The sequence below is a fragment of the Falco peregrinus genome, chromosome 1 (genome assembly GCF_023634155.1).
Source record: "Falco peregrinus isolate bFalPer1 chromosome 1, bFalPer1.pri, whole genome shotgun sequence".
Classification (NCBI taxonomy): domain Eukaryota; kingdom Metazoa; phylum Chordata; class Aves; order Falconiformes; family Falconidae; genus Falco; species Falco peregrinus.
In genome coordinates, this window is record NC_073721.1 from 112,528,275 (window position 1) to 112,587,279 (window position 59,005).

Genomic DNA, 59,005 nt, shown 5'->3' on the forward strand with positions numbered 1-59,005 from the left:
GCTGTGAATAAGTGTGACTACAATTTGATGTGGCTGGGAGCTAAATTCACGAGGAACTAAATAACGAATTCTCTTCCAACTGTTGGTTTAGACTGAAAGCAACACTGAAATGATGTGTATTTTCCCAATGTATTGTAATAGTCTATGATCGTGCAAACATGAGACACATCTGTTGAACTTTATTCGGATGTGTAGGCCCATCGATTTCAATCCAGGACTGATAGATATGTGCTGGGCAGAACGTTTTTACGACTGGGATCCCTGTGGGTTGAGCTCTGGGCAGGCAGATGTCACAAGGTCCCATGAAAGATCCCAACAGAGGCAACCCTGGCTGTGTTGACACAATTGAAAAAAGTGGAAATTGCCATGGAACTAGAAAATATCATGTAGGATGCTCATCTTTGTCTTCCAGCACCAGTTTACATGCATCTTGTCATAGTTTCCCTGCAAAAAAGCACAGTGGTCAGGTATTTTAAATTGATTAACTTTCTGTTTACTTCTGATAGCAATTGTTACTTGTGTTTTTCCTCTTCTTTTTTTTGGATGACCTTCAGAAATTTCCAATTAACGTTAAAAACAAAATGCTTTTAAGAGGCAGGAATGAGACCTTAGTTGTTCGTGGTTCTGATGAGAGGTTTTACAAGAAGAAAATCACCATCATTGTCACAGCCATTAACATTCTGATTTTGGAGCGGTGGAAATGTAAGTGGAGATTTATTTTTGAAAAGTCTCGCTTAGGTTGGTGACACAGTAATTTACAAATACTCATCTTGTAGATTCAGCAATGCCACGTCACCACGCGTGTATTTATGTTATATTATGCCTTGAGGCTCGCATTTTCTGTGAGCAGCATCGGCTGGGCAGTGGCTCCCTGACCCTCCATACAGCTGACAGAAAGGGCACCTGGGCGCCATGCCCCCGCCGAGTGTGGCTGATCGCCACCACTGTCAATTCCCATGAGAAGATGGCCAGAATTGGGGCGATGGGGAGAAGTGCAGGGACCGCCTCGGCTGTGCGCAGAAAGCAGGGGGCGAAGGCCCGTGGGACAGGGTCACCGCTGCCCCATTGGCATCCAGGGGGCACAGAGCGGGACTGAGGGCAAGGGGCATTCCAGCCTGCCCCGTGTTGGTGGCCACCATCTCTAGGGACATGGGGGCACTGAGGCATTTTTTTTTTATTATTATTTTGGGGTAACACCCGGTGCTAGCGGTGGGGGGCAGGGGAAGGTGCGGGGAGCGCCCCGGGGAGCCGTGCCGCAGCTGATGTAATGCTGCTGCTGCTGCTGCCGCCGCCGCTGCCTTCGCCTGTGCCCGGCGCGCCACTGCGCCCTATATACCTCGTGCGCGCCTACCTATGTTACATGTCTCGCTCCGTCTATACCAGACGCACGCGCACACATATGTGTTATTTTCGCCGCCGGCGCGCAGCGGGGGCCGCCCCCGCAGAGCCGGGCCGCCCCGGGAGCGCTCCCCCCCCCCCGCCCCAACCCCGCGGCGGGGGCCCGCGGCCAGCGGTGGGGCCGCCCCGCACCGCCCCCGGCCGCGCCCCCCGGCCCCGGCCCCCTCCCCGGCAGCGGCGGCGGCGCGGGGCGGCCCGTCAGCTCGGGCAGCGCCGAGCCTGCGCACTGGGCGCCCGGGCGGGCACGGCGGCCGCGGGGCGAGGAGCGGCGGCGCGGGGCGGGCCGGGCCGGGCCAGGTGCTGCGAGGCGGGGGAGCGCGGAGCGACCCTGCGCGGGGGCGGCGGCGGAGGCCGTGCCGCCATGCGCCGTGCCGCGGGCCGGGCTCGCCATCCTGCGGCGTAAGCGGCGGGACGCGGCTCGGCTTTCCGCCCGTGATGTCCCCCGGGCAACAGGGGAAGGCGACTCACTCGAGGGCTGCGGCAGAGGCCTAGTGCGGCTCCGCGTCCGCGCCGCCGCGCCCCCATGGCCGAGGAGCAGCAGCCGGAGGGGCAGCCGCCGCGGCGGCTGGCCGGCACCCCCGCGCCCGGCGGGGCCCTGCCGGCCCTGGTGCCGGGGCTGCAGGGCGGCGAGGCCAGCGCGCTGCAGCACAAGATCTGCAGCTCCATCTGGTAAGGGCCGGGCCCCGCCGCCGCCCGGGTGGGCTGGCCGCGGGCCAGCGCTCGGCTCCGCGGAGGGCGGCGGGCGGGAGCGCGGGGCGGCGCGGCCCCTTTGTGCGGGGAAGCGCGGAGCCGCCCCCCCAACCCCCGGGGCAGCCGTGCGGAAAACACGCGTGTCCGTGGGCAGGTGCGCCGGGCGACCGCGGCCGCGCCGGGCGCGGGGGGTTTCCCCGGTGGGCGGCAGCCCCCGGTGTGGCGGGGTGGGGCGGCGGGGGGCCGGGGGCGCGGGCTCACCTGCCGGGGGCGTCTGCGGCGCCCGGCGCGGCCCCCCGGGTGTGCCCTCTGCGCCTTCCAGCGCTGGAGGCGCCCAGCACGGGCGTGCAGCGCGGAATGCAGCGCCTTGCAGCGCGGGTGCGTTTTGCCAGCCTCCCCCTTCCGCTGAGTTTCCCGTCTGGCCATTGAAATGCAATTTTGGCTGAAACTTGGGATGGTGGTTGGCAAGTTCCTGCACAGGAATCCAGTCCTTCGGGTTTTTTCCTAAAAATTACAACAAAATTCTCAGTGAACCAGCGTTTTACTTCAGAGTATTTATTTTGGGTGCCTTTGAGGGAAAGAGAAATTGAGTGTAGCTTGCCCTGCAAATAAAATATTTTGTTTTTTTCAAAGAAAATACAAGCAAGAGGTGCTCACCTGCAGCATTTACGTTTTGTGTGTGTTTTTAAAAGCTGCTTTTGGCTGAGGGGGTTGATAAAAGTATTGCGAAAGTTGGGAGTTGTAAATATAGGTTGCTCATATGTGTTTTCCTCTATATATACCCGCCACATATATATGCATATACCATATATATATATGTTTATGTATGTGTACTCATCCTAATAGAAACATACTGATCCAGCTTGCATATTACTTCATGCTATAGTTAGAATTTATGGTTTGAATTGATGCAGCTGGAAAAGAAAGAATGTAAATACAATGTTACCTTCAGATTCTTTTGTTGTATGGCATACTGAAATTGCATTTACTGTTTGGTTGTTGTGGGTGGTGTTTTGGATTTTTTTTTAAAAATTTAAACCGTAAATTCATTGTCCTTAATCCACACTTGCTACCTTTTGTTTTGGTTTTCTCTGCAGCATGACCTAGAGAGGGAATGCAAACTGCAGGATTTCCTGTCTGTTTAGATGACAAAATCTTCACACCCTGCTAATGTATTATGGTATTTAGTGATAGCCTTTTTAGATTTTCTTCTCTTTCCATGAACGTGCTGTTTGGAAACGAGCCTCAGAAAGCATGTTTACACTGCATTCAGATTAGGTATCATGTCCAAGTTGAAGACAAAATGGCTACTAAGTAAAACCTCTGCTTTTATTATGGGTTTTCTTTTCAAGGAAGAAGAGTACCTATGTTAGCCTTTTAAATGAAGGCTGCTTATTTCATTCAGGTAAACCTGCTGGATAGCATGAGCCCACATTTGGGACAGAGGAGCACAGCGTTTTGCCTGGTATGCGTGGCTCACCTGGTGCCACATGCCTGTGACCAGCAGAGGTTTTGCCAGCACCTTGCAGCCCTGTCCCCTGGTACTTTCGCCGATGCTCCGCACCTCCGCACGTGTGTTCCTCCTGGGTACCTGCTTCCTGCACCGGGCTGGGACTTCCCTGCCCTTTTCAGGCCGTACCCATTCCCTGCGGGTTACGCTGTTGAAATGCAGTACTTGAAGATAAGGTTCTTTTTTATAAGAAAACTTTTTGATATCTTCAAATCACGTGTCTGGGACCACTAGAAATTCTGTGTTTCTGCACTGTGATCCAGCAGTCTTCATTTGGGGCTGGGGTTTAATTTTACTTTGCATCTTGATGTAGATGCTGTGGTGGTTTCTGGGCAGCAAGGATGAGGAGCATTGCCAGGGAAGTCGTGCACGCTGCACTCATAGTAAACGGTGTGAAGTCTGGTGTAGTTGCAGTCTCAGATCTGCTGTTCTGTCTGGCAGGTGCTGGGTGCTGGTGCTGGATAAACAGCAGGAGAGGTTGTGGAAGGTCACTCGTGAAAATGGCAGTGCCCTGTTGTTAACAGAACTTGGTGTAACGTGCAGAAGAGAGCTTCCTCTTTTCTGCTTTCCCTCCTCTTCCTCCCCTTGTCCCCCGCCGTGCCAGTTCTGCGTGCCGGCAGGTTGGCATGTTCCGTTCCCCCTTTGCTTCCTGAAGGGTTTAGCACATCTAGGCTAGGACTCACCTGTATTGTTTCCCCCCTTTTCTGCTGCACGTTTGTGCGTAGTGGAGGGATGTTTTCAGTAGGTTTTGTTTCTTAGGGTTTTGGTGCTGTGGTTTTTGGTGTTTTTCCTGGTTTTTTTTTAATTATTATTTTTTAAAGAAAGGGTTTGGGTCTTCAAATTATACTGTCAATAAAAATACTAGTATAGCAGACTATAGCAGCTACTGAAATGCTGGACTTGGGGATCACAAACAAGTCTGTGCTTGTCCTTGCGCTGTACAGAGAAATATAAATATAGTGTGTGATGTAGGCCTCGAGCGGGACAATGAGGCATTCATTATCTCAACTCATATTTAATTTATTCTGTTTATTAAATTAAAATGTAGTTTGACAAAAGTATCTCAAGTAATTGCGAACATGTGGAGTCCCTTAAAATGAAACAATAGGTTAAGTCCTGCTGGTTAAAATTACAGGCGTGGTCCACGTATGTACTGAAGACTTGAAAGTGTGCTTGCTAGGAGTCCGGTCTGGGGTTTTTGGGGTTTTTTTGTTGTTTTTTTTGCATGTAAAGTGACCATTGGTTTTGGACTGAAGAGGGGAAGATAAGAGTTACGTAGCTGTGCTTAAAAACTAATCAGGAAGTATTTATTTGCATCACAGCATCACATACAGGTATTTAACTGCTGTTTGGTTACAATAATGAAAGTTCATCACTGTCTTGACAGTATTTTGTTTTTCCTGTCTGCTTCACGTGAACACATCCAGCAAAGTGGTGTCTGTTTCTGTTCTGTGTTGCGTATTGAGTTGCTAAGGCAGTTGGATGTGTTCTTACTGCGTCAATGAAATGGGCAGAAATATTAGATGTCTTTTCCCATTGACGGATTACAAGTCTAGACGGGGAGAACGCGTCTTTGGGAGCCTAGCTTGGTTGATTAGTGTCAGGTTGGGCGGCTTTGTAAATTGCCCTGGTCTTCACTGGACACTGGGCCTTAATCTGCCTGGGTTTATTTCCCTTCAGATTTATTAAAGCTTTCATATTTATTAATAGCTTTTTGTCCAGACGTTAGAGCCTGAGGCAGGAAAACCTCCCTAGTCAGCTGTCTGAGCATATAGACTAATGGGGTTTCAATGATTTTCTTCGGCTGAGGGTACTGTATTACCAAATGTGTGTTATTTGTATATGATGTTTCTGTACCCAAACATATGGTGGCGAAGGCAGAGTCTACTCAATATCACATTAAGTTGCCTAAGAATATCCTATAGCTGAAGACAGCCAGCAAGGTACATCGTAAAAGCAGGGTGGTCGAGGTGCGGAGATGACCGAGGGAGGATGGTGTTGGTCGAGGATCTGCTTTTGCTGATGTGAAAGAAAAAGACCAATGGTTTTAGGCAATTTAATCTCTTTGCTCACTGTATTAATCTAAAATCCAGTCCGTAGGTTCGTTTTCTTGTTCACTGTTGCGAATAACTGGTGATGATTGTTCAATGAGTACTTGTTTACTGTTGTAAATAGTGATCTGGTGCTTGCATCTATACATGCATTGGCCCCAGCTTCTTTCACCTTGCCTGCATCTCAGCTCTTTTTGTCCTAAAGGCATCTGTTAGGATTTGATTATCATAATTCTGCCTGAGGGATTAATTTCTCTCCTCCCCCTCCCCAATATCTCGTGTGTAAACTGAGCCGAGGACCAGGCGGCGTGGAGTGGCAAACACAAAGCATTGCTTTTGCAGCCGTTTGGGTTGGACGTGGGTGTGGGTTTCAGATCATAATTTTTGTCCTCAAATTGCTCTTCTAGCTAGAAGTTGTATTGGAAAACCACATGAGCTAGGCTGGGCAGTGCCAAAATTATATGTCCTAAGGCCCAGTTTGTCTCATGTTGAAGGGGGAGTAGGAGGTGAATCGTGCCCTTGTTAGTTTTGGGCTCTCAGTATCGTGCTGTAAAACCAGACTAGCTGATTGGAACAGTAGTATTTTCTAATCTTTGGAAGGCTCCATTCTTTCTTACGACTTGCATCATTCCTGCTCCCTCCTGCAGTTGCATCCATCACTCCTCATTAGGCATTGTCAGCAAGTGTAGATTGTCACTTAGCTGTTGGCAGAGCAAATGTTCTGCAATTTGGGAAATGCCATTGAGGTTTTTCATAATAGGAATTGCTACTTATTTGTATGGTTAGGTCAGCAGAAAGAAACCATTGACAGTCTTGGTATTTTTAATAAAATACCTGACAATGAAGAGGGAAGCTCAATGTGTATGTGTTTCAGGCTCTTTGCAAATGTAGGTGCAAACACCTTTTTGGTTGTTTTCTTCTGCAGTTGAAATCAGTTTATGTAGTTTTTTTAAAAATTATGGATTTCTTGATTTGGGTTGGATTAATCTGTAGACATCTGCATTTACTCTTTTTCAGTTTTCTATAGTTCTGGAGGGAGTGAGTCAGGGAGTAAGAGGGGAAAAAAACAAACCAAAACCTCGGTATTTTGTTAGAGTCTGTCGAAATTGAGTGGGGAATTTAAAATTTCCTATAACTGATTACAGACCCTTTGTGGTTATTCTGTGCCTCCAGCCCAAAACGCACCAGCCAGCGTTCCCTCCTTCATCCTAGTTAATTCACTGTTGGAGGTGGGAAACAAAACTTAAGAGTTCTTCAATAAAAGGTTGCTAACTATTGTGAGGAAGAGCTAATAATTGTCATTGACAGGTGTACAGGCTGCACTCATTTCACTAAATCTGCTTAACATCGGCAGTGTGTTTACTACTTTTGAAAAAATACGTTGAGCCCCTCAGGTAAGAGGTGCTGTGTAAAACTGCAAAAAATTTCTTGTCACTAAGGCAGTTTTCCCTGGCTTTATGGTTCCATTGTTTACAGGTGGTGGTGAGACTGGCCTGCCCTGGATGTATTTCCTGATGTGGTGTATAAGCAGTCAAATACATAAGATAAAATTGAGCTGTGGACCATACTTTAAGGTAGTTCTTTGTTATTTTGGGAAGCGTCAGCCTTCCTTGGGCAAAGCATTTAGCAGCGTGTCATTCTCCTTAACACTCTGTTACCCCGAATGGATAGGAATAGAAAGTAGGGTTTGTTTCATTTGACATATGTTATCCTATATGAGTTGGCCAAGGTAGCTCCCTTGTAGTGGTGGTGGAGAAAAATATGCTTCTGATGTGAGGGCCGTCTCCTAGGGAAGGCGTCTTTATAAAACAATCCATCTGATCACTTTATATGCCTATTTCCCTTTGACTGTAAACAAATTTTAAACCATGTGCCAGGGTGTAGGCATCTGCGGAGCAGATCTCTTGAATTGGGCAGAACAAATCCTACCATTTGTCACTTCTTCAGGTCAGCTTATTTTCTTGGAGGGTGGCCGCTCCATCCCTCCGTGGGTTGTTTTGGACATCTTCCATTCCCTTGAACAAAGTCCAGGTACGCCCTTTATGTATTACTACGCATTCCTGTATGGAGGAAAATCCTCCTTTTTGGGGGAAGCCACCCTGGAAAAATTCCTTCTCACCAAAGTGGCTTAAAAAAAGCATTTACAGTTCTGTCCTGAAATGCATCCCCTTGCTGTTGGGGAAAGCCTTCCTCCATGCCGCTGACTGCCAGGAGCGGGGAGCGGGCAGGTCAGTGGCACGCAGCAGTCCATGCCAGATCGGCGTGGGAGGAGAAGCAACTTTCCAAAACGGGGCACAGCCACCACGGTGGTGGAGTTTCTAGGTCAGCAGGTGTGGAAGCCAATTTGATCTGCAGGCATTTTTACAAGGTTAGAAAATAAACCTGAATAAAATGAATGCTGACCTTTATGTAACCTTTTGAGAATGGAGTTGAGGTTTTATTGAATATGCTGGCTCCGAGTTGGATGGAATAGCTTTGCAGAAAAAAAAATATCTTTGTAAATCTGCTTTTAGAAGAGTGGATTTTTTTACTCTTGCTTGTGGGTTTTGTTTGTCTTTGTTTCTTGAAACAATAGGATCTAATAGAGTATATGGGGAAAAGACCCAGTATTCAAGTCATAAAAGGTTTGGCTAAGTTTTACTGCTGTTCATTTAAAATACATAGGAGTGCATTAAATCGTTGACTTCACAGCACCAAACACACGTGATTGCTTGTTCCAGAAATGTTTTACTTGCTGCTGCAGGAGTTCCCTTCATCGAAGCAAGTGGGTTGGTGTGACATTGTGATTCAGAGCAGCCTTTCTAATGAGTTCTCAATAAGCACACAGTTGCAGGATGGTCATCCCAGGCCTCCGTAGCTGGATTGCTCCCCATTTGGGGCGGTTCTGTTTGGTTGGCATGTGTCTGTCTGCCACTGGCGAGTAGGAATCCAAATCTTTTTCTGAAAAGAACACTTAGAACTCTCCCTAAAATTTTCTGGATGCCGTATAAATGAACCAGAAAAAAATACTGTAACTGGGCGAGATGACAGTACTGCTCTGGTTTGGGTGATCAGATTTACACTGAAGCACTGATTAATCTCTTAGTTAATTGGGGCTTGGGGTGGTTTTGTTAGTCTTTTTGTGTGTCCGTGTGTGTGTAGTTTTGAGAGCAGGGGTTGAGCTTAATGTTTTTACACAGATGCCATAACTTATGTATGTTGCCTTCTCTTGTTACTCCACTCTGCCGCTTGCCAAACAGAAGTATTTGGACAAGGGCCAGAGCTGCAAAATTCAGATCAGGATCCAAATTTGGATTTTTGGTTCAAGCCTTTCTAATACCTAACATTACAAAGCCTCAAGGAGCTCCTTATTTTTAAACTGTGAAGATGAGGAGATGGCGGTAGCTTTCTGGCTGGCTTCTGGAGTAGTCTAGGTAGAACATGGGACTGCGTGTTTGAAAAGTTACCAGCAGGTGATTCCAAAGGTAAATTGAATAGATGAAAATGCAGTGCTCTGTCACCCAGAAAGAGCCCAAGCAGAAGGCCAGCCAGCACAAATGGGTAATTCCAGGCTGGTGAGAAGAGTCCCCTAAACACATCTAAAAATTCTGAAAGTCCTTGGGGTGTTTTGTCGTGTTCCCTTAGATCTTTGGGAATTCTGAGGGTTGTGATTCGTTTGGTTTGTTCTAAATGGAGTTAGCCAGTATCTGAATTTTAATGCTTTCTTGATTTAATGGAGAAAGGATTATCTCTCATCAAGTAGGATGTTCGTTATCGGCTGCTGTGCCATCAACAGTCTTTCAGTAAGCTGCCAAGTGTTTTCTGTTGTTGAATGTTTAATCATTAAGACAGTGGGAAAAAAACATTCAAAACTTGCCGAATATTTTCCCTGTTGCTTGTTTTTAATTGCTTGTGGTTGCTGCAGTGACATCGTACCAGTTGAAGGGTGGGGAGGCCGGGTGTTGCTGCAGGCGGGACCGGGGATGGGGATGGTCTCTGTGGGTGGGACATGCACCCTGGGAGTTGTGGCGGAGGGGCCTCCCATGGGTGGCAGACCCACCAGGTTCTCCTTTTGGACCCACAGCACCCAGTGAGTGGTCTGGCCTTTATTGCTCCGTCTGCGTAAGCTGGTACCTTTTACTCACCGTGAGGTGTCAACATGTGGCAGGGTGCAGTGCGTGGCGGTGGCACAGGTAGGGGATGTGTCCGTGGGTCTGGGGTTTTGGGGTGTACCTGTGCTCCTCTGGAGCGACGGGTCCTGCGTAGCTTTTCCCTGGAGCTGGCTGGGGATGGTCTCACTTACAGATCCGATAGTCAGGTACTTCAAGTTTGGGAAGAAAATCTTGTTCCTGGGAAGAACTTGTTTACTTAAACGAGGCATATTCGTGTCTCCCCCTGAGAGGAAATTTGTGGTTATATGTCAGGGTCTGTGATTTATGGCTGTCCTTTTTGATGGATGGTCTCAGAGGCATGGAGGCAATCTTAGTCAAAGATTTCTTAGTCAAAGATTCCGAAGTGCTATTATGAGGTAGTTGGGACTCCTGCCAGTGAAAAATTTGGATTGCACTGGACAGCAGGAATTACAGTTCATTACTTGGGTTGCCTATAAAGCAGTGAATTAGATTGTTTTTAAAGCTGTCAGCAATACAAACAGACTGTTGGAACTTTTTCTTAGTACAGAGTTGCCTGGCAGCGTCTGCCTCAAACATCCCTCGGACAAACAAGAATTAGCTTGTGAGCAAGGTGTGCTGGATAGTAGGATGGGAAGTTTGTTTCTCTTGAGTTTTCTTCACCTTCTTGCCCGTGTTCAGAAATCACCTGAAGATACTTGGAGTAGTCTTTGTGACTTCAGTGAAAATACTCCTGTGTGCTTTCTCCTCTCCTCATCAGAACCGTTCCCATATTAAAATACAGACTTAAAATTGACAGTTACTTGGTACCACAAATGATAACTGTTTGAAGGCCTGTGCGTTGAAAAGCTTTAACATCTTCTTAATATTTTTTGTGGATTGAATTTTAAGTCTTTTTTAAAAATCTGCTTTGGAAAATAGTGACAACTCCTTCCTCCGGAACCACATGCTAGTTTTGTTGCTAATTCAGTGGAGAAAAGTACTCGAGAGGCTCGGGTGCTTATTAAGCCAGGTGAGGAGCTGGGCAAAGGTGATTGTGGATGCCGGGTGATGCTGTGTCCAGAGGCAATCTGAAACTGGGACTTGAGGCTTCTGCTTTGGGGCTGGACACCCTCTGGCAGGCCTGGTTTGCTGTGCGTGCTGGTGTGTGCAGGCAGTGGTGTCTGGAAGGGCATGCAGGTGGCAGATGCCCCTTGGTGTCCCTGCTGCGCCCTTGAGGGAGGGTCCCTGGTCCCTTGCAGGACGGGTAGCCGGCCAAAGGGAGCAGTGCTTGGTGTTTCTTACCCAGCATTGTCTGCCTCCAGCTGCCATCCCCCGTGCTGTGTTCGGTTTCTGATGCTTTGTGCTTCTTGCTGTGTTTCTCAATGAAGGGAAAACCATTGCTCTGTGATCCTTGCGCAGGTTCTATGGAAGTTGGTAGCTGTGGGTGAGGCACCTGCGAGGCTGGCTGGTGCTCAGCCCTTGTGTGAAAGCTGCAGCTCTGCTCTGATGGGACTGTCTGAAGCAAGGGCTGAAAATAGTTTTGAAATAATCTTGCAGGAGTCAGAGACTGCCACAGGAACCTTTTATCCGAGCTCGGACAAAGTATGGTGTTTCTTTCATTAAGGGTACATAAAAAGTTTGCCTATTTTCTTCATGGTTTGATTTTATTATTATTATTTTTTATTAAGCCTGTTAGCATTATAAATGATGAGCTGTGTTAGAGCCTACAGTTGCTATTAGTGGTCATGTAAACTACATGAATTGGTTGGTATTTAAAAGACAGTCAAATTACTCACTGGCAGTAATCACAAAACTGCACACCTGGAACCACAGTTTGCTGAAGAGCGCAGCCAGCTTTTGGCTCCGTGAGCCTGCTCTGCAGAATTACCTTCATTATGCTTGATTCCAGTGGTATGGTTCAATGATTAACTCATAAGAAGTTGAGAAATTAATTGGCAGCTGAGAGAGAAGTGTATTTGCTTCTGCTATTCAACAAGTGAATGAAGTGGGGTTGACAGATCTAGTTAGAAAAATATGGAAAGGGATATTTTGAACAGAAACCATCAGTTGTATTTAACAACTAGAGATAGCTTACTGAGTCAAATAAAAAAAATCTCAACAAATGTGCTGAAGACATAAGAAAAAGCACTTTTTGTCTTCTTTTTTACAGCTGGTTTGTGTGTGTTTAATTGCATCAGACAAAAGTTTGTCTAAATGCAGTTTATACTGAAACTTAGTAAAAAATTAATTTTACAAGTTATCATTTTATCAAGCAAAAAAAGCTAAAATGTTGACCCTGAAGATAGGTTACCAAATCTAATTAAGTCCCTGATCTGTGAAGATACTCAGACAACTATCTCTTATTGATTACTTCAGAGTAGAAGCTAGGTGTCCGATTACCCTGTAGATAATATGCCTGAACTTACACTATGAGTAGTCAATTTTCGTGATTATTAATGGCTAATAAAAAGGGTAATAGTCTTGATTTCTCAGGCTGAGAATAAAAATGAAAACCAAGATAATTTTCTTTGGGGTTTTTTTGGTTTTTGTTTAGTACCACTAAGTTTAAGCAGTCCCCATTTAGCTTTCATTGCACATATCCCCATGGACTGCATCTTTTCCTTGCTAGAAGCTTACTTCTCATGGAGGGATTAAGAATGTGTGACATTCATGTACCATCGTGGTTTGTAAATTCAAGTTGGTGAAACTTGTAGCTTAATGGAAAAACAAAATGTAGATTGTGTGTACAGTGGTTCAGTGCGTGGAAGCCCTCTCTCTGTGAATGCTTAGACACATATGTATGTATTGGGATGTCAACCCATAGCCCCAGATGTTCACGGTGAAAATATTTATAATAGATGTTGGCAGTGCAGAACCTAACTGTTGTTCTTAGTCACTTCAGAGAAGTTTTGAGTATTCAGTGGTAACCTGTATTAAATCCCAGTAGCTTTGTGGCAAATCAGGCCCAGTGTAGGATCAGGAGATAGCTCGAGTGCATTGTGTTCCTCAGGGAGAGATGGTCCTTCCTAAATTCATCAAACTCAGATGAGCTGCAGTTTTGGCTTGATTAGTTGAGCTGCTGAGTAAGGGAGTGGCAATGCAGTGTATAGCTCACCTTGAAAATCGAAATCAAACTAATTAATCAGGAAAAGAGTTTTCATTCTCTTAACGCAAACATCTGCTCTCCCATGGGCATGTTTACTTATGATGTGGTTCACAGGGATGAAAATCCAGACCGATCAATTCTGTAGTGCTCTTAGACAATGTCTCCTTCTGGAAGGACGCATCAGACAAGTAACTGTGGGTAACATTAGTGTGAAGATTTTATACAAGCATAGTTCAATTGTTAGATGCTGTAAGATGTTAGCCAGTTACGTGCTGCAGCCTACAGGTGAATTTCAACAGTGCAGTTATCTCAGTGAGTATTGCTGTAGTAGCTTTCTGTCTACATCTGTCTCAAATAGAATTCTTCGGTGCTGTGAGTTTTGGAAAGGCAGAAGTTTAATGCAGCTTTTCTGAAGTCTGTTCTAGATTTCATCAATGACAGCTTTGTCTGTTTCTATTTTACTGAGTAAGTTGTGGTGTAACTTTACCATTCCCGGGATGTTTAAAACGGACAGACTGTGACTAATGAATCCGTGCAGGTGTTCTGCAAACTGTCTTAATAGGGTGCTGAACTCAGTGACCTGCATGGCTGTGGCTTCACGACTTTGTACTAGGACAGGTCGCATGCCTTCTGCCATGTTTTTGAAAGGAAACATGACAATATGAAAACTTTTAACATAGACATCAAAATGCTTATGAACAATGCCATGCCTGCAAAGCAGGTATGTTGCTTGAGAAGAAAATGGCTAAGTTCTCCGGTTTTTGGGTCACATTCCCAGCAGTTGCCTACAGAAGTAGGATGGGGTGGCAGAGCCAGGGGTGGGTAGCACAGTCGTCTTGCCTGCTTCAAACTGGCTGCATTGTTCCAAGGAGACAAGAGTACAGAACCTTAAAGTTGTGGGGTATTAAGTACTGGTCAGATGCCTGCTGTTCATCATTTCCATTCATAAATGAGGTTTTAGAGGAAAGAAGTAATCTGATAATTTACTTGTTCATTCACCATGGCTGCGGAGGCAGCCTAGTAGTGAAGGAGGCAGTGAGTGGAGTGAAGGTGACGGAGTGAATGGTGCTCACCTGCCTTACACTTGTAGTTCATGCGGTGCTGGCAGTGGAGTTGTCTATTCTGGCTGCTCTGGAGCTGTACAGGCCTGATGGATGCTGCAGCCCAAGAGCTGGTAAACGTAGTCTTGGGTTGGAGCAACCAGTCCTGCAGTGCAGGCTCGTGTAAGATGCTTGTTTGACACAGTTAAGCTACCACCTAGGAGTAAGTGCAGTTGCGTTCAAACCCGGCTTTGTAGGTGCAAACTGAAGTAAGTGCATGCAGGTATGAACTTACACAACTTAATTAAATTTTGTGCAGCTTTAATTTTAAGCAAGCTTACAGGTTTAGACAGGCTCTTGAGTCTGCAAGTAAACTAAAGTTCACTTGGGCTGTAGGGTAGGGGAACTCAAACTTCCCAGTCTAAATCCTTGAGAATTGGAATAGTGCATGTTTGTAACTTTTCTGAAGATCCTAGTTTAGGGATTAAAGCAATTTTTAAAAGATGCTACTAGGAGTATTTTTTTCTTAGCCCAGAAGTGGAGGGTGGAAAACTGATAGGTTAAACTGTTTTAGTATTCAGTGAACTGACCTTTAAGGTAGGCAAGAGACTTGGAGCAACTTGCAGCTTTTTATTTGCAGGGACGACAGTTTCTGTGCCGGGAGCGGGTCGAAGCTGGTAAGCAGAGGTGGGTGAGAAATGCCCCAGGGTGCAGGTGCAAAGCTGAAGGATGGAGGCCTGAAAAAACCGGTGGCAGCTGAACGAGAGGGAGGAATTTTTTTGAGCTAGGAGGTTATATGACTGCCGCTGTCAGGCAGCAGTGACGTGTTCATCCTGCATATATGTTCAGCTGTTAAATTTTCACCTGTATAAAAAAGTCAGGGATGGGAGTGAGGTTATGGGATGTTCCAGTGAGCAGTGTGGCACAGGTCAGGGAGAGAAGTTGCCTTTCCTGTGGCAGTGAAGCCGTGCCAATCCAGCACAAAAGAAATTACCCTTTTAGTAGGCAGGTGCTTGGAGATACTCAGGGCATTACTCAGCACAGGGAAACCGAAGAGGTTGCAAGGATTGAATTCCCTCAGAGTTACCAAGGTCAGCACTCGGGTACGGGTTCCTCAAGTGGAAAAAATAAATGCTGGGGAGCAGTGTGTGGAGAGCTATGGGAGGAAGGGGAGCGAGGAGGATGAAGAGTGCAGACCTCCAGAGATCAGGGCAGAAGTGGAAGTGGTAGGATATTCTAAGCAGCACAGGGAGGAGGGGGCTGGATAAAAGCTGTATTTGTTTGCAGAAAGACAGGCTGATGCCTAGGGGTGCGCTGTGCGATGCTGAGGGGAGAGGTGGATGTCTCTGGCATGGAGGAGGGACATGCCTGTGTGGGTTAAGCTGAACCTCCCCAGTGCGGTGTCTGTGCAGCCCTCAAAATGCTCCTCTGCTTCCTAGCGAGCGTCAGGCCCCAGGTAGCATTGGGATAGTAGCGTGGTGGGAAGGCTGGGGCTCCTTTCCAGGCTGACAGTGGGACACCTGCAGCTGTTGACCCTGCAGATTTTTGAGAGGGGACGGCTGCACGGGGTGTCTGAATACTGGCTTGTCATAGTGGGACATACTTTAGATTAAGTTCCTACTTGAGCAGTCTTTTTTTTTATGTGGCTTTATTGAGATCACTCTGCGTTTTTTGTATGTAGTTTTTCTAGGCAGTTGATCCTTGCAGACTTATCTTAGAACAACGCCCTGCAGTGCCCCATGTAGATTGTTAGTATATATAGGATGCAGCTCCTCTGAAGTCGTATTATCTTCCTCCGTAATGTGCAGAGGGCATCGCATCCTTGAAATAGAGAGCCCTGCCTGAACATAACAATACACACTGATTTTCATTCAGATCGGTGTTGAAAGAACCAGGGTGAGAGCCATGTAAAAGCATTTTCTTTGTCTCTTCTAAGAGTTCATTAGAGTAACTTGTGGTAAAATTAAGTAAATGTAAAAAAACCCAACAACCCAGCAACTCAAATGACTGTCTTATTGCTGGAATAGAACACCTGGCAGTTGTGCGGTTGTTGCAAGTTCTTCACAATTATTTTAAGAATTGTGGAACAAGTCTTCAGTGCTGATTACAGCTAGATTTCTTCAGAGAGTTAATAGAGGTGTTTATAGACCTGAATTTCAGATGTAGGTATTCTGATGTCTGCCGGCTAGTTATTTCTTGGCAGTTCGTTACAATGGGCTACATTTGAGACTTGGGCATTTCATTAGCAGCCTTATCTTCCTTCTTTGTTCAGCTGTTTGTATAGATTTTATGAGCATTAAATAGTGTCAGAAATGGTGAAGGGATTAAATTTTTATCCTATATGAAATATTTCACTTACAGTAACAAGTATTGAAGTCATGCGTTTGACCAGTTTTCACCTGCGCTAACTTAAAATGTTAATTTTAAGCATGCTAAACTGCTACTTTTTTTCAGCACTGTGATGCAGCGTTGCTCCTTGTGTCTGGTGGAAAACCAGGCTGGCTTATTCTCTTTGACGAGTGGAAGGAGTTAGATGAGGTTAGAAGGTGGGAATAGCGATGGGAAGGTGAAATGGATGCCGCTTGGCCTTCTTGCGCTGTTTTATCATCTTGCTGTACTTGTTGCTGCCTTGTTTTGCCGAGAAGAGTGATTTGGGTTAGGTTGAGGAGGAGTCTGCCTGCAAGCTGAAAAAGCCAGTATTTGCAAATTGGTGAATACTTGCTTTGTTTACTTTTTGAGGGCGGAGAGTTGGACACTTTCTAGACTTCCAGTGGACACAACTCTGTGGCTATTTTTAGGGATTATTTCAGGGAAATAACAATACTTTATGTGCTTCCAAGATGCGATTACAATCCCAGTAGCCTTTGTCTGCAGTTAAGGATGTATCTGCGTTTGAAGACTGGAAGATTTGGTTTGCGTTAAATGTTTTGCTGCTTTTTGCTTGTGTTTGTGCAAGGTTCGAAGGCGTGATGCCGGAGTATCCCCGGGGGGGAGGTGCAGGCAGGGAGAGAGCCCCTAGGTGGCATCAGAAGCCACCTGATTTTTGGCTCCTGCATGGCAGTGGTGAGAGGTGCGGGTGGGAGGCGAGCCCTGTGCTCGGTGGTGCCAGGCTTGGCTTGCAGAGCTGCCCAGCATGGGTGGGCTTCCCTCTCTCAGTACCCTGTGCTAGCACAAGCTCTTACTCCGTTAGCTGAGCAGTATACATAATAGTCATTCTGCTAATTCCAGCATGTTCCAACCTTTTGCAGCTCTGCTTTCTAAATATTTAATTGAAATGCCATTTTACTACTATATCAACGTGAGCCAAGCCAGACAATGTAACATGGCGCATGTTAAGATGTTAATTGACTAGTAGCACACATAGGTGGCTGTTTCATAATTTTCTCCTTAGATGATCCTTGGCTCCAGTTTAACATTGCTTTGTGCTGCTGAATGGAAGGTTATATACAGATATATTTAGAGCTGTTAGTCTAAGAAAGAGAAGCATTAATTCAGTGAGATTAAGAATTAAGGCCTGAATCCTGCAGGCACCGCTGGGACACAGTGCTTGTTGTGGTAAGGGTGTGATAATAGTACCTTTCTGATAGTACCACTTACTGTAATAGGGTTGGTAATCCCTTTATTGAGTGGTTTGTCACAGCTTGCAGAGTAAATAACGTGTTGGGGTTTTTCCCCCCCCTGGAATGTCATCTGATTTCATCAGAGTTGTGGAAGAGATATCAAATCTTCCCAAAAGGCTGTGTGGTCAGTTTAGTAATGACCCTCTGTATTTTAACATGGCTTTCAGAAAGATGACTTTGCCAGAACTATCGCTGTCGGTATTTAGTAGGGGTCTGAGTCTGACTTGCTTTTCTTGGGAGCTAACCGGGTTTTTGCAAGAGGCAGAGGCAGCAGGACACAGCACAGGAAGAAGAGCTGCTGGGTGCTGTCACCATCCAGATAACTCCTGTGCCTGGTAGCTGCAGGCCTGGCAAGTGCTGCTCATGTGGCATTGAATCCCACAGAACCAGCTTTTGAAGACTGCCTGTAGACCCTATTGTTAAACCGTTTTGACAAACAGCCTTTGGATATTATGTGGGGGCGCGACTGATGCAGTGGGGAATGGAGGCGTTGCAGACCTGAGTGGTTTTTAAAAGGTCATGTGGCCAAAATAATTCTTCCTTGGCAGACAGCTCTTAACTGCTGTCTTGGGTATCCTTATTATACAGAAGGCTTGTTTTCAAATATCAGTAAAAATACTGGGGCAGCAGTGCGTGGCTACACAGCATTAGGGTCGTACGCACGGGCTGGGAGTGGGTAGCTGGGAGGGTTTTGTGGCCCTAAACAGCCCCTTCTCTTCTGCGGGGACTGCACCGAGTTGTTGCTGGTCTTTTGCAGAACCCTCAAGAAAAGAAAATTTACAAGTGGTCTGGTTTAGTTTTGTTTTTTCCCCTTCTCAAAAGAAAGCTTGTTGTAGAACTTTATAAACCTCCCCTTTCTTCATTATTTGTCTGAGAGGGTAGGTGGTTTAGCGCCCGAGATAACTGGCTAACAGTGCCAATGGTAAGTAACCATACACCGGAGTTTTCCTTTCTAATTGCAGCATTTCTTACTGCATCCTGTGTCTCAGGTAATAATGTAACGTAATGCACCAGTGCTGGAAACTGGGAGCCCTGCAGTGGGGAACCCGTGCTGTCAGATTCAGTGTAGCCCGTTTTTGTGATGTATGGGGCAGCTATTAGCAGTGATGGAAAGTGGTTCCTTTTCATAAATTGCATTGGGATTTGGCAGAAATAACGTTTTCCCTAGGCTGTCAAAAATGTACCAAGCCCAAGGAACAGCCACAGAGGCTGGTTTTGGGAGGGTGTTCCAGTTTATGCAAGTGTTTGCAGTCTTGGGCTGCAGGGGATACAGAGTATCTGTGGCAGCTTCATTGATGGTGTGAAACTAGTAATGAAAAAATCACTCTGGGCTTCCTGGGTTTGACCACCTCGTCAAACCGTTACAGTGTTTTGCAGGATAAATTGTGGCTCTGCTTGTCCCCTGAATTTTGCTGAACTGGATCTGTTGCTATCATGGACATCTTCCTCCATTTGAGGATTGAGCCCACTGCTAGTGCCTGAATGAGGAGAGCCGTGTCTCGTGTGACTTCTGGGGCTGGGAGGTCCCCTGCCTGAGCAGAACTGCAGCGTCCTGGAGGTGCTGCTGTCACACACCCTGGGGACACAAGCAGGAGCCCCTTTGCCAGCGTTGTCCTCCGCACAGCGTGTCCCAGGACAGGTGTTGTGCTGCAGCGGGTGGGTGTCGGTACAGCATGTCACGCTGCATGTGCTCCCCCAGTATTTGTTACGCGGCTAGCTTTCACGGGGAGCGAACGCGCTGCAGTGGAGAAGCTGGTAAGGGTTAGTTTCAATGGCTGTGCAGGCTTTGAGATGGCTCAGAGATAACTAGGCAGTAGCTAATAAGTTCAAGGGCTTTTGTTTACACCACCCACCCACCCCGGCCACCTTCCTCTTTCTGGTCTTGCTGGCATAAGGCTTCTCGTATCCCTTGTGGTTATACGGCTGCTTCTATTTGCAGCATTAAGGAAATACTCGGTGTGCTCAGAGCAACTGAATTCTGCCACCTCTTGTAACACGATAGTCCCATATTGCTCAGTGTAGTTCAGCTACCTATTCCTGAAAGTAAAATATTGCTTAATTAGGGGAAGGCTGGCAGCATCTGGTTTTGTGCCGCTTTGAGAAAAAAAAAAAAAAAATATATCTCATCTCTTTGTCTTCTCCACCTGCTTTTTCCCCTCCATCTCTCCTTCAGTGCAGAGTAAACCCAGCTGCACACCTGAGGAGAGAACACACTCCTCATTCTGCCCATGTCAAGCTGGCGCAGTTAAAATGGGGCTGTTTTGAGTAGAAATACAGAACTAGGTCAGGGAAAGCAGACATGCATACTTTGGCGTAAGATAGAAGAGCAGTTTGAGGAAATGCTTTAGTCTGGCTTCCTCCCCTCCCCATCTGAGTTTGTCAATGACTTCAGCATTGAGGAGCTTAAATTACTGCAGCTTTTGCAAGTTGCCTTCAAGATGCTCTCGAAGTTCTTCGGCCTAAAGTTTAAGTCAAAAGCTGAGGCAGTTGAGATGGGCTGGAGGTTTCCTAGTAGGGCTGTCTGCTGCAGACCAAAGCAGCCAGCACGTGTTCCCATGGAGGGCGTGGGGCTGGGTGGCTCCATGAAACACGGTGGCTTTTGCAGGGAGCCAGCCAGCTGTGTGTCTCTGAACCACAGGCGGAGAAACCCCCTTTTCTCTGCTGATTCACTGATTAGTAGAAGCCGGGCTCTGGTTTTTGAATGGCTCTGGTAGTTCTTCAGAGGTGAGCAGGTTGATCCAGGCTGGTGGTGGTTGGGGTGGAGGTGACGTTTTTGAGGAGCACTGCTACAGACAGTAGGACGGGGCTGTGTCCCTCTTGAGTCGCTCAGCGTGCCTTAACATTCAAACAGTTTGCACAGTGGTATCCACTGAGCAAATGTTTCATCGTTGGTTGTGATAATAATTGATTATTATTTCTTTTGCTAGGTTTTGGTACATAATTTTATGCTACCAGGTTCTTGTGGTGGGTCAGTATCGGGTGCAAGCTGGTAAATCCAAGGCAGCTGTAGAAGCAGCCAACTTTATCACTCCTGAGAGACAGCTACCCCCGGAACTGGAGAAGGGCACCTTCTTGTCCTGGGTGAAACTGCTTGTAGTAGTCTGAATTGAATTTTAGATCAAGGAAGTCAACTAGTTTAACTGAAGGGACACTGTCAGCGTGAAGAGCTGTGGAAGAGAGTAATGTCAGCTGTGCTTTTAGGTGTGGGTGAGTCACAGCAAGCCCCCTGGAGCAGCTTTCCGGTAGAAGCAACACTGACTGTTGGCTTATTGTGTGGTTTCTAAGTTTAGTTTTCCAATGGGCTCAGGTCCCTAATAGATTCAGTTATTTTCATTAGTGAGAATATCTCTCGCTCCTGGTGCTCTGCTGCAGCTGTTGCTAGACATGCAGCAAAGCATGTGGGTAGTGGCCTCCAAATATTAGAAATGGCTCCGTGTAGGGCCTGGTTCAGCCTTGCTCTTGGGATTGCTGGTTGCAGTTACTGTAATTGCAGTAGTAATTTGGTAAGGGATACACTTGGCAAACTTTATTTGTAAATGAAATTTCAGCTTTCAAAACACATCTGTCCTGTTAGTGAGAGAAGAGGGGTGAAACAAAAGTGGCAAATGCATTGTAACTGGGATCGCTGCTCCTTTGCCACCTTTGTCACTTGCCCTTTGTCTCCTGACTTGATGGAGATACGTCCTGCAGTGTCACCAGACTGAGCTTTTCTGTACAATGCTCAGGACTGTGAGAAGGTCACTGTCCCAGTACCTTCCCAGTCAAAGGGCTGGTTCCTCAGGCTTACTGTTGCTTGACTTTGACATGGATCAACTCCACTGGAAGATAAATGAGAAGCGTTTATGTCATTAGGCGCAGGCTTTATAGAATCAGGCTGTGTTAACCTGTGCTCCGGTTAGGATGAAAGAAGCCTTAGTTGACCACTAAGAAATTTTAATGGTGCCCTCCCAGTATATTAGGGAGCATACAGGGAGAAAAAAATTGCTGTTAAAATAGACATCTCACTTATCCCTGCTGAAGCTGTAGGACCTTTGCCTTTTAAAATGTCACAACATCTGCTTCTAGATTGAAGGACATGAACTTAACTATCATTTTTGTGCCACCAGCTGACGAAAACGAAACACGGAGAAACTCTGTTTCCTGGCTTTATTATTGCTTTTGTGCTGCGGCTTCTCAATGCAGTTGATCGGTGCTGTAGGAGCAGAGGTCACTCAGAACTGAGTTCAGAAGAGCCTGAACTAAATGTGAGAGTTTACATTTACTGACTCAGACTGGTATTTGGAGATAAAAGGACAGCTCTAGGGATCTCCTGCCCAGCTGCCTCCTGGCAACTTGCTTCCTTCTCTTTACAAGAAGAAAATATTAATGCAAATGGGCGTGCTTATGTGCTGTTCGGCAGAACCTAGCAGAATGGGAAACTGTGCTGGCTGAAACGTGTCCTCCTGAAAAGCCTAGCACACAATGTCGTCTTCAAGGCTGTAGAGTAGATGCTGTATTTGGACTAAGTTTGAGCTGCCTGCATCCCCTTGTCCCCAGGGCTTCCTTTCTGCATTAAGCTATCGTGTGAAGCCATAGAAAAGGTTTATGTACAAAAATGGGTGTATATGCCTAAGCCCTGTTGCCTGCTGCCACAAGATCATCTTTTAGGAGAGTCTGTGGATCTGTAGCAGCACAGGGCTGGTGGGAGGCAGTGGAGTGAGGTGGAGTCCAGGGTGAAAGAAGTGCTGCTGGAGCAGCCGTCTGTTCCAGCGTGACTTTGGTCAGCATGCCTGAGTCAGCTTTGGGTCGGATGCAGTGATGACTCTGAGCAGCGGGAGGTTTTCATGCTTGGTGTGCTTTGACTTTGCTAGTAAGATGGTGGTTTTTGAAGAATGAGATGATGTTTGGGTTCCCTTCAGTTGCTACAGTAGATGCCTTCTCCCAGGCAAGGGAAAGCTCCCATTTTGTGGTCCTTAGCATTCCCTGTTCTCATAAATCCTCAACGGCTTTCCTTTACTCTCTCCTTGGTATTCCCAAGTGTCTACTTATCTGGTCGTCTTCTCCTACACCATCACCTGAAGTAGATGTCTGCTGATGTAGCTACTTCAGTGGACTTGTATGTTCTTACTTGTTGAAATTCTCTATTGTATTTTGTCAATATAGCATATGCAATTCTTGTATGGGAAGGGGCATCAGTATTACCAGCTTCTGCACAACAGATTTGTAGACCGTCTGGTTTCAAGATGAGGTGTTGAAACCGGCAGGATCACAAGCTCTTGTCACTGAGTATCTGATGCATGGATGCTAGTTCAGTAGCTTTGGTTCCTGTCACCACCAGACACTAGATCCATTTGTTTTGCTTGCTGCTTACGATTTCAGTCTATCCATCAGATACCTTACTTGGTCTTTGTATGTGGTAGCACCTGTGCAAAAGTAAAATGACTGGAAATGAGATGTTTTGTTGTGTTAATGGGAGATTGAATTATGTTTTATTCTACTAGGAAAAGAACGGCTGCCTGAACTCCAAAAATGGTTGTTTAGTTCTTGTTCAGTAGGTGTCCGCCAGTAAAGGCTATTGGGTTTTGCATGGTAAAGCTCCTGCTTGTCTGAGCAATGATTAAAGTCCTTCAACTAATGTAGTCAGGCCAAGCATGTGAAATACAGCACCCTTAAGAAACACAAAAGCTGCTTATGGGTGTGTTTATATGAAGTATAATAAGTTCCATACTGTTTGCGCTCCTTGGCACATGTACTGAGGTCATTCATGGCATACTTGTAATTCAGTCCCCACCCAACGTTGTCTTAATAAGCCAGCTGGGAGGTAGTGAGACTAATGTGGAAAACTCCGAAGTTGCCAGTTGGGTACCAGTTGTCTGTTTTGTAGCAGCTCTTTGGAAGGCTAGAAATAAATGCCTTGAAGTGGTGGGATTTACTGAAGCGTGGTGGTGGTGGTGGAGTTAATTGTGTTTACAGATGAACACGTAAAATGCATCTGACTTGTGGAAGAGCTTACCATAAGAGTAGCAACATCCGTCTTGGCTGCTCTGCAACTTGGGACAATAGCTCCCAGTTGCAATGGTATTTCATTTTTTAAAAAATGCAGTTCTTGTATAAAGAGCAAAACAGCAAGAATTCTAACAAACAGTTAAGAAGTTTGGGCTGATTTATTACAAAAAAATAGCCGGATGGGTATTCTTCCATAGACTAGCAGGATATTTCACAGTAGGAGATTAAGCCTGTAGTACAGTGAGAGAAATTCTAATATTTAATATTTTTGTCATTGCTGCCTAGATTAACTCAAGATTTCTATTCTCTCTTTCTTCCCTCACGTCTAGCAAAACTGTACAATCTAAAGTGGACTGCATTTTGGTAAGTACAACTCCAGAATGCTTTTTAATATTTAATAAACCGCAAGACCAAAACAGATGGTTCTAGAGACTGACAGCTATTACGAAGCCTTTCCTTAGCAGTACTTTAAGGAAGTACCACTAAATGTGATCAAAATTAGTTCCCATTGCCAAAAAAAATCCATTATGTGGGTTTGGTGTTTGTTTTCCGTGGAGGTATTGACCTCTCATTGCCAGCAGCAAGGCTGTGCTTGCCACTTGTAGAACTGTCAGTATAGATACAGCACGGAAAGTTGACTTATACTACTTTTGTAAGCATGATTTTATTGAATGCAAGATTATGTATTGCATAGATGAGAGTATGCAAGAAGCTAATTGTGTCTTCAAGTTCCATTGCTTTTTAGGCCTTTAATGATTATTGCTTTTGTTGTTGTTTCCTTGAAACAGCTAACTCGTGGCCAGTACTACATTTTAAGAAAGGAACCAGATTGAACTGCATGTCTGCACAAAACCTGGCAGACTAATGTCCTGGTCTGTGAAAATCTTGCAGATGTCATAATTACCAGGGTTTTTTGGTTGGTTTGCTTGGTGGTTTTTTTTTAATCTTGCTGTCCTCAAAAGTTGTACACTATCTCAGGAACCTTCCCAGAAATATGCAACCCCACAGGTCCTGTTAGCTCCGTTGCACTACTTAGGACAGAGGGATGTATCATTTTTTGAAGGAGGAAAACCCTTGAAATGAACAAACATCTTCCTTCATGCATTAAAATAACAGGATCTAAAAAGATAAAGATTATTTCTGGGAAGCAAGTATATAGCACTAACTCAGAAAAAGGTGTTATTTGTTTGTTTTTAATAGTGAGCAGGTTGCAAGTTTCTTTAAATCAGAGTCTGAGTTCATAAATCTTGAGACTGGAAGGGACTGCTTATTCTGACTTTCTACCTTCGGCATTTCATCCAGAAGTACCAGCGGGTAAGATAAAAAGATGACATAGACAACCATCTGGATACTATCAAATAGAATCTGTTCAGCCAAGCTATATAACAGTACTCCTTAAAGTCACATCATCAAAGGCTAATTCAGATGGCACTGAATTACCTTTCCTTAAGGTGTTAATTATTGCAGTAAGAGGTTTAAAGTAAGCTGTCTCGTTGTATTGCGGACAAACTTTGGACCCAATTTTGCTTATGCTTAAAAATTCTTGGGTGCATCCAACTAAAATAGTGATGCAAAATGTCATTTTTGTCCACTTAATTCCTCATTGATGTTTGTGGATGCAAAGCAAGTGTCTTAAGATTTTTTTTTTTTTTTTTGTATGAGCCTTCAGTGGCAAAAGGGAGAATTGCAAGACTGCATTTGTAAAACTTTTTAGCACCAGGTTTTTCTGTGGTGAAAAATGGGAAGTGGGGCAGGTGTAACTAAGTAGCATCAGAGAGGGAGTAAGTAAGTAGGAGGTTAACCAATCATTTGCTTCTTGGAAACCCATTTTAAGAAAGTGGAATTACACTAAGACAATTCTAGCATTAAATTCCACAGGTTTGCAGAGCTAGGGTACTGCGGTGGGGATTATCAGTTTGTGTGAGCCCATTTGTTTGTGTAGTCTCGTCCATTGGATGGACAAGCTATTTTTTGAATAATGCTTTTGGATGCAAAGCAGTCTCCGTAGCTTGACTTGGAACAGAGCAGCAGTCTCCTGATGGTGCAATTTGCTGCTCCAGATGCCTCATCTGCCCTGCTGAGGAGTTCAGAGGAGTCCCATCAATAGTGGGAAGGCTACTCTAGGTTAGCAAAGGTAGATTTGATGCTGTTCAGGCAGTTTAAAAAAGAAAAATCCAAGATCAGAATAGTTTCAGGAAATAAACATTAAGCTGAATTCTGGCAAAATGGTTTCTGCATTTTTATGTGCTTTTGGAAAGCTGCGAGCTGCAGGGCAGAATCTAAAAGTGTTCAACTGAAAGGCCATAACTACATAGCTCTGAATAACATCTTTGGAGCTTCCTTGCAGCCCTGGCAGTTTTGTCCGGCAGAAGGTAGGTGAGTGGGTTGCCCCTTCAGTGGAAGGTGTCTGGCTCTGTCAGAGCGGTCCTGTGACTGGGATACCTGCTGGCTGCAGGGTCCGACCCCAAGCTTATGGGCAGGTCAGAACATTCCTTCAAGTGATGCTCTCGGGTGTTTGGGTCAGACAGAACCTTTTCGGGGCCTTTGAATCAGTCTCAGGAGGCACGAAGCGCCAATGTCCGTCCCTTGTCTCCCTTCGTGCTGTAAGGAGGAGATCTGGGACTAGCTTTTGGTTATATTGGTAGGTGCTGATGATACCTTAAAGCATTTAAAGTTGGTTTGCTAGCAATCTTAAAAAAAAAAATGTCACCGGCAGAGAAAAGTCAGACAACACTTGCTGCTGCTTGTGTTTGGTAGCACCAGTGACAACCGCAGTGTGAAGAGCCCCACAAATGCTCTTCAGCACATAGACTGCCTAGTTCAACACAGGGTAGCAAGACAGAGAGAAACAGGAAGAAGAAACAGAGGTGATGGCACAGGTCTGTTGCGGAGGCAGCTAGCAGCAGAGGACTACAGCCAACAGCTAGTCTGAGGGCACTGGGACTGCCATTACTCATGTAAGAGACCGAAGTTATCTGCCTTGTACTTGTGGCACTTCACCACTTACATTCTGACATACTGTCAGTTTCTGGAAGATCATAAGAAAATCATTGTATACTCTGCAATCCAAAAAAGGATAATTAGCAAGAATTGTGGTGTAAACAGCCATTAAAAATTCATTATAACATCTTTTTAACTATAGTAAACATGTCTAGCAGTAGATTCTCTTATGACTTTGCTTTTTATATTTGTTGCCACACACTAAGTGAACTCTTGAACCCGATTTTTAAAATGATACGCTCCATATAATCACTCGGCAAGAAGGTTAAGGTTTTTTTCGGTAGTCCTCTGAAAAGAGATCAGTGCTGGTGAGCATGCTGGATCGATGGCCACGAAAACCAAAGCTGCTCGTGGCTGGAGCAGTTACAGTGTGGGAAGCAGCAGTGTGTAAGATCTGTTGAAGCAATGTGCCTTGGTCCTGCTACGGAGAAGGTGGTAGCTTGTCACTTGTCTTTTTTGGCCCTACAGCAGAAAGGCAGAAGCTCTGTGAAGCGCTGGCAGCTGTGCTTGGACACTGTCAGTACAAAGCTGCCATGTGTTTTTAGGGCTCGTTTGGAATATCTAGCACCTGAAATAAGTTTCAGCTTCTGTTCAGATAAAACATATCAAATATATTTATTAGCAGCTTTTTAGAACATTAGGTTCTCTTTCAAGTATTGGCTATTTCTGTCCTGATAGTATTTCCAACAAACCATCTGACCTTGAGCAAATTACTTAACCTTTGCTTCTTATTTCTCTGTTCATAAAGTGGGGAGATGATTGCTTGACTGCTTTGCTATTCTTAGTCTGGTTGTTAAATAATAAATGTTTGTTCTGTGGAAGTATGACAAGTTTTAGAACCAGTCTGCCAGTAGGTGCAAATGACATTGTCATTGGCATAGCCTTTTTTACTTGTATTAAGAGTATAGCCATCTATACATACTGAAAATATGGAAAGAAGTATTAAAATCAGTCCATGCTCTCTAAAATAGTAGTCTTGCAGAAACCTTGCAGCAGTGCCCCTGGCCTTCGGCTCCTCTTCGCCAGAACTTGGGGACAGAAATAACCTGTAATTCTGCCTTCGCTGTGGAAATATGAAGTAGTTCAAATCTGGGTGCCATTTGTCACTGTGTTTGTTACAGAAATTGTAACTCTGCTAATTGTTCCTAGTATATTCTTTCTCGATCTTTTTAAAAGTTTGGCCTGACTAAATACTTTCTTCTTTAAAACGATCCAGAAAAAAGCACGTTCCGTGGAGTTTTCCCATGGTAGTAATTCCTTTTGACAACTTTAGGATGAAACTTCAGTGACGTTTGTGACCTGGCAGTAGATCAGCAGTCAGAGAAAACCATGTAGAGAGAGCCAGTCCACCAAGGTCAGGACACCTTAAAATGATATTCTGTGATTCTGGAGGCTGACATTAACATCTCTAGGTTCTCTGGTTCAAGCAGGAACATGAATAAACTCATGTTATCTGTAACGCAGATTAAGTCCTTCACCACATTCTGTGTTGAACTGATCTTTGTCTTTTTGTGCTGAAAAAAGTTTCAGTGTCTAGTTAATGTCTCTCAGAATGAAACCAGATGTCAAAACCTGCTATTGTCATTTAAAAAAAAAAAAAAAAGAAGAAAACAAACCCCACAACATTTTGGCCATCCTGGTTTATTTCACAGCTATTTATTTGCTCAATCAAAATGCCTGTTAGAATGAAAAAGAAAGTTGCGTCTGTTCCTAAGAGATCTTTGTTCTCTTTCTGTATTAGGCAGCAAAAGGACAGATTCATTCTGAGCAGATCTATGCGGCCACTAATAACGTCAATATAAATAGATTGCTGGTTAATTAGTTTGTTACATATTTTGTGCATTTCTTTAGTGAATTATCTATATTTGGTAACTGTCAAAACAAAAATACTGGAGATTTCTGCTCCTTTATAATGTAAGACAAAAAGTCTTTGCTTAGCTGTGACTTGAGGTTTCTAATTCTTTGTTCTTAGTTTTTCTGTCTCAGAATCTAAGAGTACTTGGATATCTTAAGTATTTAATGTATTTTTGGTTAAACTGGAGTCAAGTTGTGAAAATAAGTATGAACACTGCTTGTTCCCCACCTTCACTGAATCTTCCTTTATTTAATATGGTTTCAATTACAGGAGATACAAATGCAACGTGTGAAGACGTAACAGAGGTGGTGCTTTGTGATGGCTTTACACCTCGGTCCTGCACGCAGTTCAGCATGCTCATGCATTTTTCTAATGCAGCTTCAAGAAACAGGGTTTATAAATAGCCTTTGGAGAATTAAACAGTCTTCATCTGATTTGATAGAACCAGTCAATCAAGGTCAGGAAACTTCAAGCACAATTTTTACTGAGATCCTTTCAAGTAGCGGAAAAGGATTCCCCAGACACTTTACATTCTGTATGGGTTTTAAAACTACTGTAGCATAAGCTTTAATGGGCTACGTACAAGGGGGAATTTGTCCAAGATGATGCTGGCATCACAGTCTTCCTTTTTATGCTGTGACTCTTCTCCAGTCTATTGGCCTATTTTTTCCACTCTATTGATCTTCTTGGGAGGTGGTGGTGGAGAAAATTTACAGTGTATTTTGTGTTCTTGTTTCTTTTTATTAATTTCCATATGCATCCAACTTAGCACAAAGGAAAAACTCAGGATGAATGAATCTTCTTCCTTGTCAGTAGTCAGTAGGGCAGCTGAAACATTCCTCCACTTTCTCAAATTCTGTTCTGATTGCATTAAGGAGTTTGGAAGTTTTGGTACTTTGTGAACAGTTGCAGTAACAGAGTTATTGCTGAATTCACCAGACCTTTAGCACTGAGAGCTGGTGGAGGTCAGCTGGGGTTGAAGAGGAGATTGTTTTTACCGAGGTTCTAAAGCAAGTTTTGAGAGTTTTAGAAATGTTTAGAGAAAACAGCCTAAACAAAACAGTGTTTAACAAATTTTTTAAACTAAACAAAACATTGTTTCCTGAATCTACTTGCACTGACTGTCACACTCCATCTCTTCGCTGCTGCTTCTTCAGTTCAAAGATGATTTTCTGTAAAGAGATTCAGTCTCATCTAATTAGCTTAGGTTTATCTAATTATCGCCCAGGTAGCATTACCTCTGTGAACTGCCTGTGACTCCTGGCTGCGTGTTACCTCTCCTGCTTTGAGGCAGTTCTTCCTCCCCAGGATGTCTGTGCAGCCACTGATGGAAGCTGGAGGAGTTGTGCAGAAAGCACTGCCTGGGGGCAGTGGCGTGAGGAAGAGTGGGTTTTGAATGAAAACTTGAAACAACATCACTGGCCAGCTGCTGATGCTGAGGTTGTGACAAAGCTGTAATCCTCAGCTGCCTTAGCTCTAGGGATGCGGTTTTGCTGGGCAGTCGCTGGCTCGCTTGCATCCTTTGGAAAAGGCTCTGCTAACATGATCCTGGTCAAATTTTTTTCTCTAACATTGTTAGGTTTTGGTTTGGTTTTTTTTGTAGGGTTTTTTTTGTTTGTTTTGGTTTTTTGGTGTGGTTGTTTTTTGTTTTTTTTTCAGTTAAGGGGGTTTGACAGACAGGGCCTGTGTAGCAGACCTTCTGCAAGTCAGGCAGGGCCCTTCCACACAGCCGCTTTTGCCAGGACACAGCAGATGCTTCAGCTGCAGTGGGCCCTCATGCTACTTCAGTCTATTTTGATGAAAGATGCAACATTTCTTCTAAAACCTCGCCCTTTGTGTTGTGCTCTGGCACATAAGGCTTGGAAGTGAGAGTTGAGTGGTGTCTTCCACCTTGGTGTCAGAGTTGTCAGGAGCATTTTGTGTTTTTCCTGGGATGCTTTTGCCGCACAGATTAGCGCTCACCATGCAAGGGGATCTTACCCGAACTGTGCCCTTTGGTGTGCTGCTTTGGCATTTGCTGTTTGAAACAAAAAGCAGCCAAGTTCCTTGAAGAAGAGGAGGTCTAATAAGTGCAAATTTTCTTGCAGCTGTAAATTTCCATCTCGTCATAAATAAATAGCTAATTTTCTGTAAATTATTTCTTTGAATAATATCGATCTTTTCAATAATGGCTTTGTTAAAGGAAAACCCAACAGTCCAAATGCTGTGATTTATGCAGGAAAGGAAGAACAGAGAATTTGACAAAATGGACCCATTAAGAAATATCTTTCTGGATATTTGGTCTGAGGATCACTGCTGTGTAAGCTGCTGTAGAGCCACACAGAAATCAGTGTGAGCAGATTTAACACCCCAAATGTTGTGGTTTGCTGCAGCTTATGAAAGCAACAAATCCAGTGTCTGTTACCTGGCTGCTGCTGAAAGTGTTTCTCTTGGCTCTGAGAAGGTCTGTTGCATCGCTGGTGGCCCAGTTTTGTGGTGGGTTTAGACAGCAGGGATTAAAGAGCCCCCGTGCTCTCCTGGTGTCCTTCCCCATGCAGCATGTCCTGCTGGTCCTCGCCTGGAGCCTGGGGTCAGGGAGGGGACCTGCCTGTTGGGCACAAAGCCAGCAGAGGGGAAGCAGGAGCTCACCTCTCACCAGCGCTGCTGCTAATTGTGTGCCAGCTGAAGTGAGGAGGATCTGGACGTGATCGGGTCGAGTGGGGAGCCCCAGTTTGAAGTGAAGGTTTAGGTTTTTAGCTCTCTGTTCTGCTTGTTGCTTAAGTAAACTGCCAGGTCTCACTACTTGCTGGTCCCACTCTCTTCTTTTTCAAAAGGTTATATTGGCAGTGAGACACCAGTAAATTAACTGTAATCCAAGAGCTGTATTCTGACTTAAAAAGAGATCGTGTGAGTCTTTGACTCTGCACAGATGGTGCACCACCTCACGCGTTGCTTCTGCAGCATCTGGAAGGAAGACCCTTTTGCTCCTTGGTGCATGGCTTTACTTGCACTGCTGCTGAGCAGGGCTGAGCATGTTAACACAACTGATTTTCCTAGTATCGCTAAGTCCATGTAGCTGGTTTCAGGTGACCAAAAGCTAGTTTTTATGTAGCCATCGCTGTTTGCATACACCGGGTAAAACTCCCCCTTGTGTCTGGTCCTCAGCTGGTATCCTCCAGAGGAGTCATCTAGCATCACTGAGATTCATGTTAACTGAATGTCTTGTCTTTAGTACCTGTTCAATAACTCTGATTCCCAAAGGAAACAAAAAAATACATAGGTGTATAGGTAGATTTTAAAATGTCTTCATTGAAGTTTGACGCTTAACTTTCACTACATAGTGGATCACAGGATCAGATCTGCCATGACATTTTGTTACAGCATAGCTGTTTTTTGACACTGTGTTCTCAGAGGTGGGAACTGGACTCTAATGAACATTCCTTGTGTCAGCAGTGTTTGCTTTTTTAGAATCTGGGTCTGCAGTTATTATCATGCGTGCTCTGAGAAGATAAAAGTGTTCATGTTACATGCCTGGTTACAGAAGTGATCTGTTATTGACGTTTTTCCAGATTCTGCTTTTGTTGCATGTGAATTTTGTAATGGTGATATGTGCTTTCTAGTGTGTAATGGTGTGCAAATAAAATAGAAAATTATGTTTCTAGGCTCAGAGCGCTCACAGTCACATTCTTTCACATAGTAAATATTTTGTTTATATTATTTAGGAATACACTGTCAGGTGACAGATTTTAGCTGTCAAGCTCAACTCCTGTTGTTTGCTTTTTCTCCCCCTGCCTTCCCCTGCCCTTCTGTTTTTTTTTTTAAACCAAAACACCTTTGTTATCTAGCAAGAAGTTGAGAAGTTTACAGACCTAGAGAAACTCTACCTCTACCTTCAGCTGCCTTCGGGTCCCAACAATGGAGATAAAAGGTACGTGTGTGAGTGTGTAAACATGAGCAGCTAGTACTGAAAACTTACTTCTTGTGGCGCTTACCTGCTGAGGAACCATTCTGTTTGGTAGCAGAAGCAGTCTTTATGAAGCATTAAGGACTCTTCATTTCCTGAAGAATTTTATTTATTTATTTATTTAAACTTTGGAATTTTTAGTGCCCGAATAGCTTGCAAATATGAATCTCCTAAAATGCAAGAGTCCCCAGAGAAAGTGTAATCATTCCTTTGCTTTTTATGTGGGAAATGATGATACAGCAACACAAATGTGATGGTGAGGGAAAGAAGGAACTAATGGTATTTCCAGGTAACATTTGTTTGACTAAGGGGAGGTCTAGAAAACCAACCTGCAGGTCACAGCATCGCAAACTTGGTATATGTTCCCAGTAGGTATAGGCAGGCAGGTGCCTACAGGAAGCACTGAGCATCTGCTGGGAAAGTCGGGTGTTTCCAAAGGGCAGCTGGCAAACAGAGTGGGCAGAAGCCTGGAGGTGGTCTAGTAAGGAACAATACATTTAAGAGCGGGGGAAGTAGGTGAACTCTCACCCATCACTGTGTATGCGTGGCTGTGTATCCATCAGGAACCGAAGCGTGGAGTCTCTTAAATTGTGGAGGAAAAAGGGAGCTAACAGCTGCCACTGTCTTGAGGAATAGCTAATTGTGTGAGATACTGGTCCTCGTTGTTGCTGGTGTTTCTTAACGTGTGTAGCCAGACAATTATTAGTCTTGTAAGTGAGGAGGAGCTATGGAGCGGTCTTCATTGGCACTGCTTCTTCTTTCACTAGCGATCAGATCTCCATGTCGTCCAGCCGTGCCCAGCAGATGCACGCCTTCTCGTGGATACGGAACACCTTGGAGGAGCACCCCGAGACATCCCTTCCCAAGCAGGAGGTTTATGATGAATACAAGTGAGTGCTTCCAAACTGGATCTACGCGTGTGGCTTTAGCCAGTATGGATAGTTCTGTGACACCGACTCTAAAACCACTCCATGATGTACAAGTGCACAGAGCAGAAAAAGGCCCTACGTACTAACATACCTGGGAACGTACTAGTTACAGTGAGGGGAATTGTATTCTGCTGCTGGAGATAAGACTGTGATGTTTAAATTGTGCATTACATATGCTGAAGGAAAAGTGCAAGTATTTCTTAACAAGTAAATATCTGTATGAATATTGGTTTTTGTTTTGTGGGCAAAGCGGCACAGGTAAAAAGCACCAATTACTGCTTTACAGTACATGTTGGTCTGCTTGTATATACACACGTGTATGTCTGCCTTAACAAGGATTAGGGGTGGAATTGTGCCTTCTGGAAATGCAGCTATTTTGCACATAAGACCTAGCCGATAACATCTTTCGTTCCATAATAATGCATAAATATTGGACCTTCCTGCAGCAAACCTGATTTCTACAGAGGCACAATATATCTGAATATGTATGAAAGCAGTAACCAAGGCCACTGCGAGTCTGTGTTGTCAGGTCTCAAAGCTACCATGTAACAAGAAAGCGATTAGAAGCAAGGGAGAGGGAGCTGTCTGATGGGAAGTTGGATTTGAATTCATTTGCGGAACATTCCCCACGGAGGAGGGGGGGGAAATAATCATCCTTAGCCCAGTTGCCTGAAGATGAATAACAGATTTATGATCTAGTATGAATATTTCCATAATCTGACCGATTACAGTAATTTGCAGCCAGCTGAATCCCTTCACCTCCTAAGTGCCTACAGGATTCAGCCCCAATCAGTAACTGTTATTGCAGGGTTGCCTTCTGCAAATACCTCCTTTTAATTAACTCTCTCTGGTCAAGTTTTTTTTACTCTGAGTGAGCTGAAACATGATGGCATTCGCTTGCCTGGGGTTGATAAACATGCACACACCTATTTCTGAAATCTGGCCATGGACCGGAGCGATGACGCAGCCTGGAAATAGAGCCAATGGCACAGACGTGCCGGGGTGGCCAATCCCCGAGCAGCAGCCGCTCGCGCAGACACAGCAACAGCGGCAGCTGCTGTGCGGGAGAGAGATGGAAGCGTTATTCTTAAATATATTTCTTATTAAATAATTTATGGCCTGCTTCAGCAACAAATCTGCTTGGCTTCCATGCTGTGCCAAGCTGCAGATGCCCAGAAAAATCATCATCTACAGATTGTGGAGTGTGAAATTTGGATGGCTTTTGTATGTAGCTGCATCAAGTATTTGTGTATTGTATTTTTTCCCCTAACAAAATAAGGGTGGTAAGCAAATATTCAGGAAAATATCAAATGTTTGGAATCTGTTCTCCTTTGAAAGCATCTGTTCTGTTTTTAAAACATTCAGTTTCTTTGAATATTTTCCTGAGTTATTCTTGCACACCAAAGGAAAAGTAGTCTTCGAGTGGGAGGTGGGTAACAGGCATACAAATACATAAGGGTTAGTTTTGGTACGTCATTTTTCTTTACCTAAGGGTGTTGAGACCTCTCAAAACTCACTTCTGTCATATTAACAAGGTAGCGTTTCTCTCCTCTGTGTGCAAAGATAGATGTTGCATGAGCTCACAGTGAGCAAGCTTGTGCACTCTGTACATATAAATCCATAGCAAGGCTTCAGAAGACTGCCGCATCATACCAACATCTCAATTCCTGCTGGAAATTTTCATCAAAATAAATCTTGCCAAAACTACTGGGCTTCTGCATCACCTTTCATGTGGTGTTTTGGTGGGGGGTTTTTCCTATGAAGAGGGAAAGACGGAAGCTTGCACTCCACACAAGTCTACCGTTGGCAAGTGTTGGTAGTGCTTCCAGTTCCTCCATGTTTCAGCAGCCTCTTCTTGCTGAGTTTATACAACACAGTGACTCTTTATATTTTCTTACTCTTCTATTTAATTGTGAATTCACGTCTGTAACTGGATAAAAGTGAATGGATTCATCTCTCTTTTGAAAAGGATAAAATAAATGAAAAATGCATCATGACAGAAGGCAGTAGCACTTGGGAAGGTTGAGAGTTTGCAGCTGAATTTCAGAAAGGAGGTAATAACTAGTTCTCTCTTGGTGCTGCGCTGCTGCTTGCACTGACAGAAGACATTGGGCTGTAAGAAGCTGTGTTTCTGTTGGCACACATGGTTCTTCTGCCAGCTTCCTTTGGGAGTTATGGGGACATACAGACTGGAAAATATTGTGGGAACTCATGGGAAGCTGCCTGATGTGTTATCTAGCCTGCAGAAAGTGGATGCTGCTACCCGTCAAATCCTTTCAATATTTTCTTGTAAGTCGGTTTTGCTTGGGTGTCTTCTTATTAGTAAACACCCTTCTGGAGGCAACTGGGTGTAGGTTTAGCTGAGTTGAGAGAATTAAGATTTTGAGTCTTAAGTGCAGTCCTGCGGTACTTATGCAGACAAAATCCCTGTTTGCCCACAAAATTATTTGTTGAGCCTTCAGTAAACACTTGGCTCCTCTTATCTTGCTTCTACTGCAGTGACACAAGGAAAGAAAGTCTTTTAAGTCTGGTGCCCTGAAGATTCACTTGATACGATTAATGTGGATTAGGAGGTCTTTGAGTCATGCCATATCTCTTTCCTTTAGTCTGTAAATCATTAATCCTTGCTTTACTGGCTGCTGGGCTACTTGATGCCACCTGATGCGTAGATTATGTGCGCTAAGTGTTAAGAATGTTAACCAACAAGTTAGAAGAAGCTAGCACAGAAGAGGGCGGTAGGTATAGGAATACCATGTCTGTTAAATAAGACATATACTAATCTTATTTGATAGCACTTAACCAGAGTTTTTGAATAAAACTCCCTGACAGGAACAGGATGGGACCTATTGTGTTGTAAAGTCCAGTCCTCTCTCAAGCAACAACCTGTATTCCTTCTAAAAGCCAATCAAACTCCATTTAAAATAGTTGTTTCCCACCTCTGCTACTGCTTTTGGGAGTCTGACTTGCAATTTCATTTCTCTAATGATTTTCAGCCATCTGGATTCCATCCTACCTGATTTTTTGGACTAATTTCTGTGCCAGCGTTGTTCATCACCTTAATGAGAACCTACCTCTTCCTAAGGTTCTTAGCTCTAACCCATTTTTAGAGACCAGTTGTTCTGCTAGATTGGATAAGCCAAGATCTTTGTTTTGTTTCATGCAGTGGATTCTTTATCATTTGCTGTTTGTAGTGGGTTTTCTGCCCATGGCTGGGATGCATAGCCTGACCTGTCTTCATTGGCTTTTTGGCTAGGTTTTTTTTGTGTGCGTGGTTTAATTCAGGTATGCTCCCAGTGTATTTTATATCTTCAGTACATTTGATTTGAGGACGTTACAGGAAAATAAAAAGCCTTTTTTCCTTATCTTGTAGGGGAGCTCTGTACAAAGGAACATAAGCAACTGCATGTTCATTTTCATTCCTGTCTCTGTGTAAACCTTCCCTCCCCCCATCTATTTCCCACCCACCCTTCAAATAAGCAAAACAGCTCCTGGGCTCAGCAATGTGCCAAGAGTGCAAGTAGCAGAGAGAAGAGCTTCAGGGAAGAGACTCCTGGTATGTGTTGTCAAGTCAATGAGAGACCACAGATGGACACGGAGGGTTCTCGGCTGAGCCAGGAGGAGGAGGGGCCATATGGGATGATCTGTCTGAAAACTGAAATTACATGATGATAATAATAATAGCTCAGAAATCACAAGCTTGCAGGAGCTGCCAGGATGGATATGAGGGGACCGTGTAACTGTGTGTTTTGCTGCTAGCAAGTAATTGTCTTGAAACAGATGTGCTAGACTTGAGGAACAGATTATTTTTTTTTCTTATTTTATTTATTTATTTTCTCCTAGGGAGAGAGTAACTTTGACTTTAAAGTTGATTGATTGGTAGGTCCCTAATCCTGTTGTTTTGCTGGGTTATTGTTTAAATTTTATTTTGCTGACATGATCTTTGACTGAAACTCAACACTGCTGACTGTGGTAGAGACGTTCAGAGAGCCCTCCTTTGCACACTGGTTGAGGCTTAAAGTCCTGTAATCAGCATCAGTAAGTGACAAAGACCCACCTGTTAGGAATTTTCAGAGTAAAGTTGAAATCCATTGGAGCCTGACAAGATGCCAAGGGGAAAACAAAACACACAGGGATCTATCTGTTACGTGTAAAGCCATGTCTGATTCCTAAGAGGGTGCAGTGAGGCAGGTGAGGTATTCCTTTGTAATAACTTCAAAGGGACATATCCAAATCCAGATTCTGTGACTGACATGCATTGAAATTAAAGACGTTAATATATAAATTGGATAAAAACCTCGTGGTGTCCCATATAAAAACCTAGATTAATGGCTGACTCTATACCAGGTTGTAGGCAGCATCTCCTGGTTTCAAGAGCTCTCAGTAGCTGGGGAAAGGAGGTGTACACAAGCTTTGCAGGGAAAGGACAGAACCAAATAGCATGAATCTTGCTGTTTATCATGGTCAAAATCATTACATTTGTGGTGGTGCTCTCCAGGTGGAGGATACCTACATACTTTCTTACTGTTTTTCTGCTCTCCTGATGATGCCCACATGGGGCCGTGTACAGTCACCTCTTCAGAGGCAGATTGGTTTTGTACATTGCTGGTAGGACTTCTCCAGGGGAAAGGAGGTCATTGCTATCTGATGCTGACCCCCTGACCTTAGTAAACTTGAATGAGAATGCTGTAACTGTACTTTTGGGGCCTTAGCACATTAACATCTGTGAAATACTGCAGGGCTTTTGAACAGAAAGCAATAGGGCATTCATATCTTTGTGCAGCCTTAAGCACTTGCTGCACAGGTGAACCTTCCAGAGCAGTTCTTGATTTTTTTTTTCTCCTCTGCTTTCATATGTTTGTGATTTTCCAGAACACTCACATTTAGCAGTGAAATCAATTCTTCTTCTTCTTCTCTGTCTCGAAGAGATACTTTTTAAATGTCTTGGATGTTGAAACAAAATTCCTTCTGCTGTTTTTGAGATAAGCGTTCATTTTACTAGAATAAACAAACTTAGCAAAGTAATTACCTTTTGTTGCTCTGTTCCCCTATATCATAAGGTTGTATACTCAGTCACATGAAGGTCGACATTTGCAGAGGCAGTTGAAATCCCTGTTAATTTAGGACTGTTAATGAATATAAGGATGGCTGTAACTAAGCAGCTCTCCTCATTCAGTAGTGATACAGTGGTAAGAAGACTTAAGTCCTCACTACATGTTTATGTTACGCCCATAAAGGTGAAGCTGGTTCCCTAGGAAGGTATGTTTTATTACATTTAGTTCTGTTAAGCCTTGTCAAATTGAGGTTGTGTAGGCAAAATCTTTCTCTGGACGCTGATCAATGTCTTAGCTACTGCTTTTGAAATATTCCTGCAGGACTTCAGGCCTATCCACACTCAAGCCATACTTCTGCCTAGAACAATGTCCCTGCTTTTATTATGTCCTAAAATAAGTGAATTGAGACATATGCTGCGAACTGAGTTGTGGAGTAAATCTTAACTGTGCTCTAGATAATGCCACTACTTGTTATGTCTCCATATGACTTGCCTTTGAACTCAGTAGAGAACAAGGCAAAAACTATGGTATTAATAGCTCTGTTTATACATTTTTAATGCATTCAATTCATTGTGGATAGCTTCATTAATGTTAAATGTGGTTCTAAATATGGATTGGGTATAAGTGTTTTCTTTTGAAAACCTTTGATGAAGTCTAGCGTGCAGGCTGGCCGCTTGTATTAACTTTGATTCCATTCACACTTTTTCTCTTCATTGCAGGAGCTATTGTGACAATCTTGGCTACCACCCGTTAAGTGCTGCTGACTTTGGAAAGATCATGAAAAATGTCTTTCCAAATATGAAGGCCCGTCGTCTAGGCACAAGAGGCAAATCAAAATATCCTTTGCTAGAACGCTTCTCGGTAACTTCTGCACTTGCCTGGAGAACATCTGTCATTATGGCTTAACTACCAGCTAAATGTAGAAGTAACGTTCAATAAAAAATGCAGACACTTTCCCAATGCTCTTTTAAAAATTACTAATTGTGGTAGTGTTAGGTTGCAAGATACAGCTTTGGAAACAAGTACTTAAATAGGTTCTAATGCTTGGTTGTCACAGCAGCGAGGAATCAAAGAAGTTTTATGGTTTAGTACAAAGGGAGATACTGGAATAGAGGAACTGGCCTTATATATGTGCAGTAACTAATATTTTGTTGGTAGTACAGCTCAGACTTATCAGAACGTGTCTTGCTTTTGTATTATACTTGTGCACACCAGTAATTAAAAAATTAGTTTTAAAGCCAAAGATCCTTTGTAAGCGGTACTTACAGGTATTTCGTAAGACTGCCTCTTCTCAACCATTAGTACTCTGGAAAGAGAAAAGGGAACTGGGAAGTTGTCACAAAAGCTGACTTCAGACTTGGAAGGCGTAATTCGAGTCTTGTCCTACCATCAGAGCAGGGAGACTGCTTCCTTCACTGCGTGGTGCCAACCTCCTCAGATAGGAAAGGCAGTTAGAGGGCGAGAGTGGCTCAGGTGGGGGAGCGCTGTCTCTGTCTTGACTGCAGAGCCTTGTTCCCCGTGCGCACAGTGGGAATCGGCTCACTTCCCTGGGTTAGGGAAACAGTCCATCCCAGAGGAGGTGCAAAAACACTACCCCGTTTAACTGTGAACTTAATAGAAACCTTAACTTTAAAAAATGCATCTTGTCATAGTGTACCTAGAGGGGGGTATCTATCAGTCCTAAATTGCTATTTCAGAATTATTAAAATGTGACCTTATCTCACACTTGCCTTAATACCTACCCTCCTTACATTTATTTTACTGTGATTATGCTCCATCCAAAGTAGTGCAAGCAAATGCAAACTCCATGGTGTAGGAAAGAGAAATACAGACATATTTACAGAATGTGAAAAAATAGTGATCCTGAAAAGGATTTATGTGTCACAGAGAAGAGACAATGTATGTGAACTCCCAGAGTAATGCTGTGGAGAGGAAAAAAGGCTGGTTTGATTTTTAGATCCATAAGCAAGTGACTAAGAGTAAAGGAGGGAGTATATTGTTATGTACTAATTTGATAAGATCAATGTAAGAACGAGTCTGGGTATTTGTGTCCATGTTTTTATAGAAGAATTATCATGGGTGGGGAGAGACACAAAAATTGTGTGAAATCTTAGGAAGAAATGTCCTTATCAGTCACTTTATCTTGTCATGGGGAACTTCTTCACTTTGTGGAAGTCCCTTAGGAGAAGAAAATGTCAGGAAACTTGTCAAAGAGCCAAAAAAGAACAACTCACAATAAAGTAAAACCTAAATTTGAAACCCAACTTATAATAAAGTAAACCCTAAATTTGGAAACACATTTTTTAATGGTGATTAACTTTTACACATGCATTCTCAGTCTTCTTTTGGGCCTGATTTAGGAAGAGAGTGTAGTTCAAATTCATGTTCATTATTTAAATATTGAGTAACTAATTGAAACTACTTGGCATGGTTTAGTGGTTCATCAAACGAAACTCTTTAGGCCCAGCCTCACTTGCTCCTCTGGGTAGATGGAGAAGCCCCATGACCTGTCCAAGAAGGCAGCAGTCTGTAGGCTCTTGGTTCTGCTGGCTGTGAGAGACGATGTTAATTTTTGTTGAATTAATGTTGTTGAGTTTGCTTATGAGTTGTTGAGTTTGCTTTAAAGCTTATGAGGGCTATCGCAGGAATTTCTTCCCTTCCCTGCTGTCCCCCACTGACAGGCAGACAATTTAGACCTTAATTCTTGTTCACATATTGCTACAGTGGACTGAGGAAGAAGGCTTTTGTGCATATGCCAACACTGCCCAACCTTGACTTTCATAAAACTGGAGATGGGGTATGATATATACTTGTGTATTTACATATCTTTCTGCAACTTAACATTTATTATGCTGTTTTCCTGTCCCAAGTTTTCAAAACGAAGTGAAGAGCTGTGTAGTTTTTAAGATTTTTCTTTATGATACTTATATTCTGAACCAGTTTGATGTTTTTCTGTAATACTTGGAACGAATTGCAGTGCTATGAAGGAAACAATAATTGAGGAGGTGAAGCAGAGTTTCACAGTGTTGCTACCCACAAGCTATATCTGTCTAACTGATTCTGGTTTGGGTTTACTGTATTGTTTTTTTTAAATAAAAGTCAATGCTAGGGAAGAGGAACCCCAGTGAAAGAAGCAGTTCCTGGGTGACAGTGGCTGCTGAGCTGACAAGACTCTGGATGCAGACAGCATCAGTTGGTGGTGGTCTAGATAATAGGATCGTCACTGCAATTTTCTTCCAGAAATATCAGCTCCATATAATGCCTTTGGAAACAACCAGTAGATTAATGTTAAGACATTAATTTTGAATGATACTGATGATGTGATCTCATTCTCCCAATTTAATGAAAAACTGCGAACATACTTTTTATGTGTTTCTGATCATCATTTGCTCTCTATTTTTGTTTTAATGCCTTAATGACCCTTCATAATTAACCTTTCCTTGTTTGTTTGTTTTAGTTGGATGGGGCAGAGCCGACTGGGCAGCTGCAAAGTGCTGATGAGGAAGTCGTCTCTGCAGCCTGCCGGCTGGTTTGTGAATGGGCGCAGAAAGTGCTGAGCCAGCCTTTTGATACAGTCTTGGAATTGGCTCGTTTCCTTGTAAAAAGTCACTATATCGGTACCAAGTCAATGGCAGCTTTAACAGTAATGGCAGGGGCACCGGCAGGTAATGAGATAAGTGTTGAATCAGTGTAATAGGGGATTTTTTTTTGATAATATCTTGGTTTGAGAAAGCACATCAGGACATACTTTAAACACCGACTGAGCATTTGAGCATACATTTACGTGATTTTAGTCCACGTTGCAGCAAACTAATTTTTTTGCTGGTAGTCTAGGTGAAGAGAGCTAAAATAAGCTTGGGTCTCGGTTTAATGTGTGATCCTCCTGTTCCTCCACTGAGGACCCTGGTCTTTTAAAGCACTTCAGGGCATGTGAGTAATTGTGCTGTTTGCTAGATTAGGAATTCGGTGCTGGTGCTGTGCTTGTTTGTAGACAGACTGCTGGTGTAGCTGTGTTTCTGTCTGATAACTTGCCCTAATTTAGAAACAATTGTCTGTCTTCATTTTCTTTCAAGAGCAGATTTTCTTATGGCATTTCTGGTGTCAGGTGCAGATTCTCCTGAGGTGTTTGATCAGTGTCAGGTAGTACAAGTATGTCAACTGCTGCTGCTGTTGATCCCATTAGAAATAAGGGCTTGAGGGGCGTTCTCCAGGGGCAGTTGTGTGACTGAGATTCCAGCACTGGATTTCAAATCTTCATTAAAGACTGAGGTAAAGAGGAAGGGTTATTTTGTATTCTGCTACATCAGACTGAATTCCTGTTCTGTTTGGTCTCTAGGTTGGTTGTACATTTTTGTGTTCTGTTTCCCTCTTCATGCTCAAAATCAGTCACTTAATCATTTAAAGTGGGTTTTCTATGGCTGTGGATGGAGTAAATTACAAAAAACGAAGGATGAGAAGTGCAGGTGCACAACGTGCTCCCCAGACTTCCCTCTGGGGAGTTCTGCCCAGGCCTGTCAAGCAAAATGTGTTTAGATCAAGGCAGATCTCTTGACTTGAGGCAGGTGATTTCAAATGGAAACTGGTGGTCAGGGCTGTAGGTTGGGGTGATCCCATTTAGATCACGTTCTTTCTCCTTCCAGCTCTTCCTTTTATTGCAACCTGGAACTGACAGGTGGCAGTGGCAGGTTTTGCAGTCTGTGTGCTCCTCGTTTACACATCGTTGCTTGGCTTCACTGGTTCTGCTTGCTGTGCTGCTAGAAGGAACACTAGGTGTATGCACAGCTCTTCAACTGATGAACCTTCTCCCCCTTACTTCCTTCAAGAGAAGATGGTTTCCTTCATGGAAAAGGGCGGTTAATTTCAAGTGCACGCCTCTGTGGCTTGAGTAGTCATTTTGGGAGAGGTTTTTTTTTTCTAGAATGACAAATAAAATATTCCCGTTCCTCTATATCACAAGGAACTACAGTGTCTCTGTGCATTAACTGAGGAAAAAGCAAACCTTTACCCTCCAAAGAAAAAATTGGGGTTTTTTTCTTATAAATGTTACTTGCCTTCAGTATTCAGCTCATCTAGATTAATTGTTTTGCAGTAATTGCAATACATTTGGGCATTTCACTGCTCTGTAAAGAAGGAATTGTGAAAGCAGAGATGCGGTAGTGTTCAAGCTATTGTGGTACATGCAGACGACTGCTGAGAGGGTAGGCTCCCAGACCACAGTTCCTAAGCATGTAATGGGTATCTAAACTGAAATACTTGCCCTAAAGTGTTGTCAATTAATTTACAATTAAGAGTTACTTTAAAAATGATGAAGCCTTCGATGTGTAAATGAAACAGTGTTAAAGCATTTTTAGAGGGGCAGTTCAACAGGGTTCATTGGGCACTGAGAGAGCATGCTAATCCTCTTTGACTGTTAATAAACAAAAGATTATAAATGTGATGCGATTTTGTAAGGGAAATAGGTACCAGCTGCACAGATGAGACTAATTCCCTGTTGTTCTCCCTGGAAGCACCACTTGCTTGCCTGGGATCAGCAAAGGCATTGTCTCTACAAAAAATGTTCTCCCGTTCTAATTTCCATTTCCACCACCACCACCCCTTTTCCTTCCTTTTTTCTTTTTTTCTTTTTTTTCCCCTGGACACTTTTCTTGCCCTGCTTTCACCATTATCCCTGATCACACACAGCTTGTGATCCATTCTGATACTAGATGCATTGTGTTTAATGCCTTGGCATAATATCATCTGCTCAGAGCTGCTCCTCTGTGACACAGACCCACAGCTTTCTGGAAAGATTTTTCATTTGTGAAGCTGCCTTAGACACTGATAACAAAACAAAAACAATTGTAAAGCCTCCTCTAAAGCATATCTGCTGCCCTCTGCTGTCAGTTAAAGGAAATGCATCGTTTTTTCGATGTTGCTGACACAAAAGTGGCCGTTTGGGATTACTAGAAACAAGATGCCAGTTCGTAGTGGTTTTAGCAGCTAATGCCCAACTCGTCTAACAGAGAGAGGTTTTGCCACAAATGTGGAAATAAACGGAAACACTGCATAGGTTTGAGCATGAATGGGTTGGAGCAATTTGGATGGGAAGCACCTTGTGGAGGAGGTATTCCCAGGCTGGTTGTTGAGATGCCTGCCCTGTGTTCTGTGCGGTTAGATACAGAGTGGCACTACAGCAGACCAGGTATGTGTGGTTACAATTCATTCTTCTTTTGTATTCAGGAATAAAAGGGATCCCCCAGCCCTCAGCTTTTATACCTACTGCTGAAAGTAATTCCTTTCAACCGCAAGTGAAAACTCTGCCATCTCCTGTTGATGCCAAGCAGCAGCTGCAGCGTAAGATCCAGAAGAAGCAGCAAGAACAGAAACTGCAGTCTCCTTTGCCAGGAGAGTCTCCAGCAAAGAAGACGGAAGGCTCTGCAACCAATGGTGTGACCAGTATATCTAATGGAAGTCCTGCAATTCTGTCTCCTCCGCCTATTGGCATTGTTGTGGCAGCTGTCCCCAGCCCAATACCGGTAATGCTCTCCAGCAGTTCTCTAGAGAAACCACCTTACAAAAGGGTTGTACATTGCAGTGGTGTCAGTGGGATAGAGAAACTGGTTCCGCTCAAAGGTTTGGGTCCCTCGATGCTTTTCTGTTCCAGTGACTGTTTTACCACACGAGTTTCAAGATCGATACAGAGGCAGCAGATTTCTGATCACATAGCATAGGCCAAGTAGGTCTTTGAAGTTGTTGACAGTGAGATTTCAGCTAGCAGCAATTAAGGTTATACATGGGAATAATTGCCCTTGAGATGAAGTTTAACCAGACGAGAGAGCTGCCACCAGTCATGTGGGTCACTGAGCCCCTGACGTGGAATCTAAATTGCCTTTCATTGGCCCAACGCATTTAGTGACAGCAACAATTTTATTTTTGCATGAGTGTCAGTAGTATGGAACATCTTTGTCTTTCAGCCATACAGAACTGGGCTGGGGGAGGCGGGGGAGGTTATTTGTTTTTAAGATGTTAGCTGTGTTGTTAATTTCAATAGGTAAGCCGATTTTTCTGCCTGATAGTGGGTTTGTATTTCACTGGCTTTTGAAACCGTAACAATGAGGACTGTTTGAACACATCCTCTCCTCTTTAATCTTTGTATGTCTGTCTTTTTGTTCTGTGTGGTGAAGGATTGTATGAGAATGACCCTTTCCATCAGCAGAAGAGCAGACTAGTGTGTAGACCAGTGCCTCATGCCTTAAAAACTGAGGCCACATACCTGCGTACCAATCCTTAGGCAGACAAATATAAATTTTCTTGTGTGTAGTTGAAGAGCTTGCTTTTTTTCAAACTGACATTCACTAGATTTGGTGTATTCAGCTGTGGTGTCCTTCACCTTTGACATGTTTGGGAATGAGGTGGGCTGTGGGCTTTAGGGACTTTCTTCCTTCATTGCCACACCTTTTGTTTCTCACTCTCTCTACAGGTGCCAAGGACCAGGCAGTTGGTGACGTCTCCAAGTCCTATGGGATCATCTGATAGCAAGGTCCTGCCGCTCAATGTTCAGGTGGTCACTCAGCACATGCAATCAGTCAAGCAGCCACCAAAGACTCCCCAGAACGTTCCTGCCAGCCCAGTTGGTGACCGCTCTGCCCGACATCGCTACCCGCAGATCTTACCGAAGCCAGCAAACACCAGTGCTCTCACCATCCGCTCTCCCACGACGGTGCTGTTTACCAGTAGCCCTATCAAGACTGTTGTGCCAGCTCCACATGTGAATTCCTTAAATGTGGTGAAAATGACAGCAATATCCCTTGCCCCAAGCAGCAGTAATGTGCCCGTCAAACAGACGCCTTCAGTTAGCAGTAGTGCAGGAGCAGTGGAAGAAGGGAGGACTGGTCCACAGATCAAAAATGGATCTGTTGTTTCACTTCAGTCTCCGGGATCCAAGCCTAGCACTGTTGTAGCTACGCCTGCAGTCAAGATCAAAATGGAACCAGAAGCACTGCTGGATGAGAACTCAGTACAGGGCCAAGAGAGCTCTGATGTGTCAAAATCCATAAAGGCAACCCCTGACCTGCCTCCTGCTCAACTAATTAATTTTGAGGTTGCAACCTTGAAGGTTTCAGCTGATGATGTTCTGGAGGCAAAACCAGGTAAGGGCTGTGATCAGGGAGCTGAAGAAGCAGGGACCAAATATAAAACACAATCTAATGAGATCACACCAGTTTCTTCAGCAGGCAATAATCAAAACACTCTAAAGCTCTCAGTTGCCAGTCAGAACTTGTCCAGCACCAGCATTGGTTCACCTCCTACTGGTGAGTCTACAATTAAAGACAAAACATGCACTAAAAGTCCAAGAAAGCGACAACCTTCTATGCTTCAGGATTCCCAGGTACCACCTGTAAAGAAATCTCTGGTGGAGCAGCTTTCAGCTGGTAATGCCACAGAGGGTCAAAAAGCAAATGGTGTTAAGAAGTCTCCGAAGGTTGGATCGTTAACTAACAGTGACAATACGGCAACACTTGCTCAAGTTCCCAGCACAGTACCTGTGAAGGTACCTGTACCCTCTACAGCTGCAGCAAACTTAACAACAGACCTTTCTTTGAGCACCACTTTAAATACCAGTGATTCTACTTTAGGACAACAGCTTGCATCAGCATCATCTCCAGATATAAAAGTAAAATTGGAAGGAAACTTGTTTATCATAGAAAACGATTCAACATCCGATGGCAGCTTTAACCCAAATACATGGCACCATATCACCAAAACCTCTGACTTCGCATCTGTGAATTGTGAACAGCAGCAAGATATCAGTGTTATGACTATTGCAGGGCACTCTGGCTCTGGTGACTTGCAGGAATCGGCCTGGGAGCCAGTGCACTGTGAAGGTATACAGCAGGATGCATACGCCCAGCAGTTACAGAGCCAGATCCAGGAGTCCTCCTTGGGTCAAATACAAGCACAGTCTTCAAATCAGTTACCTCTGCAGTCTGAACTGAAAGAGTTCGAACACACAGTCCCTCAGTCGAACGAAAACTTCTTTTCCTTTGATGATGACCTTACCCAGGACAGCATTGTGGAGGAGCTGGTGCTCATGGAGGAGCAAATGTCCATGAATAATTCCCATCCTTATGGTGGTTCTCTAGGAATGGCACTTCAGAGTCAGACGGCAGCTCAAGGAGCTCCTGTGTCATCTCATCCAAGCAGCGTGCACTTTTACCATTCGATCCATAACAACAGCACTCCAATTCACACTCCCACTCCCACCCCCACCCCGACTCCCACCCCCACCCCGACTCCAACACCCACTTCTGAAATGATCGCTGGATCTCAGAACATGTCTCGAGAGAGCCCCTGTTCAAGGCTGGCTCAGACAACTCCTGTAGACAGTGCTCTAGGAAGCAGCCGGCATACGCCCATCGGCACACCACATTCAAACTGCAGCAGCAGTGTCCCTCCGAGTCCTGTGGAATGCCGAAACCCATTTGCATTTACTCCCATCAGCTCCAGTATGGCTTACCACGATGCCAGCATTATATCGAGTAGCCCCGTGAAGCCAATGCAGCGGCCTATGGCTACCCATCCCGACAAAACCAAGCTTGAGTGGATGAATAACGGCTACAGTGGTGTTAGTAATTCCTCGGTTGCAAATCACGGCATCCTTACGAGCTATCAGGAGCTGGTGGAAGACCGCTTCAGGAAACCTCACGCTTTTGCTGTTCCTGGCCAGTCATACCAGTCCCAGCCGCGCCACCACGATACTCACTTTGGTCGCGTGACTCCTGTGTCACCCGTGCAGCACCAGGCAGCCTCTGTCAGTAGCACCACCAAGCAAGAGGGCTTTGCTGTTCCTGCTCCTCTGGACAACAAAGGAACCGGTTCCTCTCTCAACAACAGTCTGAGATGCCGGAGTGTGAGCCCTGCTGTCCATCGCCAGCGCAATCTCAGTGGAAGCACTGTTTACCCAGTTTCAAATATACCACGCTCCAACCTGACACCTTTTGGAAGTCCGGTGACTCCTGAAGTTCACAATGTATTTGCTAATATCCATGCAGACACCAGTGCCAATAACATAGCGCAAAGAAGCCAGTCAGTCCCATTGACTGTGATGATGCAGACGGCCTTCCCATCTCTTCAGAAACAAACAAACACTAAAAAAATAACTAATGTGTTGTTAAACAAACTTGATTCTGATAGTGATGATGCAGTGAGAGGTTTGGGAATGAACAACATGCCCTCAAATTACACAGCCAGGATGAACCTCACTCAGATTTTAGAGACATCCACGGCTTTTCCTAGTGCCAACCCGCAAAATATGATCAATTCCAGCACTTCAGTTTATGAATTCCAAACACCAAATTACCTCACAAAAAACAGCAGCACCGATCAGATCAGTTTTTCTTCTGGAGATAACCAAGCACAGTCAGTCATCGGAGAGCAGCAGTTAGATTTTAGCAGCACTGTAAAAGACCTTTTAGGGGAGGACAGTCTGCCAACAAACCAGCAGCTGGTGAATCAGGTGGCATCAGATCTTAATAACGTTGCATCTGTCTTTTCCAGCGACATCAGGTTGTCTTCCGAGCTCTCAGGCAGCATTAATGATCTGAACACTTTAGATACAAATCTACTGTTTGATCCAGGTCGTCAGCAGGGACAAGATGATGATGCTACACTGGAGGAATTAAAAAATGACCCCTTGTTTCAACAAATCTGCAATGAATCCATTAACTCAATGACTACGTCAGGTTTTGAGTGGATGGAGAGTAAGGATCATCCTGCTGTTGAAATGTTGGGTTAATCTTGTTTTATAATATGTATGTAGCACACTGTATCTAAAAGACAGACGTATTGTATTTGTCTTAATGGAAGTGCCTCCCGCAGCAGAAACACTTGCTATGTATTGTGGCATTTTTAAAAAAGTTTGCTGTACCTGTTGCTCATTCTTCAGCAGGGAAAAAGCAGTCTTACCAATTTTAAACAAATCTCTGAAGGTGATGGGCTATCAAAGAGCCAGTATTAAAATTTGAATTTTATAGCGTTTCCCATTCAACATTTCTTACTGTAGCAAATAAAGAAGTGGTTAATAGCCAGCCAGCAATGCTGTGGTTTATATAATAGCCAGCCAGACAGCTATGGCTGAGGCTTTGGGAGGGTGTTAAGTCAGGCTCATTAGTAGGCTTTCCGTACTTTGTATTGCTTGTTACTTCTTAGTAGGTGATCCTTCATGGGCCTCTGTTGTTCAGGTCTGAAATACAGGGTGCCTGCAGACAGGTAGGTGCTGGGGAGTGGGGAGAGGTGAACCCGGTGACACGCAGGTGCCCGATCATTGTGTAGCTAGCTGCCTTGAGCACTGCGCAGTGGTGAACTGTGGGAAATCTCTGTAGCACGGGTGCCATCGGCATCTCTAGTAAAATGCAGAGATAGGAAAAACCTAACAGGAATGATCAAGGAATAAGAAAGATGCACTAAATTTTTTATTTAAGAGAAATAAATCTATGTAGTTATTTTATCCATTAATATTCATGACATACTTGATATTTTAGTTCTCACTTAAATGTTTTTATATTAGGTAAAATTCATGCGAAAAGATTGTGAGCACTGAGATTTAATGTAGGCATAACACCCTATTTTAAAGTGATAGGTACTGTTTAATTATTTATCAATGCTAGAGAAGGAACATATATTTTCCCTCTTTTTTTTTTTTTTTTTTAAATAAAAGGGCTACTGGAGCTCATTAAAAACTATTTTTAAAGATTCATTTTTTAAGTTTGCTCTTTCCTAACCACATGGAGGGTGTAGGAAGATGTTCTTTTCTCTGTATTTCAGTAGGTTGAGCCTTGCTGTCTTTCTTGCTTGCGCTCTCTCAAACAAAAGATGATTACAATATTAGAAAATGTGGTTGATCTAAAAATATTTCATATAGAGCCATAATACTGCCAGGCACTTTACAGATACACAGTAAGATGTGATCTTTCTTTTGGTAAAACTTCTTTTAAAAGTACTTACTGTTTTAGAAGCATTAATTCCATTTTCATAAGTGATTTGACAGGACTGATGAATCTGATTATTTTATATTTTTTTTTGAGAAGTTCTTAGCTGCCCCTCTGGAAAATGAGATTTCTGCCTCACTAGTTGGCTTGAACCAAAAAAAGACCTTTTGTTTTATCAGCATGGCATGGATTCCTCTAATGGTCAAAAGACAGAAGTACTAACCAGCTGTGACCCTGATGCTGGAAAGGTTTGATTATTTCGCCTGTGAACTGACACTCACAAAATGGAAAACAGAGCAGAAAACATTTTCCTTTCTTGCATTACTTCTTTGTGGGGTCAGGAATTTATGAAGGGGGAGGCACAGGCCCGATAACCCCCCCCCCCTAGATTTACTTAAGGAGAAAATACTCAGATTTTTTGAGTGATTAGTGGTTTTTTTTGTTTAAGTGTCTTGATGGTCCTCTGTTTCTTCCGTTTTTGCTGATGAATTGAGATCCCAGTACTGGTCAGTTTCTTGGGCAGTGCTGATTCAACTTATGCTGCTGCATTGGCACTCGAGGTGCTGATGTACCACGACTTCTTTTCCTCTTGCCCCAGTTCATCACCAGTTTGTGGCCTCCTCTGCGGGGATAAACAGTTGTGCCAAGCTATAGCACCTTAGGGGGGCCTGATTTCACTGTGCTTGCATCAGAAGTTTTGCCGCTGTGTCAGGAACCAAATTGGAGAGTTCAGATCCCTCCTTGAACCACATGGATGTGCAATAGTGTGGTTTGCTTTATTTAAGACCAAGTGACCCTTTTAAGTTTTGTTAAAATTGGGAGGAGACTAAAAAGTGCACGGTAGCCTTCTGCTTGTTATCTTGCCAGGTGTCTGTCGGTAAGGCTTGAACCATTTTTTTTGTAGACTAAAGTTGCTGAAGACAGGGCTTGAGTTCTGTACCTGCCTGTGGCCTTTTGCCAGAGATGTGCTGAACATCCTTTTGTTGACTTCACTGGGTCTGAGAGACACTCAGCACCATTCTGTGTGTGGGTGTTGTTGGGTTTTTTTTTGGTTCCCTCCTCTGACCCTGTGTGAAGTGCCAGCACTACTGTGAATAGGTGATACTTAGCTTCTGATGGAGTGATGGGGAAGGACACAAGCACTGGTGCTGCAGGGAGAAGCCGCATGCATGCTGCAGCAGTCCATGCGCTCGCATGATGTGCTGGCCTCGCCTCCAGGTTGTTAATGATGAGGCTGAGGTGGGCTTGGGGGAAATAAGCTTTTGCCTGACTCTACTAGTTTTTTAAGAACATTTCTCAGAAAAGCAAGAGTAGAGTTAAAGCTGATGTATTCTAAATTATGCAGCCATCACCAAAGGTGTTGAAAATTATTTTTAAATACAGGCATTACATTGGGCCTAACATGGCTTAATTAGGGGAAATATTGTATAATCAGTGGTTTTAAAGCAAATGTACATTTAAGAAGCGTTAAATTCAATAAGGATCGGTTTCAAGTAAAATCCAAGGCACAGGCACAGCTTTGTACATTGGTATGTATTATTTTAGAGGTGTGTTTGTATTGGTGTTAGAGTTAATAATGTTAGGTCCCTGTACTTAGTGCGAGTTAGTTCTTTACAATACATTGAGACAGAGCACTACTGCACACCAAAGTATGCAATACCCAAAGGAAAATTCTGTGATTCTAACAAATGGAAGCCTGTCTGTGTCAGATACTCCAAAACAAAGAATTTGAGACAATTCTGACCCCTTGTTTACATTATTGGCTTCCTACTAACATGAGAAATAAATTATTTTGATAGCAGTTTTTGCTAAACTATACGAACTAGTGAATTTGTACCCTGTGTACAGTATTGCCAACACTTTAAATTGGGTTGGTTGGTTAGTCCAGCAAACTTTCTGGGTTCATATATTGCACTAAAATTCTGTTGAACCTGTGGCAGGCACGTTCCTTAGGATAAATGCAACAAATACGGCCCACAGATTTAAAAAAAATAATTAAAAAAAGCAAATAAAAAAACCTTTTTAATGTGTTTCATTATTATAAAGGCAAAATGTCATTAAAAGTGACAGGTGAAATTGTCTTATGTAGCAATGTGCATTGATCTCAATGAGATATTTCTATTTCTTATTCTCTTACATGAGAATATTACAGCAGGAAAAATTAAGTTTAGTTTGCTTCACCATGTTAATACATGATCACAAAACGTGCATGAGTGTTAATGACTTAATCTTGTACAGTACTAGATATATTCCTGTAACCACTTATTTTTTTTATTCTTTTGCTGTATTGAAACTGGTTCAGTGTTAACCAGGTGAGCATAGTTATTCACAAGTTATTTACTTTTTTTATGTTGACTAATTCAGCTTAGTTATTGTTGAATATGTTCCTTTCTTGGATTATTTTTTATTGTTCTGGTGTTGAAAAAACATTTTTGCATCATTTTATCATGATAAGAATTCATGAAGTAAATAATTTGCAAATAATTGCAATAAGCACTGACTTCTGAACTGAAAAGAAGGAAAGCGTTTCTTGTGCAGTGCATCTGAGGTTCATATAATAGTCTTGTACTATACTGTGCTTTATTTACTGCACCGTAAAGAAAGAAAAATCCCTGTTCCACGTTTTCATTTAGTGCAGGAAATCCAGTTTCTCCCCTTTTCCCCAGTGTTTTGTTGTCTGTTGTACTGCTGAAACTACAGTAGTTGAATATTGCAGTAGCATTTCAGTTATTTTTTTTATTGAAAGTGCTCAAAAATTGTTTTTTAAATGTTTTCAAAAACAATAAAAACATTTTATATTAAAATGACTTTTAGAGTTTTTTCTTTGTATGGAAAATGCATGTTAAGGTTGACCTAAAATACAGAGCTCTCTAGTTTGACATATCACAGCTGCCCAGTTGTGCCGACTTGCAGCAGTCACACACTTAAAGCTGAGGATGCAGGTGAATCTTCCTAGCTGGGATGCCTGGCCAAGGGGTCAGTCTGTGCTCTCAGACTAATCTCTTGAGAGAAGTTGGTGGTAATGGGCTTCTGACCATTCACTTTATCTTTATATTCCATTTCTGTAGGTATCCCTTTTAAGTGGAAAGCACTTGTGTGGTGATACTGTTACATTTGGGGGAGAAAAACAGCTGCAGCTTACAGTTGAACCTGACAGTTCAAATTTTCCATCAACTATTCAGATAACATTTTGGCTGAGGCTGTACTTCAGCACGTGGTGGTGATAGTTGTGCTGGTTAGAGTTGTCATCACATGTGGCTCTTCCATGCTGCAGACATCCTGGTGTGGGTGCTGGTCAGAGTGTTAGTTTTCCTGTCACTTTCAAGTGGTGGGTCTTGCTGTTATGGCATGCAACATGCTGTTGCTGGTATAGCCATCCACAGGGGGTGTGTGTGCTTGGTTGGTTTTCCTTTTTGATACTAGTAAAAGCATTCTTACAAGATGGTGTTATGGTGCAGTTTGACTTGCTGCCATAAAGGGGAAAATATGCTGGTTTGATCTATGGAGTCCTTTATTTGGGTTGTAAAATTGTATGTAAACCCAGTGGTGTTCCCAGCATAGTCTGTGTGAACAAAATGAAGGTATTGCCACAGAGCAGAAACTGACTACAAGAAAATGGAGGCAGGGATAAATACTCAAGTTTTCATGCCAAAAAGATAACACTGGTTAACAGCCTCCATCCCAGACTACAGAAGTGCTGAGATGAGCTGGCAGGTGGCAAGATTTGATGGTAGCACAAAATCACTTAGGTTTGTCAACCAAGAAAAACAATCGTCAGGGAGACATAAATGAGACAACATGAATGAAAGTGCATCAGAAAGGCTTTAACATGACATTGGAGGTAATTCTGTTAATAGATCTCGCAGGATTCTATATTAACGTGCTCTAAAAAGAGTTCTCAATGAACAATTCATGGACATGCTTTCTCTGTATTTCAGCGTCATAAGAAATGCAAATTAAAAATTCCCAAGGATTGAGATGGACTATAATGTAGGAGACACAAAAGTCTGTTTTAGAAATTGATAGGTCATCTGAAGTAATAATGGGTTTTAATCGGAATTTCTCAGCTGTAGACTGGAAAGAATTGGCCTTAATGGTTAATAAAAACGGTCATAAGAGCGAACAAATGTATGACTGAATGGAAATGGCCTAACAGGAAAGATCTAAGAAGGTGGAAATGTCAGAACTAAATGCGTGAGCAAAATACCTACCTCAAAAAGTTGACATCATGAGCTCTTTTGGTTTCAGACTAGATGTTCACATGTTTAATGAAGACATCCAGAGTAAGTTCCAAACAGCTACTTAGAAATATTTTTACATCTCCAGAAATACAAATCTGCACGTGTGAGTGCAGCTGATATTCGGGTAAACAGAATTCCCCTTCAAGAGTCATAAGGACTGGTGCGTTCAATTAGCCAGTGGTTCATGTAGTCTATATAGGGTCTCTGGCAATTGATAACATGATCTTCTCCAGAGAAAAAAAGCCCTGCATTACTAGGTGGTCACAGAATAAATTGCTTCTGCAAAAACTGCTTTCCTAGATGTAAGATCTAGAAGCTCAATCTGAACCCAGTGCATTAGAACTGGGGGGTCGGGGTTGGGGCTGTGTCGATAAGGTGATCTCCAGAACTCCCTTACAATCTCATTTTTTCAGCATGTGCATCAGAGCTGAGTAAACCTAACTGGATCTGTGTAGCATGACTGCTCTCACTCAGGTATTAAGCATCACATTTGATGATCATCAAATTCATTTGACAGCAAATTTTTCATTACCTAGGCTGCCTCTGATGCTTAAGCCAGAGAGAACCAATGCTTGGATCTTGCTGTTCTCCTTCCCCTCTTACAAATAGCACAAGTTAAGCTTGAGTAAGGAGAGGAAATAAAAGATGTATAGTAAGGTTTACAAATTGTAGAATAATGCTGGAAAGCAATTCCAAAGTCAAGTACTAGTGGTGACCTGACTGTACGCTTGAGATATTTCTGAATAATGCTTATAAGGGAGTGCAAAGTTAGTGATTCATGCAAAACTTTTAATCTGCGTAGCATTTCTAATAGTTACCTGTAATTATCCAGACCAGAAGACTGTTAGACAATGAGGAGCTGGAGACCCACATAACGGTTAACCTGAATATGCCCAGGCCTGTGCAGCACTGTGCTGTCCCTGTGTGGTGCTGCGCTTACCCACTGGCTGCAGGGTAAACTTGGCCAGGTAAGGGTAACAGGAGCCTGCTGACAGCTGCTGCTTGGTGCCAGCAGCTATGCCACCTGCGTGTCCTTGCCTTTATCTGAAAGTGCAGCAAGAAGTTCTCCTGTGAACATCCTTTCTGCTTGATGGTAGAAATGATGAACAGAGTTGTTTTGTTTCAAGAAAATCCTATAATAGCTCAAATGACCAAAATGGGGTGACCCTTCCAGAGGCAAGATCTGCATGTGAATTGGAGACCTGTTCAGTGCTGCATAGCTCAGGGATCTGAAGGGATGCAGGACCATCTGTGCTACCCTCTCTTTATAGTGCTAGCTTTAGCAAATGGCATTTTAAGCAATACTCCACAGAATATGAGCAACTTCGTTACTGCTATAACAAACCAGCACCTCCTAGTGCATAATAAACATTGCCTAATGAAATGGCAAATCTTTCAGTCTCTCTTGCTTTTCCTGCTCATTTTGTTAAAAAAAAAACAACAAAAAAGGGTAAAATATAAACTAAGCAAGGCCAGATCAATTACATCAAAAGTGAACTAAGGACATAGAGAAATTTGTCTAGAAAACATACAGTGCTAAAAAGATGGCAGTTTCATTCTACAGATTGCTTAAATACTCAAAAGACCACCTCAATATAATGCAGAATATATAACCAAGTGATTACAGTTCCTGATAGGTCATAACATTTCTGCTATGTGCTTTGAATATGTAGGAGATAGCCTACTAGTGATGTAAACACTGGAGATGTGTTGCCTTGAAACATTTGCATATCTGTTCTCCAAGGGCTTGTTGTGGCTCCTCCTGAGTCTGTTCTTCCTGGGCCTGCCTACCTGTTTTCTATATCTGGTAATGCCTCAGCTCTGAAGTCATTAAAAAGGTCCATTTTCATCGTGTGGCTCATTTTTCCTCTGTTGTCATCTTCCTTTTGAATAAACTGCTTTTATATGGATTATGATAACTTTGGATTATGGAACTTTGCCTATCCACACTACCTAATTAGATGATGCCCACTAGAATAAAATTTCAGTTAATTTCAATGAAATTCAGATAATTTCAATAAAAATCTCAAGCTGCCATTTTAAATAACGTTCAAATACTCTTAGCAGTATGCTACTGATCTGGAGCACATTCTGTTGTATATGCAGGGTTTTTTTGACACAAATGTTAAAACTGTACTTAAAAAGTTGGCCCAGGGACGGTAATCAGTCTCGGGAGCTTGTGAGAAGGTTCCTTCTTAACCTACCTTTGCATAAAAGTAGCTACTTATGGTAGAAATATTTTCAAAGTAGTATATAAATTATACCAAATAATCTAAACTTCCTTTTAAAGCCTTCATGTACCTTAATGGTAGGAAAAAGGAGATGCATAAGAAACTGAAAATGCATTTCCATTTATTCAGGAATGGCCTTATGTCCAGTTACTAACTTGTTGCTAGTGGATTTTTGTAAAGCGTAAATTGAATAGGGTGTTACCTGGCTGGTCTGGGGCTGAGTCTGTCTGTTTTCTGAGTGCTGTGCGGAGGAGGGAGGCTAGTAGGTATCAAGTGAAGTGGTCCTTGCAGCCTTCCTCAGGTAGCTGACCTACCTATCACTACAAATATGTGCTTCTCAACACACTTACTTTAGAGAGCTATTGGGCTCCCTCTTCTCAAATACTCTTCTTTCTTTTTTAGTATGGCTGGGAAAACACAGCCTGTATTACGTTATAAACTAATTAGGACTCACTCTTTTCTCTATCAAAAATACCCTTGAGTGTTCAGTTTGCTTGCTCCGTATCAGTACTTCAAAAGACACTTGTTCCAAGTGCTGTGATAATCAGTTCCCAGAGACATCAAGCCCAGTTTCCCCTTGCTCTGAAATAAGAAGAGGCGTTTTGAAATGTGCTGTTTAAAAAGCTATGTATAAGCAATGAACTGGAACAGAATGCTCCTTGCTTCTATTTCAAATTGCTTTGAAAATTCGGAACAATCTCTACTGCTATGTATGTATAGATGAGAGGGGAGACGAAGTGCCTGTGTCCAAGAGGCCCCACTCAGAGGTTCTTGTGCCAATGGCATAACTAAAACCTACTCTGACAAGGATTATTTGTGGGAAGCAAAACTAATTCTGGGGCCTAAAATGGCTGCAAGAGTGAAATAGGAGATCTCAGTGCTAATACGGAGTTGCTGAAGACCTATTACAGTGCACATAACTTCAGAATTAATTTACTGCTTTAGGAATTATCTGAAGTTGCATTTTTTTATAAATAACATTTACAAAAGGTAGCTATATAGTACAGGAGGATATCTGGATTTCCCTTTGTTTGGCAGAGGTAATAGTCTTCTCACTAACAGGTATCCTTTTATACCGTGCAAAAAGCCCTACATCCTTTTCAGTCATCATGGTTTTTAGGAGTACTTCCTCATGGGATTACTTTCTATGCCAGCCAGGCTTGAAGACGTGTGAACACTTTTTGGGTGGTGTGTTATAAAGTCTAGTTTGGCCTTAACGGTAATTAATTCCCAGTGACACTTTCAAGTTCAGTGGAAGCCAACCAGTGGAACAAGGACAACACGTTGAAAATCTGTACTCAGAAGTATTTGAACACTAAAAAAACCTCAGAAGTAATTAAACCCAACTTATAACGGCAATTATTTACTATTCTCTTTTTCCTAATGGAGTAAGGGAGAAACACTACGAGAAGGAGCATCTTGTGTGAAAACGAGAGGCATAAAGATGGGAGTGCATGAGCGCAGCTCAGTCATGCACCAAGTCAGAACAGTAGTTTCCTCTGGCCTCAGTGATGCTTAAGGCACTAGCAAAGAGCATATATCATGTACCACTTCAGATACACATGGAGAATTGTAATCTTGAGGTATTTAAAGAAGAAAAGCCCAAATACATCATCCCTGGAAAGATCTTACTTGTGTAACATTGTGATGGGTTGAGCTGTTAGCAGAAATAGCCATAATGCCTGTGTTAAACAGCGTGACAGCAGTTGACTGGAGCTCAGCACCTCCGGGTTTCTGTTCTGGCAGGTCTCCTCCCCCTCAAGCTGAAAATAGGGAGAGAAAGATGACATCTGAGTGGTGGTGATTCAGACAAGTGTTTACCACTTCATTCAAATGCATATGCACAAAATGAGTGTGACTTTCCACCTCCACCACAGTTGCTCTTCTTACTGTGCAGGTTTGCTCATCAAGCCACAGAGATTTACAAAAGAAATTGCTTGTAAACTGTTATATTAGTCACAGAAATTAGGAAAAACATTTCTTACATCTTTGCCTCCTTGTAGCCTCCCCCTGTAAGAGCTAGAGGTCTCAGCAGCTTTCCTAGGGGACACGGATCTCTACTAATGGGACAGAGGGAGCTGGCCCAGGGCACATGTTAGTGCCTCTGGAACACAGACCCACGCTTCAAGAGCAGTGTTAAATTTTGCCTGTAGGCTACCCTGAAAAGGAACTACTTGAGTGGAGAATTTCTGGTTCACATCTGGTCTGTCCCTTGGTGATGGTCACGCCTTGCTGTCATCCCACAGGGACAAGTAGGGCTGCAGGGTTTGAGACAGCTGGAGTCAGCGGCTTGGCAGC

General features: G+C 43.4%; 1 protein-coding gene across 1 annotated transcript; it reads left to right on the plus strand.

Moving 5' to 3' along the window:
- The first annotated feature begins 1,628 nt into the window (after positions 1–1,628).
- Positions 1,629–49,950, plus strand: RFX7 (regulatory factor X7). The gene is made up of 9 exons (XM_055808747.1): positions 1,629–2,067; positions 23,821–23,854; positions 32,171–32,253; positions 33,057–33,179; positions 38,989–39,105; positions 40,982–41,066; positions 41,727–41,934; positions 44,489–44,784; positions 45,729–49,950. Exons 1-9 carry the CDS (start codon positions 1,922–1,924, stop codon positions 49,041–49,043), a joined length of 4,407 nt encoding a protein of 1,468 aa, XP_055664722.1. The 5' UTR covers positions 1,629–1,921; the 3' UTR covers positions 49,044–49,950.
- Positions 49,951–59,005: the final 9,055 nt, after the last annotated feature.

Coding starts and splice junctions, on each gene's coding strand:
- RFX7 (XM_055808747.1), top strand. CDS start 1,922: ATGGCCGAGGAGCAGCAGCCGGAGGGGCAGCCGCCGCGGCGGCTGGCC. Junction 2,068..23,820: donor AAGATCTGCAGCTCCATCTG/GTAAGGGCCGGG, acceptor CCTCACGTCTAG/CAAAACTGTACAATCTAAAG. Junction 39,106..40,981: donor GGCACAAGAGGCAAATCAAA/ATATCCTTTGCT, acceptor ATTCTTGTTCAC/ATATTGCTACAGTGGACTGA.